This window comes from Eurosta solidaginis, chromosome X, assembly GCF_040869045.1.
Source record: "Eurosta solidaginis isolate ZX-2024a chromosome X, ASM4086904v1, whole genome shotgun sequence".
NCBI lineage: Eukaryota > Metazoa > Arthropoda > Insecta > Diptera > Tephritidae > Eurosta > Eurosta solidaginis.
The window spans coordinates 70,957,917-71,030,005 of NC_090324.1; the positions used below are offsets into that span (position 1 = coordinate 70,957,917).

Below are 72,089 nucleotides of genomic sequence, written 5' to 3' on the forward strand. Positions count from 1 at the left end.
GGGCTGCTATTAACACACCTCCACCTCTCTTGCAGCCAGTTCTAATAGGATCTCTGTCCTTACGAAAAACATCATAACAGCGTATGTCAAAAAATTCAGCATCGAAAAAATTTGAATTGAGCCATGTCTCAGTTAGAACCAACACATCATATTCTAAAAGAGAGCTTATCATGCATACATTACTTGTCTTACTTCTAAGACCAGAAGTGTTTTGGTAATAAATCTTAATTTTCTCATAAGCACTGCCTCGATCTATTAGGTTCGAGGTGGTTGCTTCACTTCTCTTTGAAAAAAACGGAACGGACGAACAGACACATTCGCCGGCCAAATCTCAGGATTCATCAGTTTTTTATATTCGGTCTCAACCACACCCAATTTGAAATTAACAAATCAAAGAGAATTTGTATCAATCTCTTTTTTTACCAGCTTATGGCAGCACAAATGTTGCTTACCAACGTGCGCATATTTTTCGTCATGCTCCATAATATTCTCCGGCTGAACCGAAGGCTTAAATGAAGCTAAATGCAAATATTTAAAACGGCAGCAACCAGCAAATCATCGCTCTCACCAGTTCCTACCAGCGGTTTTTCTTGCTGCCTCTGTTTCTTTTTATTTTTGCTCTTATTTTCCACTACCACCCATGCATTATTATTATCCGAAGGTGAGTTAGTAAGAGATGGAGAGATCGTATTTTCTGCATTATCAAACCGCGATTTATGCACCGATTTGTTGGTAGGAGCATTAGCAAGCTCATTATTGTTTACACAAGCATTGAATTTCACTGTACTATCCATTGGCGCAGCAGGATGAAGCGAAGTAGAGGGCACAGCAGAAAACGAAAACACCTCAGCATTGTTGGTATTTGGCACACTAGGAGAACTAACAATTGCAGCAGAATTAATTGCAGAGTGTAAGCAACCAGAATTTAAGAGCTTTTGCTTCAGGTCTTTGACCTCGATCACCAAATCAGCAACAATGGAATGCAAATTGTTATTGACACATTTATCACAATTGAACACTATATTTTTGTTGCTTTTCATAAAATTTGTTATGTTGACATCAATGCTCTTGCATGAACTATGAACTACGGCCTTGCAAAGTGAGCAACTTAATGCATTATCTTTGGCAATAGATTTACCGCATAAATCACACCTCGTACGTAAGAGCGACATTGTAAAGAAAAATAAATAGCAATACAAACACGGAGCTAAGAAAAAACACGTCCGTTCAGCTTGACTTCAAACTCCACTTTTAACGTTAATTATCGTAACGAAATGATATCGGTTCGTTGGTTAAGCATGCCTGTAAGAAAGAAACTCTCTCACTTCTTTTTTGGAAACATCCGTGACAACTGCAGCCATCAGCACTGTTATAGGTAAGATTTTCTTTTCGTTTGCATAACTTAACCTGTATATAATTAATTAAATTGTGAATTAGCTTTTGATTTACATATTGTGAGTTAGCTTTGAAGTGAAAATTATTAAATTGTTAAATTCTTGAATTTAATCCGCTTTGTGTTCTTTTCCGTTTTTTCTCTTTTTTTCAAAGAGCGCAAAAACCCCTTGGGAACTTACCACAGAGCTATCGAAGCCCCAAGAGGTTTTTTCATGGTCCTTCGAGCCGGATTAATTATAGAAACGATTGAATTTCCAGCGACCAACTAGATAACCACAGCAAATCAATATAACCACACAAAAACGTTTCAAAAGCTAGCCGTTAGCAGCAAAAGCAACCATTAATATAACCATTCAAAAGCGTTTCAAAAGCCAGCTGTTAGCAGCATCACACAAAGCGTTTCAAAATCCAGCCTTTAGCAGCACCACACAAAAGCGTTTCAAAATCTAGCCGTTAGCAGCACCTGAGCGTTTCAATATCGACAAGCACTACACCAGCAAACAAGCACGAGCGGTCAAACAAAGGCACAAAGGTACGTGGTTTGAGTCCAATTTTTTTTGTTTTTTGCACAATTAGGGAAATTACAATTACTTTAACTTCCCGGCGTACCAATATCGCGATTTTATTAATAAAAACCAAACAATTATACGTATGTGTGGCAATTAAGTTACACAGATTTACATAAAGTCTTTTGATTTAGTAGTTTGTTTGCTGTAACGCATATTTTCGAGGAAAATCGCAGCCAGCTGCACAAATTAAACATAACCCCACTTTTCACTGTAGTGTGGCAATTTCTTTGCAACAACACTTTAAAGCACTTTATCGCAAGTCACTGCCAATATTTTAGAACCGTTGAATACATAAGTGTAATCCATTGAACCAATTCTTTAGGTTCTGACATAAATCAGCGTTACTACCATTAAACCAAAGTCACTTAACCTTATTTTCTTATATACACAACACTAACACTGCGGTGAGTTGGGTCATAAGAGTGTTTGCATAAAAGCACAATTAGCTAAAAAAATTAAAGGCAATATACACAGAGAAAAATTTGCGTGTTTACCCCTTGGCGGCAATCCATTATATTGGGCATATACCCACTAGCTACATCGTCCTATCTTAAGCTGAACGTGCCTTCGTGAGCTGCCCTATTAACAAGTTAGATACATTTTGCCCTTAATCTCAGTACTGATATCATGTCGAAAGCGATGGAAAATTACATCAGGGTGGCTGATGAAATCATAGAGTTTGATGCTGACTTCAACAACACACCCGACTCCGAGCATACCAAGTATACTCTGGTTATCCCGCAAGATGAGTTAAAGCAAAGTGGAAAAAAGCAAAAACAGCCCATGATGAAATATTATCAGGGGACACTCTAGAAGGAAAAAATATATCAGCTGTTAAAATAAAGCACAAAAGTGCTTACGCAATCTACTTGCGTTGCATGTCAAACATATCAACGCGACAGGCCACATTGAACAAACCCGACCCTAAGCTCGAAGAACAGCACGAAAGGGATACAAATACCCGCCTATCCCCGTGTGACACTGATGTGTTCAGGGGAGATTACTTATCCTGGCCTACTTTCAGAGGCCTCTTTACAGCCATATATATTTAGATAAGCGACTTACCCCGGTAGAAAGATTGTACCACTTGATAAAAAAGACCCAGGGTGAGGCTAAAGAGATAGTGCAAAAGGGTTCGGTATAGCGTAGCAAAATCTGGTAGACAGATACGAAAACAAACGCATACTAGTGAACACTCAGCTGAAAACGTTGTTTAGCTTAGAGGCGGTTGAAAAGGAATGCGGCACTTCAATTAAAAAGTTGCAGCGAGACATCAACAACTGTATCGCATCCTTAAAGTCACATCAAATCGATGTGTCAAATTGGGATGCGATTATAACTTATTTGTGTTCAACGAAATTACCAAAAAGCACACTAGCCTTATGGGAGCAAACGGTGCAAAATAAAACCGAAATATCCAAGTGGGAAGACATGGATAAATTCCTACAGAACCGTTTCCAGACACTTGAGACAGTCTCTGGCATAACTGAGGATAGCTTGGAACCCAAGAACCCGAAAACCCATAATGGTAGACAATCTACTGAAAACTCACACAGAAAGCTAGGTGCTTTTCAGACGAGTGTAACCAAAGGTGCGTGCAAGATGTGTAAATCCACTGAGCACAAACTACAACATTGCCAACGGTTCCGCACATTGGCGGTTTCCGATAGAATCACCTTCATTAAAAACAAAAAAGGGTGTATTAACTGCCTATCCTCAGGACATACTGCGTCTAGGTGTTCAAGCTCCTACAATTGCGCCACCTGCCAGCAAAGACACAATATGCTCCTACATATTCAAGCAACGAACACCAACCAAAACGCAAACAACAATAATAACCACCCTGGCCCATCAGCCCAAGCGCAAAAGAGACGCACCTATTCCAATAACCAAAGCACTGGAAATAACCAAAGCAATGGAACTAACCAATTCAAGGCCTGCTTTACAAACACAAGTAAAGGGGTTTTACTAGGTACGGCCCGCATCAATATATTCTACAACAACACCAACTTCTCCGCGCGGGCACTTATAGATTCGGGGTCAGAATGTACTTTCATAATTGAGAGACTTAAACGTCGCATAAACTTGCCATCTCAGCGGATGTCTGCGCACGTGTCAGGCATCACCAAACCAGTGTCAGCACAAGTAAAGGAGGCGTGTCATATACAACTACGGTCTCCAGTTGATCCGACAATAAATATCGCCACCACCGCGCTTGTGCTGCCCAACTAACTGGCAATCTACCAACATGCAAGGTGGATGCCATGGCCATACAGGCCTTCCCGAACTTAATATTAGCTGATAAACGTTTTTTTGTCAACGAGCAAGTCGACCTGATATTAGTAGGCGACATTTATGCACAGGTGATGTTAGGGGGAATAAAGAAAGGCGTGTTAGGAACACTGCTAGCCCAAGAGACGGTGTTCGGCTGGATATTGACCGGCCAAACCGAAACAATCTCACCCAGCGAGAAATATGTGTCCTTTGTCAGTGAAGTGCAATTAGACAGAGAGCTACGATCATTTTGGGAAACAGAGGAAGTCCCCAAGGACAAGGCGTACAATCATGATGACAGGTTTTGAGAAGAATTGTATTAGAACACAACGATTCGAAATGATGAGGGTAAATATGTTGTATCCTTTCCTTTTAAACAGGAATTTCCAAAATATAAACAATTAGGTCCCTCATTAAAAATTGCGTGCTCACAATTTTTCCGAATGGAAACGCGTTTAGCTAAAGACCCACCATTACAGTCAGAATACAATAGGGCCTTAGCAGAGTATGAAACCTTGGGGCACATGTCCCGGGTACCAACACTCATCCCTGCTGAAGACTGTGATACCAATTTTTACCACATCATGCCGTCAAAAAGGAAGACATCACAACAACCAAAGTAAGAGTGGTGTTCAATGCGTCGTCATCAACTGCAAACGGAGTCAGCCTCAACGACATCCTCCATCCGGGGCCAGTTCTAAAGAATGATTTAACCATTCTCATATTAAGGTGGCGTTTCTTCAAATATGTCTTTAACAGCGACATAGAAAAAATATACAGACAGTTTCTGTTGCACGCTGATCACACTAAGTATCAACGTATTGTATTCCGAACAGAAAGTACGCAGCCCACACAACTATATGAGTTGAAAACCGTCACATTCGGAGTTAACTGTGCCCCGTACCTTGCAATACGAATACTGCTCCAGTTAGCGGACGACGTGGAGCACAGCCACCCTATAGCATGAGATATACTACGAAATGCAATGTACGTTGACGACGTGCTAGCAGGAGGCCCCACTATTACCGACACCATTAAAGCAAGGGATCAAATAACTACAGCCCTGGGGAAGCAGGATTATCGCTGAGGAAGTGGACCGCCAACTCGAACAAACTACTTAAAGGCCTACCAAAGGCTCACCTCCTAAACGAAAATTTCCTAGACTTCGAGGATACCAGTATGGTTAAAGCACTTGGCATTAGGTGGAACGCTCACTCAGATATCTTTTATTAAAAAACGAAACCCATAGAGGAACCGTCTATCTTTACAAAACGGAAAATTCTGTCGGCGATAGCAAAATTATTTGACCCTTTAGGGTGGCTGGCACCAATCGTGGTTACCGCCAAAATGTTGATGCAAGGCATCTGGTTAGGGGGAACAGGATGGGATGAAACCCTGTCGCCAGTCTCGCTGGATCGGTGGCAACGTTTCATTGCTCTTACCAGCACATAGAAAAAATTAAGATCCCACGCTGGGTACACTTTTCACCAACAGCCACAGTGGAGATCCACGGATTCTGTGACGCGTCAGAAAAAGCATACGCAGCCACCATTTACCTGCGCGTCAATATTAATTAGCAAATATTTGTAAGCCTGTTATTAGCCAAATCAAGAGTCGCGCCCGTAAAACTACCTCCTTACCAAGACTAGAACTTTGTGGAGCAGTTCTCCTTGCAGAAACCCTAGAATCTATCAACAAGAACCTTAATTTAGGCAAACATAAATCCTTAATATGGACTGACTCAACTATTGTCTTAGCTTGGTTACGGAAACCTCCGTGGTCATGGTCAACCTTCGGGCCCACCGTGTGACAAAGATAATAGACCAAGTTGGGAACACGGACTGGCGTCATGTGGACTCAGCGTCAAACCCTGCAGACTTAGCCAGTAGAGGGCTATTAGCGCAAGAGCTAGTGAAAAATTCCTTGTTGTGGGAAGGCCCATCTTGGCTGCAGCAAGATGGCAAAGAATGGCCAAACCAGGAAATAAGCTACACCACAACCTCGGTTAACCGTAAAGACGAAGATATTGTAGACAGGTTTCCGACCTTTCCACGGCTTTAAGAGTTGTGTCCTACGTTCTACGGTTCTACAAAAGAACTCATCTCAAAACCTCCTTCAATGAAACATCACTGACGATTTCACCCATTGAGATCAAAGCAACCATGTGTCCACTGATCGTCAATGCACATGGAAACCATTATGCGGAGGAGTACAGAACACTCAAAGAAAATGGGTCAATCAAGCCAAAGAGCGATTTAAAATCCTTGCACCCATTTCTCGATGAGGACGAGACAATCAGAGTCGGGTAGCGGCTCGCGGCGTCCAAGGACCTCTCGTATAACGAATGCCACCCCATAATTCTGGCCTATCATAGTGGACTGTCTCGTCTCACACGGTTTGTCCATAAAATCTCGTTACATGGGGGGAATCAGCTTATGCTGCGCCTGATCCGAACACAGTACTGGATACCTCGCGTGAAAAATATGATAAGATCAGAAATTCACAAGTGCAATGTATGCGCAGTGCATAGGAAACAGGCGCAAACACAATTGATGGGCATTCTACCAACCGAGCGAACCAACTATACCCGGGCATTCACTAACACCGGGGTAGATTTTGCCGGCCGCTTTGAGATAAAGAATTATCAAGACCGAGGCTGTCGCGTATCCAAGGGATATGTCTGCCTCTTTGTGTGTTTCTCCACTAAGGCCATCTACTTGGAAGCGACTACCGATCTGAGCACCCGGTCATTCTTGGCGGCTTTTGCCAGATTCGTCGCGCGACGAGGCTGCCCGAAGAATGTGTATTCCGAAAACGGATCCAAATTTGTCGGGGCATCAGGAGCCCTCAGGGCGGAGTTCAACACCTTCATGGCTGAATCACGCGCCGAGGTAGTAACAACCTATACATATCAAAATCTGAACTGGCGTTTTATTCCTGCTTCTGCTCCTCACATGGGGGGATTGTGGGAAGCGGGAGTGAAAAGTTTTAAATTTCACTTCAAAAGGGTAGCATCCAACCTTAAATACACCTTTAAGGAATTCTCTACCCTGCTTTGCAGGATAGAATCCTGCATCAACTCCCGCCCCTTAACGCCCTCCTCAAACCGACCGGCCGACCTAGAACCATTAACCCCGGGGCCCTCTTTAATAGGGGGCACCTATTAGCACCCCCGAAGCCAGACGCGGACGAAAACCCCGCATCGATTATCAATCGATGGCAGCGACTAAAGGCCCTACACCACACCTTTTGTCGACGATGGAAGACGGAATACCTCGTCGAACTTCAAAAAAGGAATAAATGGCGCCAACCTAAAGCAAACATGAAGCTTGACGATCTAGTTGTTATAAAAGAAGACAACCTGCAACCCAATGAGTGGAGGCTCGGGAGGGTTATCAACCTCCATCCGGGATCGGATGGACGAGTAAGAGTAGTGGATCTCATGACGGCAAAAGGAAAGGTCACAAGACCCCTAACTAAACTCGTGCTACTCCCATCCAGCGAAGAGGATCAGGAATCTAGAGAGCCGTAACCGAACATGCAACCTACGACCCCCAGCGGGTTAGGGGGTCAGAATATACTCGCGGTGGGTATGCCTGTCGTAAAAGGCGACTAAAATACCAGATTCAAGGGGCTGTGTAGCGCAACCCTTCAGGTTCCAGCGCAACATATAGCTTCTCCAAACTCCATTGTCAACCTCACCATCCGCGGCGAATCCTGTTTCACTAACACGAAGCTTTGGCGACCCCAAGCTCCTCGTGCTACTCCCATCCAGCGAAGAGGATCAGGAATCTAGATAGCCGTAACCGAACATGCAACCTACGATCCCCAGCGGGTTAGGGGGTCAGAATATACCCGCGGTGGGTATGCCTGTCGTAAAAGGCGACTAAAATACCAGATGCAAGGGGCTGTGTAGCGCAACCCTTCAGGTTGCCACGCAACATATAGCTTCTCCAAACCCCATTGTCAACCTCACCCATCCGTGGCGAATCCTGTTTCACTAACACGAAGCTCTGGCGACCCCAAGCTCCTCATGGAACTTGGGGTGGAGAGGAGGGATGGCCTGAAGGTTTAATGTGGCCACATAAATCGTTCCCGAGATGGTCGGGCTAGCACCTTAATGGTGCTGTGTTACCGGAGCGTACCGGATCTGTATCTGGCAAAGGGCCACCACAGCGATAACACCCCCCAAACCCTCCGGGGAGCAACCTTATCGCTACACCAACAACAACAACATGCACTTAGGCTCTCCCCCCCAAAAAAAAAAAAAAATAGCGCTTTCCCTTTATCATACTGAAAAAATATTACTAAAATTGAACTTAATATTTTATAAAACGAAATTGGCCGCCGTGGCAGTATGCGACATTATAGCTGAGGCCCCAGCAAGAATTATTAAAAAAAAAAAAAAAAAATGCTTTAGAAAAATGAAAAGGTTTTTCTTTTCTCAGTAAAATTATTTTCGTTTATCTAATGCCGTTCAGAGTGTAGAGCCTTTCAAAAATAAGGATTTTACATTCTTAGTTTGCATTTTTTAACATGTAGCTACTCGACATAATTTTTAATTTTATTGTAGGCTGGTGTTTGGAAAAAACTTTGGAATTCGCACAAAATGTATTATTTTGTAAAGAGCTGTTCAGTCAACTGGCACGAGAGGCTATCCAATTACAAGCCCCAATACCACATGTTGTGACTGGTAATCAAATTCGTGCTACTTTACTACCCGGCATACAACTTATCATATCCCTATGCCACTCAACAACATTTGACTCGAGTCAACCAGGTCCACTAAATGATCATGACCATGTACATTGCTCCCACATGACACTACACTTACACTTACGCTTACATTCTGAGCAAAGATTTTTACATATCTTAAATATAAGCAGCGTCATGTAAACACTCACCTGCCCTTATCGTCAGTCGGTTGATTCATAATTCTTGTTTTTACCACATCAGCTGGTGTTCCCATAATCGCAGCCACAAATCCAGCACAAATATATGAAAGTACATGTACCGTATGACAATCAGGCATACTCAGTTTGACCATTATCATATGCTTTATAGTATCATATGGTGTGAGATCACCAAGATTAACAAGTGCTGCCCGTTGTACATTCGGTACGCCACCTTTCCATAAAGCAGCTATACCACCACGACGTATAATTTCTTTAAAGGCATGTGCAGCACCATGAACACGTGCAGGTTCACCCATTAGCCGGCGTTTGCCCTCCATTTGAATTTGTACCAGACACACCACAGAGAGCAGACCTCCACAATGGTAATGTAATATGGCCATTCTCATCGCTCGCCAATTTACGACGTAGGAAATCATAGCGACATATACGTATGCCACTATAGACTACATGACGGTAAAGTGCTGGTGAGACACCTTGCCACAGCTTCATAGTGCCCTCCTCCCTGACAATTCCATACGCTGTCGCTATCATACCACTATACTTAGGCTTAATGCTTGTATTTGTATCAACTGCTACTTCCCCCTGAATTTCTAACCGTGTTTTAGTCAGATCTAGTGGATAGGTGGCTAGTTCCGCGATTGAAGCAGCTACAACGGATACCACATAAGTGCAAGCAAATGAATCTGCATAATAATATTTCACTGGACGCATTTGATTGCGTGTGGAAGATGTGGCCGTTGATGGTGGAGATGGAGGACACTGCACCGGATTTACTCAGAGTTTGGCATTGCATAGTGACGTTTTTATTGATTAAAGGTAAATGATTTTGATATCTCTAGAAAAAGAAAGCGAAAAATTATAGAATGAGTAAATAAAATTAAACAAAAAAATTACTGAACGTTGTCCCTCATGCTCATGGCAAAAATGTATAAAAATATTTAATAATGCTGCTGCTTAGCACAATTGCACCCAGTTGATAATAAAATTGGATTGCTGATTGCACCTTGCCATTTGAAGTAAATGATGAAGGAATGCTGTTTTTACCTTTTTTCCAAATATGCAACCTGAAAGGAAAAGAGAGAAAATGAAAATTAGTAATATGTGTAAAAAATACAATTGATGCGTACCTCGTTTTTTTTCATCAATGACAGGAAATTCATTGAAGGGTAACACAATCCACTTTTACAATAACACAATTCACACTTACAAAAAAATCCACATGTACTTTCCGAATGGTGTTGCCAGATGCTAAGGCGGCGCAAAATCGGGAAAAACTCAATCACATTTTTTCCCCCTTTCCTTCTTCTTTTCTGGGCCGTGTTTTACGGATTTGAACAAAGGTTATTAAAATGTTCTCAAAAGATGACTCAACCCTTTTTATGGCGAAAAAGGGGAATTTATAATCTGAAAGAAATGATCTTCTCCAAAATATCTTATTACCACCCAGATCAAATACACCTGATTTCTTATAGTGGGGTTAATGTACAATTTATTTCTCACACTTTACAATATTTCTTTTTGTTGATTGCACTATACAAGTGTAAACTTAGGGGCGGAAATTAATAGTTAGAAGTAGCGGCGTATATGGGCGGAACGCCTCAACTGTTGCCCCCTCAAAGACGGCGGCAGGCCAAGTAGCCGTCATTTTCCACAAATAGGGCTCGGCTTTATAACCAAAGGCAACCAGTGCCGGATCTCCGGACGAGTATAGTATTCGAAGAAATAGTTCTTCAGGATCCGCTCTTCCATCACCATGTCACCAAAAAAATCTAGACCAATCGCGTCCCGAATGCCCCCAATATCTCTTGCACCACCTGGGTGCAATCAGTTATCGCCTGAAAGAACTCAAAGGCCACGGGACAACGCCACTGGATCTAGTGGAGTCGGATCCCGAAGAAAAATCCCCCACTCCGAGAAAGCCGGCACCAGAACCTTGCCTAGGCACGTGCGCCGACTCCCACCGTCAGCTGTCCCTGCCCCTCGTGCAGGCTCCGTAGCTCCCTTCATCCGTGCAACTCGTGGTGTTGGCTTCACAATCTATAGAAAACAAATGAAAAATAAGGGAATATCAATCAATAGTTATTTCAAAATAAGGCACGTTCGGCATCCTCGATTGCTGCTTTAAAATGATTAATTAGCCACACAACCAAATACGTTCCACAAAAGTCATCCCCATGCGCCATCTGTCGGCAAAATACTGACAACCGGCCAAAAGCTTACCGCGTGGCTACACTTAAAGCCAAATCTATCAGATCGCACACGAAGCGCACCGTCATAGAAAAGTAATTGCCATTTTAAACAAATCGCGTGGACATAAAGATAATTTGAATAAAAACCACGTTGTATATCGAATTTGTGTTAAAAAAAAAAAACCCCAAAATCAAAGCTCTTGTGCAGCTAACTGCCTAAGTAATTGTAGCTTGTTGCCAACCTTATACGAATATCTTCTCGACACCCAACTCCCCTCAAGCATGATGAAATCCCCTCAAATTCTAAACCCTGACCAATGACAATTACCCCTTTTCAAGTCCAGTATGACCCGGTATACGACTCTACGCAGGAGGGCGGAACGCATGGCCCAGCGGTACCCGAAACCATGCCACCTGTGCGACAAGCGCCACCCGATCCGGTTATGCCCGGTCTACCGAGCCAAATCGCCCGAGGAAAGGCAAAGGGAAGCCGCATTAGGACGGTACTGCGGCAACTGCCTATCAGTAGCACACCGCACCGCCGACTGCACGAGCAAAGGACGTTGTCACCAGTGCCAAGGGGACCATAACACCACGTTGCGCCAGAACTTCGACAATCCGGAGACCCAGGAAGTTGATACCAGGACATGGAGCGTTCAGATGGATAGCGAAGACGAATAAATTCTGTCCCTTCAAGCATCAGAAATAGGAACTGACAGCGGGCCACGCGAGCTAGAAGAAGGAGAGTTGGACGAAGCCGGGTGGAATCACGGCCTTTCCGCCGCTTCACGGCATGCTGCTCCCAAATCTTCCTCTACATTCCAACTAGCTTCACGTGCCATTCGTGTGAGAAGAGGTGCAAAAAATTGAACTCAACCACGTACTATTTCCTAACGTTTTTTTTTTTTTCTTTACTACAGCTCCACGATTTACGGATGGAACCGAAATACTAATTACTGTGTCGAGCAAAAGACCGCCATGCTGCTGCCCTTATTGGGACATTCATGAATTTTGTTCATTTATATATTAGTTAGTATTAATTTGATCAGGGAAGATGGCCGCAGGAATCTACCGATGTTGCTTCTATATTTTTATATCAAAGACTGATGAAAATGCATTAATGTGATGGTGTGGTGACATAAGGTCAACGGCCATAAGGTCAATTAGCTTTATTACCACTTTGAATGGCCATACGTTTGATTGAGACTTTGCACACTTATCAACGGTCGATGCCAATGCATTAATATGATGGTGTGGTGACATAAGGTCAACGGCCATAAAGTTAATTGGCCTTATTACCACTTTGAATGGCCATAAGTTTGATTGAAACTTTGCACACGTATCAAGGCTCGATGACAATGCAATAATGTGATGGCGGGGTGACATAAGATTAACGGACATAAGGTCAATTGAATTATGACCACCCCAAATGGCCATAGATTTTTTAACCTTGAACATAATGCGAAAAACGCATTCCTTTATTAATGATAGAAGTGGATGCATGGCACATCTACGAAAGAGCATACTCGAGCCATTTTTAACACGCTTTTATTAGCTTGGCCTGTATCTATGTCACGGAATCTTTGAGATTAATTTTCACCAGTTTCTAGAAGCCTGATTAATTTGAAACTTTGCATACGTATCAAGGACCGATGACAATGCAATAATGTGATGGTGTGGTGACATAAGTTCAACGGCCGTAAAGCCAATTCACCTTATTACCACTTTGAATGGCCATAAGTTTGATTGAAACTTTGCACACGTATCAAGGCTCGATTAGAAAGCATTAATGTGATGGTGTGGTGACATAAGGTCAACGGCCATAAAGTCAATTGGTCTTATTACCACTTTGAATGGCCATAAGTTTGATTGAAACTTTGCACACGTATCAAGGCTCGATGACAGTGCAATAATGTGATATTGGGGTCACATAAGGTTAACGAACATAAGGTCAATTGAACTTGTGACCACCTCAAATGGCCATAGATTTGAAACCTTGCACATAGTGCGAAAAACGCATTCATTTATTAACACGCTTTTATTAGCTTGGCCTGTATGTAACGGAATCTTTGAGCTTAATTTTCACCGGTTTCTAGAAGTCTGATTAATTTGAAACTTTGCATACGTATCAAGGACCAATGACAATGCATTAATGTGTTGGTGTGGTGACATAAGGTCAACGGCCATAAGGTCAATTGGCCTTATTACCACTTTGAATGGCCATAAGTTTGATTGAAACTTTGCACACGTATCAAGGCCCGATGACAATGCATTAATGTGATGGTGTGGTGGCTTAAGGTCAACGGCCATAAAGTCAATTGGCCTTATTACCACTTCGAATGACCCTAAGTTCGATTGAAACTTTGCACACGTATCAAGGCTCGATGACAGTGCAATAATGTGATGGTGGGGTCACATAAGGTTAACGGACATAAGGTCAATTGAACTTGTGAGCACCCCAAATGACCATAGATTTGAAACCTTGAACATAGTGCGAAAAACTCATTGATTTATTAACACGCTTTTATTAGCTTGGCCTGTATGTAACGGAATTTTTGAGCTTAATTTTCACCGGTTTCTAGAAGTCTGATTAATTTGAAACTTTGCATACGTATCAAGGACAGATGACAATGCATTAATGTGATGGTGTGGTTACATAAGGTTAACGACCATAAGGTCAATTGGCCTTATTACCACTTTGGATGGCCATAAGTTTGATTGAAAATTTGCACAGGTATCAAGGCTAGATGAGAGTGCAATAATGTGATGGTGGGGTCTCATAAGGTTAACGGACATAAGTTCGATTGAACTATGGCCACCCCAAATGGCCATAGATTTGAAACATTGCACATAGTGCGAAAAACACATTCATTTATTAACACGCTTTTATTAGCTTGGCCTGTATGTAACGGAATCTTTCAGCATAATTTTAACCGGTTTCTAGAAGTCTGATTAATTTGAAGCTTTGCATACGTATCAAGGACAGATGACAATGCATTAATGTGATGGTGTGGTTACATAAGGTTAACGACCATAAGGTCAATTGGCCTTATTACCACTTTGGATGGCCATAAGTTTGATTGAAACTTTGCACACGTATCAAGGCTAGATGAGAGTGCAATAATGTGATGGTGGGGTCTCATAAGGTTAAAGGACATAAGTTCGATTGAACTATGGCCACCCCAAATGGCCATAGATTTGAAACATTGCACATAGTGCGAAAAACACATTCATTTATTAACACGCTTTTATTAGCTTGGCCTGTATGTAACGGAATCTTTGAGCTTAATTTTAACCGGTTTCTAGAAGTCTGATTAATTTGAAACTTTGCATACGTATCAAGGACCGATGACAATGCATTAATGTGATGGTGTGGTGACATAAGGTCAACGGCCATAAGTTAAACTGGCCTTATTACCAATTTGAATGGCCATAAATTTGATTGAAACTTTGCACACCTATCAAGGGTCGATAACAATGCATTAGTGTGATGGTGAGGTGACATAAGGTCAACGGCCATAAGGTCAATTGGCCTTATTACCACTTTGAATGGCCATAAGTTTGATTGCAACTTTGCACACTTATCAAGGCTCGATGACAATGCAATAATGTGAAGGTGGGGTGACATAAGGTTAACGGACATACGGTCAATTGAACTTATGACCTCCCCAAATGGCCATAGATTTGAAACCCTGCACATAATGCGAAAAACGCATTCCTTTATTAATGATAGAAGTGGATGCATGGCACATCTACGAAAGAGCATACTGGAGCCTTTTTAACACGCTTTTATTAGCTTGGCCTGTATCTATGTAACGGAATCTTTGAGCTTAATTTTCACCAGTTTCTAGAAGCCTTATTTGAAACTTTGCATACCTATCAAAGACTGATGAAAATGCATTAATGTGATGGTTTGGTGACATAAGGTCAACGGCCATAAGGTCAATTGGCCTTATTACCACTTTGAATGGCCTTAAGTTTGATTGAAACTTTGCACACGTATCAAGGTTCGATGGCAATGCATTATTATGATGGTGTGGTGACATAAGGTCAACGGCCATTAGGTCAATTGGCCTTATTACCACTTTGAGTGGCCATAAGTTTGATTGAAACTTTGCATACGTATCAAGACCCGATGACAATGCATTAATGTGATGGTGTGGTGACATAAGGTCAACGGCCATAAGGTCAATTGGCCTTATTACCACTTTGAATGGCAATAAGTTTGATTGAAACTTTGCACACGTATCAAGGCCCGATGACAATGTATTAATGTGATGGTGGGGTCACATAAGGTTAACGGACATAAGGTCAATTGAACTTGTGACCATCCCAAATGGCCATAGATTTGAAACTTTGCACATAGTGCGAAAAAATCATTAATTTATTAACACATCATTAGCTTGGCCTGTATGTAACGGAATCTTTGAGCTTAATACTCACCGGTTTCTAGAAGTCTGATTAATTTGAAACTTTGCATACGTATCAAGGACCGATGGCAATGCTTTAATGTGATGGCGTGGTGACATAAGACCATAAGGTCAATTGGCCTTATTAACACTTTGAATGGCCACAAGTTTGATTGAAACTTTGCACACGTATCAAGGCTCGATGACAGTGCAATAATGTGATGGTGGGGTCACATAAGGTTAACGGACATAAGGTCAATTGGACTTTTGACCGCCCCAAATGGCCATAGATTTGAAAACTTGCACATAGTGCGAAAAACGCATTCATTTATTAACACGCTTTTATTAGCTTGGCCTGTATGTAACGGAATCTTTGAGCTTAATTTTCACCGGTTTCTAGAAGTCTGATTGTTTAGGCCAGCAGGCTAACCCCAAAGGAAAGTTAAGGGCCGGTCACCCTTAAGCAATTTAATACAAAACCGCTTATTTATTACGGCCGTTAGCACTTATGCTAAAAGAAAAATTGACGTTTCGTTAAGTTACCCCGCCAAAGGCCTGTTAGCTTTGGGGGGTAAACGGAACGCGTGGAATGGAACTCGGTCACTTGGATTGAAGCAGCCACAGTTTACACACGCTCGAACGTATTGAAGCCGCAAGTTTTTAACCACAATCAAACGTCACACCGCCAGAACCTCGAGTCCCTGAATATATTAAAGGTAACATTGTAGCAATTGCATGCTTGCTCCTTTAAACTCTCTTTCTGTTATTTTCCACTGCATATTATGTGAAATAAAGTCTATTGAAATTTTAATATTAATCACTGCTTTTTCTTCCTAACTTCCATCGAGAGAAACTAGTTTGGAGATCGCCAACTCAAGTTTTCATGGTCCATCAGCGCCAGTAAAGGAGTCAGAACTATATCGAGATACAGTCCACTAACAAAGCAATAAAATTTATCAAATAATCACATTAAGTGTTGACTACAAAGCCATTCCGGACAAAACAATGGAATTTGTTCAGCGTCAATACACTAATAAAAGCGTTGGTTAAAAGGTATGTGTTCAAATTAAAAGTGACACAAAGAAAAACGTGGATAAATTTTTTTTAATATAAAACACTTGCGGTGATTAAAAATTACTAAATAAACGGTGCTATTACAAAGCCTTTTGCTTATCCAATACTCTCCCCCACTAAGAGGTATTGGACACAGCCTAAGGCTAGCAGTCAGTGGCATAAAATCTTGGTAACTTTCCTTAAAACGTTCCACTGCACTGCACTTTCGGTTCTTGTAACAATGCGTTTATAAATCATTAAACAAATTTTGAGCTTATTCGTGACAAAAAGGTGCTTGTCCAAATTTCTATAACACCACTTTGGACGTTATCTGTATATTGAGAAAAAATCTCTAGCACAATGCTTTCTGCTCGTTTAAAAATTTAAACGTGCACTCACACACATTTTATTGCAAAAGACCACTTATTGGCTCCAGCTACAAGCATTCATTTTGTGGCAAACAAATTTTCCTTGGACACTTAGCACCAACAACATACATTTTATTAGAAGAGACATAACCTCACCTCTCATATTACGCACCGGTCACACATACAGGCTCACTGTTTTGTCAATTTAAGTACAATATCTTCTTTTTCTTTTAAACGCAATATAAATTGGATTCGAGTCGTTTAATCCTCACATTTATATTCGATTTTTTGTTCACTGTATCTTTATATCACATATTTATTATACTTATATCACACACACGTTTATAATTATTTTTCATAAAATCTGGTATTCAGTGGCGAAGAGCTGAAAATAAAACTTTCTTGCATAACATACACATATATTTGGTTATAATAAATTTTAAAAAATCATAAAGAGGTGATTCCAAAATTTTTCTTTTGTTTTAAAATTTTTTTGAGTGGTGGTGTTAGGTTATTGAAACACTTCCCTTTGCTTCTGATCATCAAACTCGAATTTTCTAATTTGGCCCTGCATAATAGTTATTCTCTGTTAAATATCAAACGATATGGAGAGATTCATTAAAGCAGCTGATGAGGTGGCACAGTTTGAGGCTGAGTTTAACGACAGACCTCAAGCTGAACACACAAAATATACTCTAGTCCTTCACCAAGAGGAATTAAAGAATAATTGGAGAAAGGCAAAGCTAGCTTATGAGGATCTCTTGTACTCTGAAACGGCAGAGAAAAAGGTGTTAGCGCAGGCCAAACCGAAATACCAGGCGACCTATTCCGCATATGTACGCGGCAGTTCAAACATGGCTGAATTAATAGCAAAGCTAACTAAACGCGATAAGGAGGGAGAAGGGACACCTGATCCAGAACACAGCATGCGACTACCTTCGTGCGATACGGATGTATTCAAAGGTGACTACCTCTCCTGGCCAACGTTCAGTGACATGTTCACGGCAATATACATACGGAATAAGCGCCTCACCCCAGTTGAGAAGTTATTTCACCCCAACCAAAAAACGCAGGGAGAGGCAGGGGATATAGTTAAAAAATGCCCACTTACAAACGATGGGCTTGATACAGCGTGGAAGGATTTAGGGGAAAGATATGAGAATAAACGAATTCTCGTCAATACCCAATTAAAAATATTATTCAATCTTGAAAGCGTAGAAAGTGAGTGTAGCACCGCGATTAAAACACTTCAGCGAGAAATAAATAACTGCATCTCAGCTCTAAAAGCTCATCAAATTGAGATAGGCAATTGGGATGCGATATTCACATATCTATGCTTCACCAAACTACCCGAAAGCACGCTAGCTTTATGGGAACAGACCATAGAGAATAAAACTGAAATATCGAAATGGAAAGATATGGATACATTTTTATCGAAAAGGTTCCAGACCTTGGAAACAGTCTCGGAATTAACAGGTAGCAAAAATACCAAAGCTGCCAAACAACCACCACCCAAACATAATAATGATTCGTCTCAAAAGAAAGTAGGCGCCTACCAAGCAAGTGTACCTAGAAAGACTTGCAGATGCTGTAAGAAAAACAACCACAAGCTGTCACAAGGCCAAAGCTTCCAACGGCTATCTGTCGTAGACAGAGTGGCGTTTATAAAAGACAGTAGGGGTGTCTGAATTGCCTATCGGCAAAACTCACAGTATCCAAATGTACGTGCTCCTTTAATTGTAGCATTTCCCATCTAAGGCATCATACACTCCTGCATATTCTACAAAATGCGGGCACGAGTGCAAGACCAACCACAACCCAACAAACACAGTTAGATCAAAGACCATCTACTTCGGCACAGGCTCAGGCCCAACGTCAGTTTGCCACGGCAAATAATCACCCAACCATCTTCAATTCCTGTTTCGCGAATACAAGCAAGGGGGTTCTATTAGGTACTGCGCAAGTCAATATCTTTTATAACAACGAACACTTTTCGGCACGCGCCCTAATAGACTCCGGATCAGAGTGCTCGTTCATTAAAAGAAGAATAAATCTACCCAGTCGGAAGCTAAATGCACAAGTGTCAGGGATAAACAACACCGTGTCAGCCCAAGTGAAAGAGGCATGCTTCATTCAGTTGCGGTCATCAATAAACCCGAATGTACGCATACACGCCACAGCATTTGTTTTAGCCCAGCTCACTGGCAATCTGCCAACATGTCAAATTGACCCCATGACACACCAAGTTTTCCCGGTCTTGGTGCTAGCAGATCGGAGGTTCTTTGTAAATGAACAAGTAGATCTTATTCTGGGTGGGGATATTTACGCACAGATAATGCTAGGCGGTATACGAAAACATGTTCTAGGCACCCTCCTTGCGCAGGAAACAGTATTTGGCTGGATATTAACTGGCCAAACGGAAACGGCCAGCCCAGCCGGCAGGTGTGTGCCAATTTTTAATGAGGTATCGCTGGACAAACAAATAGCGTCATTTTGGGAGCTGGAAGACATTCCCAATAACCATATTTATACCAAAGAGGAAAATTACTGCGAGGAGTTGTATCAAAAAACCACCAAAAGAAATGAGGATGGCAAATATATCGTGTCTTTGCCTTTTAAACAGGATTTTAAAAAGGGTATCTCATTAGGACCGTTGCTTAAGAGCGCCTGCTCACAATTTTTCAGAAATGAAACCCGGTTAGCGAAAAATCCCGAATATAATCGAGTCGTATCAGAGCACGAAACGTTAGCTCATATGGAACGGGTAGAAGAGCATGTTCCGGCAGATACATGCGATACCTATTTTTTACCCCATCACGCAGTAATTAAGGAAGAAAGCACCACCACTAAAGTGAGAGTTGTTTTTAATGCCTTCTGTCCCACTGCTAATGGAATCAGTTTAAATTATGTCCTTCATTCAGGCCCAGTCCTTCAGAGTGATCTACCGATTCTCATACTCCGTTGGAGATTGTTCCGATACGTATTCAACAGTGACATCGCAAAGATGTACCGGCAGATACTGCTAGAGCCCAGGGACACCAGGTATCGACGCATCGTCTTCAGGTCATCCACCAGCGAACCCATCAGCCTATACGAATTGAAGACCGTGACCTTCGGAGTGAACTGCGCGCCCTATCTGGCCATAAGGACACTTCTCCAATTAGCAGAGGACGTAGAGGAAACCTATCCCATCGCATCGGACATCCCACGACAGTTTATGTATGTCGGCGACGTTTTAGCGGGCGGACACACCATTGCCACCACCACGAAGGCAAGGGACGAAATCCAGGCGGCATTACAATCAGCCGGCTTCTCCCTCAGGAAGTGGACTTCCAATTGCGACCAACTACTGGAAGGTATTCCAAGATCGCATTTATTAAATGAAAACTTTTTACGTTATGTTAATAATAATGAGCTTAAAGGCCGTGGTTAAATAAAACACAATGTTTAAAATTTCATTTTAATGACCATGTATCTGAAATGAATGCCTCCTTTTTATACATTTGTGTTTACTTACAGTCCTGAAGATGGCTTCAGACTGAAGCCGAAATATTTACAAATTAAAAAAAACCAATGAAATTTTAAACATTGTGTTTTATTTAACCACGGCCTTTAAGCTCATTATTATTAACATAACGTAAACGCATAAGGCTATAAAAATTACCGAAAACTTTTTAAATTTTGAAGATGCTAGCATGGTTAAAGCGTTAGGGATCAGGTGGAATGCCCCTCTGATTATTTCTATTTTTCTACGAAACCCATAGACAACCAAGTCGTGTTCACAACGAGAACAATATTGTCTGCTATAGCAAAATTATTTGATCCGCTAGGTTGGCTAGGACCATTCATTATTACCTCGAAAATCATAATGCAAGGTATTTGGCTGGAAGGCACGGGCTGGGACGAAGCCGTATCTCTGGCGATATTAGATAGATGGCATGATTTTTCAGAAAGCTACAAACATATTGAAAGCATTCGTATACCACGCTTGGTACAGTTTTCCCCGGTAGCGAGCAGCGAACTACATGGCTTTTGCGATGCTTCCGAGAAAGCATACGCAGCCGCAATATACCTGAGGGTACAAGTTGATAATCATGTGTTCGTAAATCTGCTGTTCGCAAAAACCCATGTAGCCCCGGTGAATACTATATCTCTACCCCGCCTTGAACTATGTGGTGCGGTTCTGCTAGCAGAAATAGTACAGTCAGTCGCAAAAAATCTTAATTTTAACAACCCTACAACCTATCTATGGACGGATTCGACAATCGTCCTTGCATGGATTCGCAAACCCCCATGCTCGGGGTCCACTTTCGTTGCCCATAGGGTGACAAAAATAATTGACAAAGTAGGGAAAGAAAACTGGCTTCATGTCGACTCGACATCAAACCCGGCAGATCTCGCAAGTAGAGGTATGCCCGCTGAAGATCTTATCAAAAAAGCCCTGTGGTGGGAGGGCCTTTCTTGTCTTCATGAAGATAGCTCAAATTGGCCTACACAAGAAACAGAATATACCACCACGTCAGAAGAAAAGCGAGTCCAGGTACACTCATCAATAGTAGATACAGACTCTGATATCCTCACAAGATTTTCTGACCTCTCGAGAGCTTTGAAAGTACTATCCTACGTCTGGAGATTCTTTCAACGAACTAACCCAAAAACAAGAGCCTCATTTCAGTCGACGTCTTGCTCAATTTCGTGGAAATAAAAGCAACGACCCAACGTCTGACTGTTATCTATCAAAAGAGGCATTATGGGGAGGAGTATTCAGCTTTGAAATCTAAAGAACTTATAGGAGCAAAGAGCGAGGTACTACTACTGAACCCATACTTAGATGAAAAGGGGGCATTATGGGGAGGAGTATTCAGCTTTGAAATCTAAAGAACTTATAGGAGCAAAGAGCGAGGTACTACCACTGAACCCATTCTTAGGAGAAAAGGGGGTCATGAGGGCAGTCGGACGCCTTGGAGCTTCCGAAGATATCGCGTACAACGAGCGACACCCAGTTATTTTGCCGTATAATTGCCAGTTGTCGCGTCTTATCGTAAAATTTACCCATAGGATCTCACTCTATGGGGAAACCAACTTATGCTACGCCTCATCCGTACGCAGTATTGGATACCACGAGTCAAGAATATGATAAAACCGACGATCCACAATTGCAAGGAATGCACGATTTACCGAAAACGTGTTCAAACCCAGCTAATGGGAATTTTACCCAAGGAGAGAACTACGTACTCACGGGCATTCACAAATACAGAAGCCGATTTTGCGGGACCTTTCGATATAAAGAACTTTCGGGGACGAGGTTGTAGAGTGTCGAAGGGTACGTATGCTTGTTCGTTTACTTTGCAACGAAAGCGATTCACCTGGAACCCACCTCCGACCTCAGCACTCAATCATTTTTAGCAGCATTGGCTAGGTTCGTATCGCGAAGAGGCTGTCCTAGTATGATGTTTTCCGACAATGGCACGAATTTTGTTGGGGCTTCTAGAGCACTTAAAGCGGAAATGAGGGAATTCCTACAAAATGCCCGCGATAACACCTTATCCAAGTACTCCCATCAATCCTTATCGTGGCACTTCATTCCCGCTTCAGCTCCTCACATTGGGGGACTGTGGGAGGCGGGAGTGAAAAGTTTTAAAAGCCACTTCACCAAAATCGCGTCAAGTTGCAAATTCACCTTTGATTAATTTGCGACTTTACTATGCAGGATCGAAGCCTGCCTCAACTCCCGACCTTTGAGCCCTGCGTCAAACAATGCATCAGACCTGGAGCCACTAACCCATGTCACTTTTTGGTAGGAGGACATCTCTTATCTCCCCCAGAACCTAACGCCAGCGAAAACTCTGTCTCAATCATAAATCGATGGCAAAAGTTAAAATCCCTACATCACTCCTTCTGCAAGAGGTGGAATACCTCTCTGAACTGCAGAAAAGAAATAAATGGAGATTTCCTAAAACGAATCTAAAAATCGGGGACCTGGTCGTAGTCAAGGAGGACAATTTGTCTCCAAACGAATGGAGACTCGGACGGGTGGTCAAATTACATCCAGATAACCCGACCCTTGGTAAAGCTCATCATCTAACCAGACAATCGCGATGAGACAGAAGAATCTGCGGCATCCAACTAAAAATCCTTTCTATTGTCTTCCACTTCACGAAAGACCAAACCAATGAGTCTACGTCGTGAGCCACCCAACTTATAAATTTAGTGGAATTTCAACCAGTGAACTGACAACCTCATCGAAAACAGACGGAGTAAAAGCACTTTTCGATAGCATCAAGTTTGCCTTGAATACATGTTCAAATGTTAAAAAAAAAGAGAAAAACAACTGTCGGCTTTTACGCGCCCCTTCACCTTTCAATGGTGATTTAATACCTTTATTTGAAAAACCATCCAAACCATCGAAATTCTCATATTCATTAAAGACGAAAGGGACATTCAATAAGACACTTTTTAAAAAGCGTCGATTTAGCAAAAAAAACTCCTCAAAAAAGTCACAGGCACGTCTAGCCAGCCCGGTACTTTCATCCATAATAGCGAACCATGCCGCTTTAATTGATTCTGCAACACTAACCTTTCAAAGCATTTAGCAAGTCTCAATACGGTTCACTACATATGGCGATGCAAGTTTGGTCAACACTTTGTCAATAATCCGTTCAACAATGTGCATATGCTTCTTACAAAATCGGCAAGGGTGATAATTATTGTATTTACAATTGGTGGACGATCAATATTTTTCAAAATTGAACCATACAGCGTACAACTGGTACTTGCCGACATAGCATCACAAAGCAAATCCCCAACCGCAAGGCTGTCACGCGGACACAGGCCTAACATTTAAGCGCAACCACACAAGCGAATCAACAACAGAAATCTAAAGCAAACAACGAAGTGTGAAAAATGTCGCATACTGCATCGCCCAAACCGGATATACTTTCTTCGTTAATGAATTCCAATTTATCCCATCTACATCGCCTCACGCTATCTCTGCGCCTAATACCGCTGCAACTTCACCACTTGTTAATCCATATACCTCACGTGGTGGCAGCGTTATTAATAACAGCAGCAACTTGACAAGTCCCACCCAGGACCGCTTGAATGATAGTTGGAACAATAGTTGGCATAGCGCCAATCCATCGGTTATGAATCACCAACTCTCCGCACCACTACTCAATAAGAGTAATGGTAGCACTAACAATAATAATTATTTTTCATCATTAGATAGTTTGGACCCTTTCTGTGGTGGCAGTAAGATACTAGCGTTCAACGCTCTGCAAAAAATATATTTGTCCGCCTGGCTACAGTGGCGCGGGTGGAAGCGGCATCAGCAAAAATGGCAATAGTGCAAATAGCAAAGGCAGTATGAACAATATGAAAAGTTTAATACCACTTCTGCCACAACAGAATGCCTCATTACAGCAAGATATATGAAGTTTTCTCAATTGAAGATGTGAGGAGAAGAATTAATTATTTTTTTTTTATTTAATTCGAAACATATTATACACAAATGCATGTATTTGGGGCCAGTTTATATATTAAAGACAAGGGAAAAGACTGCAAACATATCGGCAGTAGTAAAAATAACAAAATGACAAAAAAGTTTTAGGCAACTCTTGTTAAGCATATAGAAAAATATTTATTCATATTTCAAAAATTGATTTTAAGTAATAAGTGCAATAAATTAATGGCATGCATTTTATGTTTACTTGACACTATGTATATGAGCTTTTCGAAACATATTAATTTTGACGCCGATCAGGTTTTTATTCATATCAACAAATGATTTTTTAAATTAAGTAAATTTTCATTAAAATATTTAAAAAAAAACATGCTTAAACACTTTGCTAAAGGCAAATTGGTCACCATAATTATCAATTAACCTACTTAAAAATTGTTTCTTTTCTGTGTACTTTGTTTTTGTATTGGGAAAAAATTAATTAATAACAAAATGACAAAAAAGTTTTAGGCAACTCTTGTTAAGCATATAGAAAAATATGTATTCATATTTCAAAAATTGATTTTAAGTAATAAGTGCAATAAATTAATGGCATGCATTTTATGTTTACTTGACACTATGTATATGAGCTTTTCGAAACAGATTAATTTTGACGCCGATCAGGTTTTTATTCATATCAACAAATGATTTTTTAAATTAAGTAAATTTTCATTAAAATATTTTAAAAAAACATGCTTAAACACTTTGCTAAAGGCAAATTGGTCACCATAATTATCAATTAACCTATTTAAAAATTGTTTCTTTTCTGTGTACTTTGTTTTTGTATTGGTAAAAAATTAATTTAGCTCGTTATTTTACGTAAAAAAAGGCCCATAATTTATTTAAAGTGCAAATAGCTGTAATTTCTGTTGGGCTGTAAATTTAATATTCCACAAGTTGTACAATGGCCATGGATGTGATAAATAAATTTTATTCTACAGTACACGCAACAGTTTCCCAGCTTTCAGGTGCACTACCTGGGAATAATGTCACCCGAGAATATGAAGTACTGGATTAGGTTTGCACTGCGGGCGTAGGACTTATTGGAAAGTGTATAATGGTCATAAAAAGAGTACCAAGCAAGAGGTATCAGTTTTCGCATTTGAGAAAAAAATGCTGGAGCGTTGGACAAAAGATGATCGCGACACAATATTAGAAATACTGAGACGTGGCGTACAGCAATTAACAAAAAACCAACATCCTCAGGTTTTGACTGTACAACATCCGCTGGAGGAGTCGCGCGATTCACTGGCTTTTGCAACGGAACCAGTTTTTGCTTCTTTGGCAAATGTTATTGGTGAAGCGGTGCGTTCGGATAAGAAACTTTATGATGTAGAAATACGACATGGTCTACTGCAATTATTTGATGGTTTGAATTTCTTGCACAATGATGCAAAAATTGTACATCGTAATATATGTGCGGAAACTATTGTGATAAATAAAAATCGTAGTTGGAAGCTATTTGGCCTTGATTTTGTATTTCCAATCAACCGGCAGTAGACGGTAAAACATTTTGGGCCTGTCGGGAATACTCAACTTCAATGCATGATCTAGCACAGCCTTCTTTGGAGTATTGTGCTCCTGAAATAGCTTTAAACACGATAAATAACTCTGAACGTGATCTTTTCTCATTGGGTGTATTAATTTTCACAATCTATTCGGGAAAACCATTAAAAATGTTTGGCAATGACTATAGCTCTTTTCGAGGTTATGCAGCAGATCTCAATCAACGTGAATTCCCGTCAATTAATAGTGTATCAAGCGACTTGATAGAAAGTTTAAAAGCTTTACTACATCCGAGTCCGCATATGCGCCCACAATTGCACGAACTGAAACAAATTGCTTACTTCCAAGTTGTTGGGGTTAAAACTCTCAGCTATTTAGATTCATTGTATCAATGGGATAATTTACAAAGGTCAAAATTCTATAAAGGACTTCCACAAATTATACCAATTTTACCGCATCGTGTCGACTTACATTCCATTCTACCGTATTCAGTAAAAGAATTTATAAACTCACCAATGAACGCCTCCTTAATTCAATGATATTGATCGCAGGTCGTTGTGATGGGTTGGCGATGCTAACGCTTGCTGTATCATCACATGAGTCTTCGCCTTGGTCGTTTACGCCTTGTACGGTCTCCTTTGGGAACACTTTCGGCCTCATCACTTTCAATTTTAAACATTTTTTACACAACCATACAAACACACCTTGTTATAAGGTACTGTAATGGGTTGTGTTGCAGGTTTCGTCTTTCCACTCCCCTACTTTCCTACGAATTCGCGATGTCATCCAAAAACCCCGATTACTTGCAATACCAAGTCTAATTAATTGCGATGGCTAAAACGTTTAAATCCACACTCACTACTATTCGGCCTTATCTACCTATAATATCGGAATTTGTGCATGGTTGGATTTTGGGTGTAGCACGTAGCGTGCCAATACCACCAACTAAAAAACATGAAGAACTCTTATCGAAAAGTGCTGTTGAACTTGCACGCTTAATACGTGAACGAAAATACAGCTTATTAAGTAGTAAAACCATTCCATAGATTCTTCAGTGTGCGAACGTAAGCCAACAATTTTACGCACAATGGCATAATCGACCATTTGATTGCATTTTAAGCCAATAATTTTACGCACAATGGCATAATCGACCATTTGATTGCATTTTACCTGAAAATATAAGAAAGAAATAATAGTAAAAAGACACCACAAATAAATTTAAAATACTTACAGCTCTGCTACCGTACAACTTCGTGGATTTTTTCATAATAACATTTCTCCATTCACTTGACTCACCCTGCACCATTTTAGGCCAAAAATCCAAATGTACCAAATATTATGGTAGGTCGTTAATAGCAAATAAGACGTTGCTATTCAATGAGATACCGATTAAAAAGGTATACCAAATCGTTTACGAACGTATTGGGAGAAAGAGTAGTGTATTGTCACATACAAGGGAAGGGGTATAGCCGATCTAGCCACTAGTGTAATAATGTCCACACATTAATCCAGCAAAGTTTTGCACCTTGTTGGTCGGAGACCAGGGTGGTTTATAGTAAACATCATCACAATTTATAGCAAGTTTCTGCAATTTAAAATACACTAGGGAACACAAAGATAACCCTAAATCTTGAACTTTTTTCTAAATTTTGTATACCTAAATTCTAAATTTGTATACCTGGTTCTGAAATTTGTATACCTAAATTCTAAATTTGTATACCTGGTTCTGAAAAATTTTATAAGTCAAAATTTTGAGGTAATCTCGTCACTCAGCCACAACCAGATATTTTTTTTTTTTGGAAAAAATCAATACAGGCACGTGTATAATATGACTTAATGAGTCTAATTGCAGGCATCATGACCCGCTACGACCAATTGCGCAAGGCATATGAAAAGAAGGCCAGCTACTTCAAGGTGCCATGCCATTTGTGTTCGGCTAGGCATCCGATCCGTCTATGCTCAGTTTACCGTTCAAAGACGCCTGAGGAACGGATGCGTGAAGCTCTTCTGGGCAAATATTGTGGCAATTGCCTCTTCATGGCGCATCGCACGGCTGGTTGCACAAGCAACTGGAGATGTCGGCGATGTGGCGAGAAACACCACACCACCCTTCACGTGGATGAGCAAACAAAAGCCTCACGTAAGCCGTACAAGCCATGGGGTGTACTGGTAGAGGGGGAAGAACGCGATGACTTTGAAGGGGCGTTGTCATTCTACGCCTCCGATATTGAGACGGAGGAGATCGACCGAGGAACCAGGGAGAGGGACATCTATTCCCAACCATCCAGCATGGCCAAAGAGAGATCGGAACCACTGCCTTTCCGACTCTCAGGGGGATCGTAACCACGGCTCTTCCGACCCCTGCTACAACATGAGCGCCAAGCGTCAACCAGAACCCCTCACCGTCGCCGCCGACAACGACAACGTCCCCAGCTGGCTGACAACAACACAAATCGCCGTCACGAAGCCATCACGTTTAGCCTGCCTCGCTCTACGTCGACCGCCGCCGAATCTCGAGGAGTCATTGCCACTCGCCAGATAAGGACGCCGCTAGCGTTCCGCAGTGGACGTTAAGGGCTGTACCCCGTCGCTGGACCGGTATTGCGACCCATGATCTCGATTTCGCCGATCGCTATCGTCAAAATAGAAGCTGGAGGACGACTACACCTGGTGCGAGCATTGATCGGCGTCTGTTCGCCATCCAGAGTCATACCCGCCGATTTGGTCCGGGATCTGTGGCTGGACGAAACTCGAGAGGGTAGCCAGACAGGCTCTGTGGTGTGTCTACGGGGGAAGCACGGCGACAGCATTGCGACCCATGCCGTCGTCACACCACATTTCCACCGAGCGGCGCCTAGTCACAGCCTGGATCCAGCCATCGCGGCTATGTGTGTGTACATCTGTCTCGTCGATCCAAAATTCTACGTCGCGTCGCCAGTACGCCTAGTTCTCGGGGCAGACGTATATGCCGACATTATGCTAAATCAAGTTTTGCCAGCGTAATTCCGCCCGCTCTTGGCGCAAAGCACAATATTCGGCTTCGTGCTCTCTGGAATATCCAGAGCCTAAAAGGTCGCAGATATAAATATCCAAACAAAAAAAATTAATTTTGAATTTGCCTTTAAATTATGAATTTTGTAATAAAGAATATTTTATACCTTGAACTCATGCGTACAGTCTGTCCATCTACAAATTTCTCATCTTTCTCCCTCTAGATATTGTATATTCTAGCAGCAGGGCAAGGCGAGGTTGCGTACCGCAAGGGGGCCGGCTTGTTTAGGCCAGCAGGCTAACCCCAAAGGAAAATTAAGGGCCGGCAACCCTAATGCAACTTAATACAAAATCGCTTATTTATTACGGCCGTTAGCACTTATACTAAAAGAAAAATTGACGTTTCTTTAAGTTACCCCGCCAAAGGCCTGTTAGCTTTGGGGGGTAAAAGAACGCGTGCAATGGAACTCGGTCACTTGGATTGAAGCAGCCACAGTTTACGCACGCTCGAACGTATTGAAGCCGCAAGTTTTTAACCACAATCAAACGTCACACCGCCAGAACGTAGAGTCCCTGAATATATTAAAGGTAACATTGTAGCAATTGCATGCTTGCTCCTTTAAACTCTCTTTCTGTTATTTTCCACTGCATATTTTGTGAAATAAAGTCTATTGAAATTTTAATATTAATCACTGCCTTTTCTTCCTAACTTCCATCGAGAGAAACTAGTTTAGAGATCGCCAACTCAAGTTTTCACTGATTAATTTGAAACTTTGCATACGTATCAAGGACCGATGACAATGCATTAATGTGATGGTGGGGTGACATAAGGTTAACGGACATAAGGTCAATTTAACTTATGGCCACCCCAAATGGCCATAGATTTGAAACCCTGCACTTAGTGCGAAAAAGGCATTCCTTTATTAATGATAGAAGTCGATGCATGGCACATCTACGAAAGAGCATACTGGAGCGTTTTTTAAGACGCTTTTATTAGCTTGGCCTGTATCTATTTAACGGAATATTTGAGCTTAATTTTCACCGGTTTCTAGAAGTCTGATTATTTTGAAACTTTGCATACGTATCAAGGACCGATGACAATGCATTAATGTGATAGTGCGGTGACATAAGGTCAACGGCCATAAGGTCAAATGGCCTTATACCAGTTTGAATGGCCATAAGTTTGATTGAAACTTTGCACACGTATCGCGGCTCGATGACAATGCACTATTGTGATGGTGTGGTGACATAAGGTCAACGGCCATAAGGTCAATTTGCCTTATTACCACTTTGAATGGCCATAAGTTTGATTAAAACTTTGCACGCGTATCAAGGCTCGATGACAATGCATTAATGTGATGGTGTGGTGATATAAGGTCAACGGCCATAAGATCAATTGGCCTTATTGAAACTTTGCACACGTATCAAGGCTCGATGACAGTGCAATAATGGGATGGTGGGGTCACATAAGGTTAAGGGACTTAAGGTCAATTGGACTTGTGACCACCCCAAATGGCCATAAATTTAAACCTTGCACATAATGCGAAAAACGAATTTCTTTATTAATGATAGAAGTGGATGCATGGCACATCTACTTACGAAAGAGCATACTGGAGCCCTATAGCCCCTAGAAGTCTGATTAATTTGAAACTTTGCACACGTATCAAGGGTCGATGACCACCCCAAAAGGCCATATATTTGAAACCTTGCACATAATGCGAAAAACGAATTTCTTTATTAATGATAGAAGTGGATGCATGGCACATCTACTTACGAAAGAGCATACTGGAGCCCTATAGCCCCTAGAAGTCTGATTAATTTGAAACTTTGCATACGTATCAAGGAACGATGAAAATGCATTAATGTGATGGTGTCGTGACATAAGGTCTACGGCCAGAAGGTCAATTGGCCTTATTACCACTTTGAATGGGCATAAGTTTGATTGAAGCTTTGCACACATATCAAGGCTCGATGACAATGCATTAGTGTGATGGTGTGGTGACATAAGGTCAACGGCCAGAAGGTCAATTGGCCTTATTACCACTTTTAATGGCCACAAGTTTGATTGAAACTTTGCACACGTATCAAGGCTCGATGACAATGCAATAATGTGACGGTGGGGTGACATAAGGTAAACGGACATATTGAACTTATGACCACCCCAAAGTGCCATAGATTTGAAACCTTGCACATAATGCGAAAAAACCATTCCTTTATTAATGATAGAAGTGGATGCATGGCACATCTACGAAAGGGCATACTGGAGCCCTTTTTTAACACGCTTTTATTAGCTTGGCCTGTATCTATGTAACGGAATCTTTGAGCCTAATTTTCACCAGTTTTTAGAAGTCCGATTAATTTGAGCTTTTGCACACGTATCAAGGACCGATGACAATGCATTAATGTGATGGTGTGGTGACATAAGGTCAACGGCCATAATGTCAATTGGCTTTATTACCACTTTGAATGGCCATAAGTTTGATTAAAGCTTTGCACGCGTATCAAGGCTCGATGACAATGCATCAGTGTGATGGTGAGGTGACATAAGGTCAACGGCCATAAGGTCAATTGGCCTTATTACCTCTTTGAATGGCCATAAATTTGATTGAAACTTTGCGCACGTATCAAGGGTCGATGACAATACATTAATGTGATGGTGGGGTGGCATAAGGTCAACGGCCATAAGGTCAATTGGCCTTATTACCTCTTTGAATGGCCATAAGTTTGATTGAAGCTTTGAACACGTATCAAGGGTCGATGACAATGCATTATTGTGATGGTGTGGTGACATAGGGTCAACGGCCATAAGGTCAATTGGCTTTATTACTACATTGAATTGCCATAAGTTTGATTGAGACTTTGCACAGGTATCAAGGGTCGATGACAATGCATTAATGTAATGGTGGGGTGACATAAAATTAACGGACATAAGGTCAATTGAACTTATGACCACCATAAATCGCCATAGATTTGAAACCTTGCTCATAATGCGAAAAACGCTTTCCTTTATTAATGATAGAAGTGGATGCATGGCACATCTACGAAAGAGCATACCGGAGCCCTTTTTTAACACGCTTTTATTAGCTTGGCCTGTATCTATGTCACGGAATTTTTGAGCTTAATTTTCACCAGTTTCTAGAAGCTTGATTAATTTGAAACTTTGCACGCGTATCAAGGCTGGATGACAATGCATTAATGTGATGGTGTGGTGACATAAAGTCAACGGCCATAAAGTCAATTGGCCTTATTACCACTTTGAATGGCCATAGGTTTGATTGAAACTTTGCACACGTATCAAGGCTCGATGAGAGGCAATAATGTGATGGTGGGGTCATATAAGGTTAACGGACATAAAGTCAATTGAACTTGTGACCACCCCAAATGGCCATAGATTTGAAACTTTATACATAGTGCGAAAAACGCATTCCTTTATTAATGATAGAAGTGGATGCATGGCACATCTACGAAAGAGCATACTGGAGCCTTTTTTTAACACGCTTTTATTAGCTTGGCCTGTATCTATGTAACGGAATATTTGAGCTTAATTTTCACCGGTTTCTAGAAGTCTGATTTATTTGAAACTTTGCATACGTATCAAGGACCGATGACAATGCATTAATGTGGTGTTGTGGTGACATAAGGTCAACTGCCATAATGTCAATTGGCCTTATTACCACTTTGAATGACCATAAGTTTGATTGAAACTTTGCACACGTATCACGGCTCGATGACAATGCACTATTGTGATGGTGTGGTGACATAAGGTCAACGGCCATAAGATCAATTGGCCTTATTACCACTTTGAACGGCCATAAGTTTGATTGAAACTTTGCACACGTATCAAGGCTCGATGACAATGCAATGATGTGATGGTGGAGTCACATAAGGTTAGCGGACATAAGGTCAATTGAACTTGTGACCACCCCAAATGGTCATAAATTTGAAACCTTGCACATAATGCGAAAAACGCATTCCTTTATTAATGATAGAAGTGGATGCATGGCACATCTACGAAAGAGCATACTGGAGCCATTTTTAACATGCTTTTATTAGCTTGGCCTGTATTTAACGGAATATTTGAGCTTAATTTTCACCGGTTTCTAGAAGTTTGATTAATTTGAAACTTTGCATACGTATCAAGGACCGATGACAATGCGTTAATGTGATGGTGTGGTGACCTATGGTCAACGGCCATAAGGTCAATTGGCCTTATTACCACTTTAAATGGCCATAAGTGTGATTAAAACTTTGCACGCGTATCAAGGCTCGAAAACAATGCATTAATGTGATGGTGTGGTGACATAAGGTCAGCGGCAATAAGGTCAATTGGCCTTATTACCACTTTGAATGGCCATAAGTTTGATTGAAACTTTGCACACGTATCAAGGCTCGATGACAATGCAATGATGTGATGGTGGAGTCACATAAGGTTAGCGGACATAAGGTCAATTGAACTTGTGACCACCCCAAATGGTCATAAATTTGAAACCTTGCACATCTGTATTTAACGGAATATTTGAGCTTAATTTTCACCGGTTTCTAGAAGTCTGATTAATTTGAAACTTTGCATACGTATCAAGGACCGATGACAATGCATTGATGTGATGGTGTGGTGACATAAGGTCGACGGCCATAAGGTCAATGGGCTTTATTACCACTTTGAATGGCCATAAGTTTGATTGAAACTTTGCACACGTATCAGGGCTCGATGAAAATGCATTATTGTGATGGTGTGGTCACATAAGGTCAACGGCCATAAGGTCAATTGGCCTTATTACCACTTTGAATGGCCATAAGTTTGATAAAAGCTTTGCACACGTGTCAAGGCTCCATGACAATGCATTAATGTGATGGTGTGGTGACATAAGGTCAACGGCCATAAGGTCAATTGGCCTTATTACCACTTTGAATGGCCATAAGTCTGATTGTAACTTTTCACACGTATCAAGGCTCGATGGCAATGCAATAATGTGATGGTGGGGTCACATAAGGTTCACGGACATAAGGTCAATTGAACTTGTGACCACCCCAAATGGCCATAGATTTGAAACTTTGCACATAATGCGAAAAACGCATTCCTTTATTAATGATAGAATTTTATGCATGGCACATCTACGAAAGAGCATACTTGAGCCCTTTTTAACACGCTTTTATTAGCTTGGCCTGTATCTATCTATGTATCTATGTATCCATGTATGCATGTAACGGAATCTGGAGTGGAGCCGTGAGCCCCGGTAATGCAGAGCTCCGAACTCCGTTGCACCTTTTGAAGCATTTTGAGATAGGTACTTTTAGCTAGTGTAGGCCACCAGACCAAGGCACCAAAAAGAAGAATCGGGCGCACCATGCCTGTGTAAATACAGTAGGTCAACTAAGGGGAGAATCCCCAGAAGGTGCCAATTGCCTTCTTGCACGTGAACAGCTCTGCTGCTGCCTTCTTGGATTGCTCCACTATATGGTCACTCCATAATAGCTACCTATACAGAATGACTCCCAAATATTTGACTTGATCGCTAAACGCTAAGAACGTACCCCCAAATCTTGGCGATGTAAGATTTGGTACTTTGTACCTCCTCGTGAAGAGAACAAGCTCGGTTTTATCCGGGTTGACTTCCAAACGTGTGGCGGGTTGTACTCCAGGAGCAGCTCCAGAATGCCAGCTGGGCCCGTTGGCATCACTGGAACCCAGGCTCTAGCACTTGGTCGTGAGGGGATATCACGCGCCCCCACTACCTTGAGGCGCGCCCCCGGATATACCGCCCCTATCAGCGTGACGGCGGCTCTATAGAGGTTGACCGACCTGACTTCGTCACAGGCAATTAGCTTGACATTGCCCTGGAATCACCCTGCATCGGTGTAAGATGGCGGTGGACCAAGGTTGTCTTTTTTACCTTAACGGCCACCGTAGCGAGGGCGGCCTCGATCCACTTCCACTGTTGTTTCGGGATCCTGCCATCTTCGCTGCTCTCGTCTATAATGCCAATGATCTGCGGATCCTTGGCAATTTCGGCGAAAGACCGCGTCCAGCCTCCCTGCGTCTTGGCCCTTTTCGGTGCCGTGGGGTTGGATTCATCCATGGACCGCTGGCGTTTCGAGGTTTCATCACTCTCGACTAAAACTTTTAAAATTACTTGAACTAAAAAAAATAATAGTTTAAAAAAAAATAAAAAACACGCTTTTATAGCAAACCGAACTAAAAAATAGAAAATAATTTTCAATTAAAAAGAGTTTATATAACAATAGTAGAAGGTCAAACAATCGTCTATAGTTAATCACCTCAAAATAAAATTATAATAAAATTTAAGTTATTAACAGAATAATTTAATTCACAGTAAAAAGCGTGTCCTGAGAAATGGTTTTGCTGCATCTGCCGGAAAAGAATCTTTTTAGGACGGTCATACTCTTGTCAATGTGTCTCGCGTGAGGGATGGTTGCATCGGACAGGTGGTTCTGGGCTAGATCCCAAAACCAGACGTCCACGTAACTTCTATAAATCTTTTGTGGCTCCTTGATGTCCACGCCCTAGGACGTCCCGTCTGCGCCTTAGCGCCCCCTACCTTCCAGCAGCCCCGCTGCTCAGCAAGCCACAACAAGTATCCGCTGCTCCTCGCACCCTACCGCGCCACCAACTCATACGGCTGCTCCCACTCATACATACAATCTCCGTAGTATAGTCGTGAACAATGCCGAGCATCAGCCCCTGCCCCCGTCTTCTCCCCCTCTTTTCCGGCAGCAATTGTGTAGGTCAGGGAAACATACTCTTAGTCCCTACCTCCCTTTGCACCGTTTGCCAGCACAGAATATATATGTTTGCGACATCCGCCCAATGCAGCTCCTGCAATGGACGGTGCCACTTTCCTAGATGTTCTGGTCTCCGCGACGGCAACCCCTCGACGGGTTTCGTTGCGCCATGTTGCCAGGCCGCATACCCAAATACACCGGGTACCCCAATGCTTACCCAAGAAGTCCAGTCCCAGGGCCACAACAGCAGTTGCGTCCTAGCCTTCCACAACCCAGGCGTAGTCACCCGTCGCTTACTCCCAGAGTGGCCACGTCTCCCCCTATGCACTTCAGAATTTTGCAGTTAAACTGTAATGTATTAACTGGGAAGATCACGGAGATAGTCCATTTCATGAAGCGGCACAACATCCGCATTGCTGCGATTCAAGAGACTAAACTCACAGCATGATCTGCACTGCAGACCTGTTCTGGGTATAATGTCCACAGAAAAGATCGCGAAAGCGGAAATGGAGGCGGCCTCGCGTTTATCATACACCACTCTGTGCAATATCATATATTTGTCCCGGCATCGACCGCAGGGACAGTGTCTTAGAACGTCAAGGCTTATCTGTCCGGTCAGGCGATACAAACCTAGAAATCATCAACATCTACATCCCTCCTGCCACCTGTTGTCCCAGTGGATACCGCCCTAATATCAGCGCCTTACTCACTGGCAGCAATCGCATTATCTTAGGCGATTTCAATGCCCATCACGATCAGTGGTGCTCAAACTTGCGGGCGGACAGTAGGGGTGAGATGTTGGCGGATCAAATAGAAGAAATGACGTTCTGCACAATAAACGGAGACGCCCCCACACGTATGGTAGGAAGCTGTCACAGTTCGCCGGATATTTCAATCGTGAGCGCAGAACTCGTAAACTGCGTCAACTGGCAGCCGATGGTAACATTGGCATCCGACCACCTGCCCATACTTATTTCGCTCGAGCGTACCGCCGACTTCGCCGTCACATAAAAACGCACTTTCATACACTTCAAAAAAGGAATGTGGGACGAATACAAATCCTTTACAGACAACCGCTTTGCTGCCCTCCCTATCCCGACTTATGCCCGCCAAGGAGAGCGTGCTTTCCGCAAGGTCATTGAATCCACCTCGGCACTTTTCATTCCCGCCGTTAGAATTCGCGACATTCGGCCCCACCTCCCGGCGGAGGCCGCAAATTTAGCGAGAGAGCGTGACCTTATAAGACAGCTCGATCCCGGCGACACCCAAATAAGGGATATAAACCAATGCATCAGACTGCTTGTGGATGAACACAAGCGGTCGAAATGCGAGGAGCACCAAAGCGGTTGTAACCTCTCTGCCAGTGTAGGTAAACTGTGGTCCGCCGTAAAGTCTCTATCGAATCCGTCTAGGCACAATGACAAAATTTCCATCGCCTTCCGCGATAAAGTGCTGTAGGATGCGAAAAAATGCGGGAGCGCTTTCTGCCGACAATATATAATGCATTCTACGGCCAACAAAGATAGACCCGCACATAAACATAAATTCAGCGCCTCACCAATTACCATCAGCGCCAAAGAGTTGAGGATGCCATCGGTCATGCTAAACCATCCAAAGCAGTGGGCCCAGACGGCATAGCCATGCCGATGCTTAAAAGCCTAGGGAAAGAGGGTTTTAAATATTTACCACATGTCTTCAACCTGTCTCTGTCCACCTTTTTCATACCCGAAAAATGGAAAATGACCAAGGTGGCCCCGCTACTAAAGCTTGTGAAACCAGCTAACATAGGAGAGTGGTATCGCCCGATATCTCTCCTATCGCCAGTAACAAAGACGCTTGAAGCCATTTTGCTCCCCTACTTCAAAGCAAATTTGCAGCTAGCGTGACATCAGCTTGGCTTCAGAAAATTCCATAGCACCACCACCGCGCTAAATGCCATCAGCACCCAGATAAATTGCGGTTTAAATCAAAACCCCCAACTCAGAACAGTACTCGTTGCGCTAGACCTATCGAAAGCTTTTGATACGGTCAACCATGGCACGTTACTGCAAGATCTGGAAGGGCCTACCCTTCCCCATGTCTTAAAAGGTGGACCGCAAATTATCTGGGTGGTCGGCACGCATTGGTGCAATTTAGAAATGAAACATCAAAACCAAGAAGAATTTAACAAGGGGTGCCACAGGATGGTGTCCTATCAACACTTTTGTTTAATTTCTACACATCTAAACTACCTTCGCCACCAGAAGGAGTTACTATCGTTTCCTACGCCGATGACTGCACAATAATGGCCACAGGCCCAGGCCCACAGATCGATGAGCTTTGCAACAGAATAAACGGCTACCTCCCCGATCTCTCCATTTTTTTCGCCTCGCAAAACCTGGCATCGACTAAATCTTCCGCGACCTTATTTACGACATGGACGTCCCAAATGTAGACCATTTTGAACATCCACGTCGATGGCACTACGCTACCGACTGTCCTACACCCCAAAATCTTGGGTGTGACGTTTGATCAGGATCTACATTTTTGTGAGCACGCAGCCGCAATTGTTCCGAAAATCCAGAGCCGTTATAAAATTCTTAAATCCCTTGCTGGCAGTACTTGGGGAAGACACAAAGAGACGCTCATTACCACATACAAAGCAATTGGCCAGCCGATTGCGTGCTACGCGTCCCCTATATGGTCGCCAAGACTAAAAATTACCCACTGGAAGAAGCTACAGGCCTGCCAAAATACTGCTCTCAGAATCGCCACGGGCTGTCTTCTTATGTCCCCAGAACATCACCTACATAATGAGGCGAGAATACTCCCCATCAGGGAGAGAAATGAGACGCTAACCAAACAGTTTCTGTTGTATACCCAGAATCTCCGTAATCATTTTGAGAAAATACGGCACTTGAGAACTCAGCCGTATGAAGCAAAAAAAAAACACAAGCAGGTCCCCACATGACACCAACCATCTCTTTAGTTGCAATGTGGAACCAACGCCTCTTACACCCCTTTCATTATGGTCCACCCCTGTTGAAACAGCAAGTTTCCTCGGACTCCCGTTAGAGGATATTGATGACAATTTGTGATCGGTCGCAGCTGTTAGGTCGGGCGAAGCACTGCTACAACAACAACGATCTCAGTATCAACGTTGCATCTATTTAATTGATGTTTACTGATGCGTGGTTTCTTGTGTAGCGCAACTCTCTCGACAGCGCATAATATAGCTTATCCAACCCAATTGTCAACCTCACCTACCCGTGGCGAATCCTGTTTCATTAACAGCCGAGGCTCTGGCGACCCCGAACTCCTGATGGATCAAGGCGGTGGGAGGGCGGTATGGCCTAGAAGGTTTCATGTGGTCATAACAAATCGTTTCCCGAGATGGTTGGGCCGGTGCCTTTATTGTGCTTGTTACCGGAACGTACCGGATCTGCATCCGGCAAAGGACCATCAAAATCGATAACACTCCCCAAGGCCTTCCGGGAGTGTCCTTATCGCTACAACAACAACAGCAGCTTTTGGAATTGCACGCTAGAAATAAAAGCTTGAAACTGATAAGCTTGTGCTGAAGTTTTGTCGTTTTTCCTTTCTGCTATCTCTTCAAGGGCTTCGAATATTGCTGGCTGAAGTTCAATGTAAGTGGATACCGCTTCATGACATTGGCCCATCTTGTTGGGAAGAGGCTTTGCAATTTTTGTCCTCGAATTTTTTTTTATACCCAGCTGTACTTGTACACAGGGTATTATAACTTTGATTGGATAACGGATAGTTTTACAGGTATAAAGGAATCGAGATAGATATAGGCTCCATATATCAAAATCATCAGTATCGAAAAAAAAATTTGATTAAGCCATGTCCGTCCGTCCGTCCGTCTGTCCGTTAACACGATAACTTGAGTAAATATTGAGATATCTTCACCAAATTTGGTACACGAGCTTATCTGGACCCAAAATAGATTGGTATTGAAAATGAGTGAAATCGGGTTATAACCACGCCCACTTTTTATATATATAACATTTTGGAAAACACAAAAAACCTGATTATTTAGAAAATAATAAACTTAGAATGTTGAAATTTGACGTGTGGACTGATATTAAGACTTTTGGTACAAATTTGAAAAAAAAATAAAATTTAAATGGGCGTGGCACCGCCCACTTGTGATAAAATCAATTTTACAACTATATTTAATCATAAATAAAAATCGCTAAACCTATCGTAACAAAATTTGGCAGAGAGATTGCCTTTCCTTTAAGGAATGCTTTGAAGAAAAATTAACGAAATCGGTTAAGGACAACGCACACTTTTATATAAAAGATTTTTAAAAGGGTCGTGGACGAATAAAATAATCTTTGCAAAAAGAGCAATGGTATTTCATTTCCCAAGTGGATTAATACAATAAATAGGAAAAACTTCACATTTAAAAAAATGGGCCTGGCACCGCCCCTTTTATGACTAAGCAATTTTCTATGTTTCGGGAGCCATAACTCGAAGAAAAATTAGTTCAGAATAGAACCATATGTATATGTATTACTGCGCAGCCTTGTAACACTATTAAGCACACAAAACAAACAACAACAGCATTCCATGTGTACAGCTGTGTATGTAATGTTCGGTTTCACCCGAACTTAGACTTCCTTACTTGTTGCATAATCGAAATTTTTCTCTGGAGAACGTTTTGCATTTTTGTCCATCGGTAAAAATCAAAATAAATGCACACCCCCTAGAGTTCCTTGGCAAAATCAATTAACTCAGTAAAAAATTGCATTTCTGTAGTCTCTAACCTGCCAATACATCATCCCTTTGCCGAACATGACTTCCGATCTTACCTGGTATTGAGGGGGCATCATTTTGGCTACACGTAAGTCTATATTAGTACAGTACCTCTCGTTCCCGAGATGGTAGGCTAGCACAATTATGATGCTATTTTCCGGAACGTGCGGAATCAATATTCGGAAAGGACCATCAACATCGATTAAGCTCCCCAAAACTTACGGAGAGTCTCCTTATCATTACAAGAAGAGGAATTAAGAGTATTCCTGGTACTGGCAGACATAGTTAAATAGTTCAGAATCATACCTAACAACAAGCTGTAGTGAAATTTTAAGGTACAGGTTTGGTGATACGGGATCTAAACCATAAAGACTGCCGAATTCGTACTTATCTCCGATTTTTGCGTAAAAAACTGTAGACTGGAGAGTGAACCAGCTGATAGGTTAAATTATCATATATCCTCCAGGCATTAGTAGGATGGAGAACTCTTGAGGTGCGGAATAAGGTCATCTCTATAAACAGTTCTGCTTAAATTTCAAGCAATCGCTGGGCTAATATTAACGGTTGTCATTCTTACGCAATTCTTCTGATCAGTAGTTTACGCCCAGCGCACAGATTAGCATCACCACCACGCTAGGTATTATCACCTTTTTTGATCCTCGGAACCTTTGGGTCTTTGTACTTCAGTGGCCTCTTATAAAAAGCATGCCTACCGAAGGAATGTTCTAAGTCCCTTAACTCAATAAGGTAACAACTGGCCTTACTCTTGTAAGCTTCCGAACATATCTATCTTAAACAAACTTTATCAACATTTTTGTATATAGAGATCTGCAGTTCTTTTCTTCGTTAGAATAGTAAGTGGGCGATACTCATAAGAAACCCTAATTAAGATGGGGTGACATAATGTCAACGGTTATGATCACCACAAATGGCCATAAGGTCAATTGACTTTATGACTCCTTCATATGGTCATAAGATCAATTTACTTAATTACCTGTCTTAATTTCATTTTGTGACTATTTACGGAATTTTCGTTTGGGCTTGAGAACATTTCGGGAAAAAGATTATAATCATATATAGCAATTTAAGAAACCACACAAAAAAAAAAACTTCTATGAGACGTTTAGTTGAATATGTTCTTCCTAATTCGAAAGAATCATCCTACCGGCCCAGCTTTTGATCAGATTTATTAAAAATGGCGGCGGCTAATTCCAAATTTTCGAAAAAGGAGCGCCATATGCGAAAAACAAAAATATAGTGAAAACAATCAAACATAACTGTAATTCAACCGTTGTTAAAATTGTAGTACGTGGAGGTGTCAAACTAAATAATTGACCTTATGGCAACATGAGAAAAAAGAGCTGACTTTATAACCATTTCGTCGTCTTGATTTTCAATGACATTGTTAATATTTCATTCATTCATTTTATTCTACTTCAGCGCGAGTAAATGCGTATGCTCCTCTGTTATTCCTGCCATCTACATTGTGCCCGTCTACCACTTTCACTTTTCAAAGCATTTCACACAGTTGGTGTTTTGCAACGAAGCCCTTTTTGTTTGAACGCAAACTAGTCCCTCAAATTTTGAGATATCTCAATGAAATTTGGCACAAGAATGTATTTTTGTGGCGGCCACCGTGGTGTGATGGTAGCGTGCTCCGCCTACCACACCGTATGCCCTGGGTTCGCACTCCGGGCAAAGCAACATCAAAATTTTAGAAATAAGCTTTTTAAATTAGAAGAAAATTTTTCTAAGCGGGGTCGCCCCTCGGCAGTGTTTGGCAAGCGCTCCAGGTGTATTTCTGCCATGAAAAGCTCTCAGTGAAAACTCATCTGCCTTGCAGATGCCATTCGGAGTCGGCATAAAACATATAGGTCCCGTCCGGCCAATTTGTAGGGAAAATCAAGAGGAGCACGACGCAAATTGGAAGAGAAGCTCGGCCTTAGATCGCTTCGGAGGTTATCGCGCCTTACATTTATTTTATTTATTTATGTATTTTTGTATTATATTAGACATTTGTCGGATCCGGTAGGATCGGACCACTATAACATATATCTTTCATACAACCGATCGTTCAGATAAAACGATTTTGGTCATTCCTGTCGCAATTTAGAATGTATAAACGTGAAACTCGGTGGTGTATATTCTAATATATCATAGAAGATATCTAGAAAAAAGAACTTTGATCGGAGCTATATGTAGTTATATCGCATACAACCGATTGTTCAGATAGAAAGGTGTTTGGCCATTTCTCCCTTAACTTAGAAAGTCTAAACGTGAAACTCGGTGATATTTATTCTAATATATCATAGAAGATTTTATGAAAAAATCATTTCGATCGGAACTATATATAATATATATCCCATACAACCGATCATTCAGATAGAAAGATTTTTAGCCATTTCTCCCTTAATTTCCAAATATAAAAACGTTAAACTTGGTGATATTTATTCTAATATATCATAGAAGATTTCCTGAAAAAATCTCTTTGATCGGAGCTATATGTATATAGTCTATACCTATCCCATACAACCGATCGTTCAGATAGAAAGATTTTTGGCTATTTCTCCCTTAGTTTCCAATATAAAAACGTGAAAATTGGTGACATATATTCTAATATATCATAGAAGATTTCCTGTAAAACTCATTTCGATCGGAGCTATATATAATACATTTCCCATACAACCGATCGTTCAGATAAGGGGGTTTTTTCCCATTTTTTTATATTTTTCTTAAAATCGTTTAGGTATGTACATCTGTTCACTATATATTTTTTATCTTATACAGCGCATTATTTGGAGATAACGAATGGGATAAGATTATTGTTCAGCCCCATTCATGAAAGGTATGAAGTCTTCGGCACAGCCTTACTTGTTTGTTTGTAATTACAAATGCAAAGCAAAAAGCACCAGCTGCCGTTTTTATACTCAGCTGAGCAGAACTCACAGAGTGTATTAGTTTTGCTCGTTTAACGGTACCCCGTAGCGGCATAAAATATTCGAGATAGATATAGACTTCTCTATATCAAAATGATCTGGGCGAAAAAAGAAATTCATTTAGCCATGTCCGTCCGTCTGTCCGTAAACACGATATCTTGAGTAAATTTTGAGGTATCACTTTTTCGATAGCGAAAATTTCGAAAAACCGAAAAAGTGCGATAATTCATTACGAAAGACGGATAAAGTGACGAAACTTGGTAGGTGGGTTGACCTTACGATGCATAATAGAAAATTAGTAAAGTTTTGGAAAATGGGCGTGGCACCGCCCACTTTTAAAAGAAGGTAATTTAAAAGTTTTGCAAGCTGAAATTTAGCTGAGAATGTAATGTTCGGTTGCTTAGCCTTCCTTAGTTGTTCGTACTGCATCTGCTTCGGGCGGACGGATGGGGCACATGCTGCTATACAATTCCCCACTTGCTGCTAATCGACTCCATTCGTTTCACATTGAAATATAAGCAGCAGCAACATAATTTCCATCATTTAATTCTGACTCACATTAGCGGAAAAGCAAAGCGGCACATTTGCGTCTGCAATTGGCAAACAGCGGCAAATGACATCAATGCAATGCTATTGCATATGTATATGTATATGCATTTGCATTGTTATTGATGAGGTGCAAAGATAGAATTGGAACCACGCACAAAAAGCATGTGAGTAGTAGTCATGTGATTGATGGACTGAAGGTTACTGGTTTGCACGCACTTCTTGTGCATTCGATGCACCAACTAGTTTTCTATAAGTTTGGTTAGCATTCATTCAACGGGAGAATTTTCAAACTGGATGGCCGAGCTGTAGCGGAATCTATAAACGAAGTGAACGGAGAGGCACCAATTTGAATCAGGCGCTCCTAAGGACTTCGACCTTTGTGTTGCATGCATGGGAGTTTAAGTTCTCACAAAATCCTGGCATATGTAGTCTGCACAGTTTTTTGTGCTACATTTATGATCGAACCAAGCTTGGTTTAAGATTTAGATTACTCGGGCTTTCGTGAAATTTAGTGTGCCGAACTTGGTTTCAGTTTTAAACCAGATATGTTTTATTAAGAAAACAATATAATAAATTGAACGTTTCGCCGGGAATTATACGGGCTTCGTCCTTAAGTAAAGAGATTAGGGTGTTAGAGGCGTTAGTTCTACATTGCAATTAAAAAGATGGTTGGTGTCATGTGGGGATACATTGCAAGCGGGGCATACATTTTGTATGTCGGGTTAATCCTGGATAGGTAAGAATTTAACCTGTTGCAGTGGTCAGACCGAAGTTGACCTAGAGTGAAGCGTGGGAGTAGTGAGTGAGATTGGATTCCTCTTCTGCAAGTTTGGGATATTTATTTTTAAGAACGTGGTTCGCAGGGCAATTCCCGACATAGAGGTCCGACGCCTTTTTGTGGATATCACTGATGCACGTTTTGTGTTTTTCATACGGCTGTGTTCTCAGGTGCTTTATTTCCTCAGAATGTTTACGTAGATTACCTCTTAAGCCCCTGGGAGATGTGGCCCCTTCAATCAGATGTATGTTGGGATGCCCAGGTTTCTGGGTATTCAACAAAAACTGTTTGTACAGCATTTCAATTCTCTCCCTGATGGGAGTACTCTCACCTCATTGTGTAGGTGGTTTTTGGGGACATAAGAAAACAGCCGGTAGCGATTCTGAGGGCAGTATTTTCTTCCAGTGAGTAACCTTAAGGCTTGGCGACCATATCGGGGACGCGTAGCATGCAATCGGCCAGCCAATTGCTTTGTAAGTGGTAATGAGCCTTTCTTTGCCTTTACCCCAAGTGCTGCCGGCAAGAGATTTGGAATTTTATTACGGCTCTGGATTTTAGGTACAATTGCGGCTGCATGCTCCCCAAAATGTAGATCCTGATCGAACGTCACACCCAAAGTTTTTGGGTGTAAAACAGTCAGTAGCGTAATGCCATCCACGTGGACGTCCAATATGGTCGACATTTGCCGTATCCATGTTGTAAATAAGGTCGCCGATGATTTGGTCGGTGACAATGTCAGGTTTGGCGAGGCGAAAAAACTAGAGAAAGCAGGGAGATATCTGTTTATTTTATTACAAAGCTCATCGTTGTGTGGGCCTGGGCCTGTGGCCATTATTGTGAAGTCATCGGCGCATGATGCAATAGTGCCTCCTTTGAAGGTAGGCTCTATATGTAGAAGTTAAACAATAGCCGGGATGGTAGGACACCACCCTGTGGTACCCCTTGTTTAATTATTTTGTGTTTAGATGTTATGTTCCTGAATTGCACCGGTGCTTGCCGACCATACAGTTAATTTGGGGTCCACCTTTTGAGACTGTATGATAACGTAGCGTTCTCTCGCTAAAGTTGGGGCCGCCGCTGAGAAATGTGGCCGGATTTTCGGGATACTTCCGGCGGGAATGAAACGATCCGCCGCGGATTCAATGAGCTTGCGGAAAGCACGCTCCCCTTGACGGGCTTGGGAGGGCAGAAAAACGATCATCAGTATATTCTTTATAGTCTTTAAACTTTCCTTTTTTTAAATTTATGAAAGTGCGTTTTTCTGAAAATTGTGTACTTCGCACTCCTCGGACAGCACGTTCATTCATGGAATGGGAAGTCTCGAATTAAATAGGGTTGCATAATAAAAACAGTTGCCTGTCGTCGAAATTCGTCTGACACCTCCTCCGCGAATTTCATCGAACTGTGCTAATTTTAAAAGTCTACATTTTCTGAAAATTCTTTCAAAAATGTGAAGTATTTAGACAAAGTGATATGAAACATTAAAATAAATCGAAAAATCACCAGTTTTTTACAAAAAAATGAGACATAACCTTCAATAATTTGTGTGAGTATTTACATATATTTTGTTAAATTTTCACATTTATTATTTATTTTTAAGTAAAACTTTTGGCGCAGTAAAACAATAATATTTGCCTATTTGAGGTATTTCTCTCTTAGCGATCCATTTATCATTTTTTCATCGTAAACTGCAACACAATATGATCTTGAGCCACCCACAACCCACAATTGATTATCGACAGAAATGGAACCAATTAGAAATTTGCCTTTGTTCAAACAACAAATCTACAAAAAAGAGGTTGATGTGTGTTAAGATTTTTATAATTGCAAAACAAATTTGTATGTTTTTATTAACCTCGTTCTATTTGTTAATCTCTGGATCATAATATAAGGGACATAGGCATTAGACAAAGTATTATAAGGTATTCTATATGGTTGTGCCTTAAGTTGTATTTGACAGGCGCGTGCAGTTGGCAACGCGCATATCAAATTCAACTGCGGACCAAGTCACTGATATAAAAATGGCAGATACACAATAACTTTGCACTGAAAAGATCGGTCGTGTCCAAATTAAATAGTTTTATTATTTTATAGGAGTTTTAATTTGCCTAAAGTGTGGCTCAAATATTAAAGTCTTGGGTGATATTTAAAAATGATATTGTCGCCAAAAAAGGACGAATGTTGTAATCGTGGGGACGTAATCCAACCAGCAATTGGATTTTGACCAAGCACGAGGTAACAGAAGCAGGTACCCGAAGCAGATGCGATACGGCGACCGTGAGGCTTGCCGGTGGAGGTAAGGTGGCATTTTTTTCGGTGAATTCAGTTCTCAACACGTGGTCGACCGGACAAGTGCAAAATAAAAATATTCTCAATGTTAAATACAGGAATAATAAAAGAAAATTAATTGCCAAATTTTGAATTTTTAATATATACGGAAAAACGAAAATTTCTACATTAAATTCGTACAGAAATAATACTAGAAAGCTAAATACAAAATTTTCCAAACCTAATACTACATACGGATGTAATTACAAATTAAATACATACCGAAATAAAAATAGAAACTATATACAAAATTTCTTTGATAATATAATAAACTAAAAATCCAAATTTTCACCACTAATTACATACGGAAATAATATCTACTTCAATAATCTAAATACTATGGAAATAATAATAAAAAACTAAATACAAAATTTTCTACATTAAATGCAGCAGAAATAATACTATAAAACTAATTACCAAACCTAGAACCTTAAATGCATACAGAAATATTACAAAAAACTAAAATCCAAATCTAATAATACATACGAAAATAATACTACGGTATAAATTGCATGCATTTGTGTTAGCGGTCAACCCACGCCACCAGTAACGGCAGCAGAAACAACTCCGGCAGCAGCAGCATTAGCGACGGCAGCGGCAGCATTTACGACAGAGGCAGCGTTTACGCAGCAGCAGCAGTCGTAAGTATTTAGGTAGATGTAGCTTTGCCTTATGTATATAAAGGTTTTTTACGTGTGTATAAATACTTAAGATTTTTTTCACATTTTTGAATAGCCCGTTTGCATATAACTTATAAATTTTGGATTTTCTGATATAAAACGGTGGTAGTGTAGAACAACCAAACAGATTTTTTTGATTACAACGGTACGTCCGTTAATATAAAACACTTAGATTTTTTACTAAAACGGTGCGTCCGTATAAATTTATCTACCTCAATTTTCAGCAATTTTACAATTTTTCGAACCATTTTATAAATTTCGACATTTTCAGATCTACATTTTCATTTTTTTCTCAAACTTCAACTCATTTTACAAATTTACATTTTCTTAAAATTTTTAATATTTTTAAATTTCTAATTTAAAAACTTTTCAACCCATTTTACAAATTCTCACACTTTCAAGCTTCCATTTTTCAAATTTTCAAATCATTACACAAATCTTCCATTTAAAGTTTCACATGTCTGAATTTCCATTTTTCAAATTTCCATTCTACTACAGGTTTTTTTCTAAGACGTACATTTTCCAACAAAATATCACCATATAAGGCTGAGTGAACTAGATAAGCAGTCTGCAGGTAACCTATAAATTTGATAATTTTTTTCATTATAAACGGTGGTTCCGTGGACAACCAAACGATATTTTTTTGATATAAAACGGTGGTTCCGTGAAAAACCAAACGACATATTTTTGAATAAAGCGACTCGTCCGTGATTACCACATTTTTGAGATTTTTGCCAATTCATACTTATATACTTTTGTGCCATTTTAAATTCAATTACTTCTTACAGATTTTTCATACAATTATATTTCAGTTGCAATTAATTCTTCCAATAAATTTTTTAATATTTCATTAGCCACAATTCACTGTAAATCAGTTCCCTTTTTCAAACCTCTTTTTCTCAATATTTCAGCTTTAAATATAAGTTCCGACATTCAAATAAGTGCTTCATTAATTTCATAGTAGTTTAAACTGAATTCTTTTGCTTTTCTGATAACTACATATGTACAACCTTAGAAATAAGAAGCAAGGTAACGAAACTTCAGATTCAGAACCCGATTCAGATAATTTAGCTTCAAGCTCCGAAAGTTTAACGTCATCCTCGACCGAAGAAGTCACAAGCCAGGAAAATTGATTATCTTTGTCGACAGATTTCCCAGGCATCGAAGATTTTTCTAGCAAACATTTAACTTCTTCTAATTTAGATTCAAATATTAACGATTCAAATAGTTCAAAATTAACTTCAACTTCTTCTACTTTAAAATCAAATCTTAACGATTCAAATAGTCCAAACTTAGTTTCCCTTTCTTCTTACTTAAACCCAGATCTTAACGATCCAATTAGTACAAACGTCGCCTCACCTTCTAATTCAGTTTCAGATCTTAACGATCAAATCATGGCAACACTTGAGGAAAAGAAAACTTCGATTAACATGTGTGCTAATTCTATTATGCAGCGGTGACCCTCTAGCACTTGAGACCGTTGTAGACAAAATTGAATTACTTGAAGAGTTCGCTAATGAAAATTTAAGTAATACTTTTATAACATTTTTTAAATCACAACTCGAGGGTAAAGCCCGTGAAGCAATACCAACGCAAGTAACTTCAGTTAATGAAATTAAAGTAACTCTACGTAGCACGATAAACCAGACAACTCCAAAGTTTTGGCAGGGAAAATTGCAGCGTTGCAAGTTAACAATAACAATTATACAGATTTTGCCAAAAAAGTTGAAGATTTAGCTGACTCACTTGAGCGGTCTCTTGTTATTGAATGGATCACTCAAGCGAAAGCTCATGAAATGGCAGTCGAACAAACGGTTAACGTGTGTCGTTTAAGTGCAAAATCCAATTAAGTCAAAACGTCAAAAGACGTAGTAGCAAAACTAATTGTAAAACAAAACAACGAATTAACAGAGCAACAGGTCTTAGCTTTTCGATCGCGTGGTAACAATACATTCAGAAATTCACGTGGTACTTATCGTGGCTTTTACCCAAATCGCTATACTGGTTATAGAAATAATAGTTCATTTTCATACAATAGCAACCGTAACGGTAACAATAGTCAGCGATACCGATATGATAAGAGAAATAGATACCAAAATAGTAACAATAGCAATACACGTTCAAACTCAAATTCAAATACAAATGATAGTAACAATGAAGGTAACAATTCAAGATCGTCTAGCGGTAGAGGCAGAAATGCAAACATCCGCGCTTTAAACGCGAGTGCCCCTCTGGAGCGAACACTGGGGGAAGACGAACTAAGCGATTAAGCGAATTTCCCTCACCATTAGGCATCTATTGTTTAAATTTAAATTATTCATATTTCATAGAATTACAACTTAACGAGTCACAAAAATTTTGTTCTTTCTTAATAGACACTCAAGCAAAGATTTCTTTAATAATTCATGTATAGACAGAGTAATACTTCCTTAAATACAAACGACATTATCAACATTACCGGTATCACTTCCAACTCAGTTTCGACTTTAGTACCGTAAATTTAAATTTTTAAAACTTGTTTCTTAAACATACCTTTCATGTAGTAAATGAATACTTTAATATTCCATCCGATGGCATATTGGGTAAAGATTTTCTGAAATTTAGCAAATGCATTATTAACTATGAAAGTATTTCCTTTTGGGTAGGTAATGGAAAAGTCGCGTTACCAATCCTGCACGGAACAGAAAGCGACAGTTGTAGGATTCCTCCAAGATGTGAAATTTTCAGACTTTTTGATTTAGAAGACTCACCCGAGCCACTTTTCGTGGACTCGCAGGAAATTGAAAAAGGTGTTTTCACAGCTAGGTGTATTTTTAATTCCAGTAACCCAATAATTAAAGTCATAAACACCATGGATAATGTAAAGTATGTAAAAAGAAACCGTATTCGGACAGAAAAACTTTCAAATTACAATATTTAATAAGACAGACACAGAAGACAAACGTACAAAAAAACTGATTTCAATTTTAAAAAATCAAATACCTCAACATGCTCAAAGTAAATTAATTGACCTTTGCACAGATTATGCCGACATTTTCGCTCTTGACACGGACAAAATGACTTTAAACAACTTCTACGAGCAAAAATTAAGATTGACAGACAATGAGCCGGTATATGTTAAAAACTATCGATTGCCATACTCTCAACGCGAAGAAATAAACCGCCAAGTAAATAAACTGTTAGACAACGATTTGATTGAACCTAGTTACTCTAATTACAATACTCTAATTACAATTGTAGTAACAAAGAAAGATACGAATGGTCAAGAAGCTTATCGCATGTGCGTAGATTTTCGCGCAGTAAAAAAGAAACTCATTGCTGATAAATTTCCACTAGCTGGAGTGGACGATATTTTAGACAATCTCGGTAGGGCAAAGTATTTTCCACATTAGATCTTTTTTCGGGATTTCATCAAATCCCCTTGCATTCTGACTCACGTGACATTATTTCTTTCAGCACTGACCGAGGTGCATTTAGAAGGAAATTTCTTCCATTCGGCTTAAATATAGCACAAAATTCATTCTCACGCATCATGACAATAGCTTTTTCGGATATACCACCCTATGTCGCATTTTTGTACGACGACGATATTATCGTTGTTGTTGTTGTTGTAGCGATTAGGTTACTCCCCGAAGGCTTTGGGGAGTGTTATCGATGTGATGGTCCTTTGTCGGATACAGATCCGATACGCTCCGGTAACACAGCACCATTAAGGTGCTGGCCGACCATCTCGGGAACGATTTATATGGCCACATTAAACCTTCAGGCCATCCCTCCCTCCCCACCCGCAAGTTCCATGAGGAGCTTGGGGTCGCCAGAGCCTCGTCTGTTAGTGAAACGGGATTCGCGGCTCGAAGGTGAGGTTGACAATTAGGTTGGAGAAGCTATATATTGCGCTACACAACCCCTTGAATCCTTGACGATATTATCGTCATAGGTTGCAGTGAAGCCCACCATATCAAAAATCTTTCAAAAGTTTTCAATACTTGTAGGTCTTTCAATCTCAAGCTAACCCAAAATAAATGCAACTTTTTACGACCAGAAGTTACATTTTTAGGTCACAAATGTTCTGCCAAAGTTTTGTTGCCAGACGATTCCAAGATAAACGCAGTTAAAAAGTATACAAAACCAACGGATAAAGACGCGGTACGACGATTCGTCGTGTTTGCAAACTATTACAGAAGGTTTATACCAAATTTTGCGTCCCGGGAAGCGCCTCTAAATCGATTAAGTAGAAAAAGAGTTGAATTCGTTTGGGATGTTGAGTGCGAAAGGGCATTTTTATCTTTGAAAGGAGCATTACTTTCACCAAGATTACTACAATACCCAGATTTTACTAAAAAATTCATTATTACCGTTGATGCTTCCACAACTGGATGTGGCGCTATTTTGTGTCAAGAACAGCAAGGCAGTGATTTACCAATTTGTTTCGCTTCTAAACCATTTAATAAAGCTTAGCAGAAAAACCCAATTATAGAATTGGAACTCTTAGCTATTTAAGTATTAGCGAGAAACAGACTAAGTAATCGAATACTTCAATTTAAAAGGAACATCAAACACAACTCAGCAGAAAAGTTCATAACAGAGGTGTATAACAAAAGCAAAACTTTCCTAAAGCAATACAAAAACGAAATAGTGATAACTGTAGAGTTATCTACTTATAACAAATATACTTGTTATATTTTAAATTTATTCTTATTATATAAGTTATTTTTTAATTATCAAAAATTTAAAATATTTTGAGTCATCAAAAATATCTTTTAAAAAAAATAAAGTTTAAATAAATTATTCAAAATTATATAGAAAATTTTTATTTTCTATATCTGGCGATCCTACCAACGATCCTTCTGACCTATTCTCGATTTACGCGATAACAAAATTATGAAATTTCGCTGCTTTCGTGCATATAGATAACAATTATTTAAAGAGTGCATAATTTTGAAAGTGATAGCTAAATATGTCCTTGCATAGATTCAACTCAAATTTAACAAAATGTTTTCACTAATACGAAAAATACTACAAGTGCATTGCAATGTAGATGTGATAGCGGCATCAGCACAAAGAATCCAAATTGTTAAAAAATGTACTAATCAATCTTACCATCATTTGGCCATTAATCAAAATTGTGAAGAAATAAGTACACGAGAACAAAAAAAATTACTGGAAAATTCCAATGAACATTTATCCATCATCAGATATTTTACATTTAAGTAACATTCCATCATCGTATACTGATGAAAACATTAAAAAACTTTCACCTCTAATAACTTCGAAGTGAAAGCATTCAAATTTGTCCCCAAAAGACCGTGAAATGACGCTACTTCAACTCTCATCGCTTATCAAAGTACACAATCATCAACTTTCAGAATCGAATCATTTACGTGTCACTTTCTCCAAACTCAAAATCTAAGCTATAACTCTTTGTTGCATTAAAATCGATTCAACTGCAATACGGTGAAGAATAAATAGAACAAAACAGTGAATAACTAATCAACCAGAACCAATCTTAAAGAGACAGATCATCAAAAAAAAAATTGCTAATAAGAAATTGATACAAAAGTAACAGACGAAAAATCAAATCAATTAAAAACAGAACAGAAACAAACAAAACAAAAGGTTCAAGAACGGATACTAAAAATAGTAAAAATCAAACAAACAAATTTCTAGTGTAAAAAATTTTTATTATTGATCATTCAATTGATCAACAACATACTCATACAGACATATGTAGTCTCAAAATCTAAAACAACAACAACTCTATCTCTCTATATGTATTAACTAACAATTATAATACATTAATTCTATACTTACATACATATTTACATATGTGTGTGAATAATTTTAAATTCACTATTCCAACGTTATTATTATTAAAACATACTTTTACTTTTATTCAAACAATTTTTACCTAAACAAATATAAATTTTTTTAAATTAATTACTTTTATTAGTGAATATCTTCTATACGTACTACATATATTTTGATTTCTTAGCTTCTTCTCCAGTATATAAGTAAATACATTTATCAATTATGTATACAAGAACTAACAACAACGAATATTCAAACCCAAAATACCTCATTTTCAATTCGAAAACAACACAAAAAAATAAAAAAATAAAAAAGAAATAACTTCAAATTTTTAAAATCAAACTAATTATTACAATGAATTTTAAAAAATCTCAAAAGATTTTTAAAATAATTTTTATTGATATATATCAATTCTTTCATATTGAAATTAAAATCATATGACAATTTCATATCACCCTCAAACGAATTAAGGAATCAACTTTTCATTCCTTATCAACAACTTGGACATACATTATGCAGAGTACAATTATATATTGAACATACATTCTGCATAATACAAGTTTTTAATTTTTGAGTAATTGTGCACACAAAGTTGCCATCTACTATAATTCAACCTCATTCTAGGTTCTTGAAAACCATAATTATAATTGACAATATTTAACATTGCTACAACAACAACAACAATATTTAACATACAGCTATTAAGTTATTTTTAACCTCAACAACAGCAATAACAACCAAATATTGATATACGTAAAATATTAATACAATAACTAAACATAACACCAATTAAAATAAGCTATCAAGTACGTCGAATCATCAAAAGATTGAGTACTTACATCAATACCAACATAAACTTTTTACGCAATCAACACAAAATTATTAACATTAAAAAAAAAATTCGTTTCACTGGAGGGGGAGTATATGTAGAGTTATCTACTTATAACAAATATACTTGTTATATTTTAAATTTATTCTTATTATATAAGTTATTTTTTAATTATCAAAAATTTAAAATATTTTGAGTCATCAAAAATATCTTTTAAAAAAAATAAAGTTTAAATAAATTATTCAAAATTATATAGAAAATTTTTATTTTCTATAATAACAGAAGCAGACAAAGGGAAAAAGACAGTCGTACTTTACAAAAAAGACTGCAACGCGAAAATGAACGACTTACTGCAAGACAAAAACACATACAGAGCAACCAGTACTGATCCAACACGCACTACAAATTAAAAACAATAACATCGTCAACGATTTATACAAAAACAAATACATCTCTGCGAAAGAAAAAGAGCAACTTTCATGCTCAGCAGCCAATGCGCCGAGACTCTATGGATTACCAAAAATCCATAAGCCTAACTTCCCCCTCCGTCCAATCGCATCCTCTTTGAACGTTCCGTGCTATCAGCTATCCAGGTATGTAGGCAACATAATAAAGAATATAATATGTGAAAAATACAATATAAAGAATACGTTTGACTTAAAAGAGAGGCTTCATGGCATTAGTGTCGCCGAAGACGAAGTTTTAGTGTCTTTTGATGTCATATCCCTTTTTACTAACATTCCAACTCATCTCGCTATCAACATTATTATGAAAAAATGGGAGAAAATACAAAATACAACGAACATACCCAAAAACAAATTCCGCGACATACTAAACTTTTGTCTCATGGACAAAAACTATTTCATGTGTAACAACAAAATATATACCCAAATGTTTGGAATGCCCATGGGTAACCCCCTCTCCCCAACTATAGCAGATACAATTATGGATGATTTAATCGAGAACACTTTCGCAACATTAAAGCAACAACACAATACGAAAATAAAATTTCTGGTCAAATATGTAGACGACATATTGGCAATAGTCACCCGCAACGATTTGGAAATAATTTTAAATACGCTCACCACAATAACTTACAATTCACCCTGGAAGTAGAACAAAATCACAGCATCCCCTTTCTTGACGTCAAGATTCACAAAAATAATGGGTCTCTTTTATTCGATTGGTATGCCAAACCTTCGTCATCGGGACGGATGATCAACTTCCTTTCATCGCAACCCTTTAAATATAAATTAAACACAGCGAGAAATTTCGTGAACAAAGTTCTGTCTATAAGCCACGAACAATTTCACAATGCCAATATCGGAAAAATATACCAAATATTAAGAAACAACAACTACCCACATAACATGATACAAAATCTAATACAGCAAAAAACACTGAGAACAGAAACGAAACATACCAAAGTACCAACATCGCAAACAACGAATTCAACGAAAGAATACTACAGCGTTACATATATCCCCAAACTTACGGAAACTGTTTGCAAAAGCATGAATATTAAGCCGAACATTACAATAGCACATAAATCCAACTGCACCCTATCCAGCATATTTACAAACACAAAGAGCCCCATCGAGATCCTACAACAAAATAATGTTGTGTATGAAATCAGTTGCATGGGAAACAAAAAAGTTAACGAAAATTGCAACCGGGTATATATTGGAACCACAAAGCGAAATCTAAGCGTACGACTAAGAGAACACGAAGCTGACATACAGAAGAAAAAAAACAACACTGCGTTATCACAACACATAACATCAACTGGACATACAGCTGATCTCGCGAATACCACAATAATACACAAAAACAAAAGAGGAAAAGTCCGATACACGTTAGAGAGCCTCCGAATAATACAAAAAAGGGAAATCACGATAAACAAGAAGGAGGATACAGAAGCGATTGCAGCAAGCTATCTTTTATGTTTATAATATTTTTATGTTTAGTATGACTATGATACCCATTATAAGTGGTAGCAAAAAAAAAAAAAATTTTATAGTTAAGGAAAAAAAAATATCATGTGAGTGATGTTAATTTTTGTTTACGTGTATATATGTATGTGCGTCCTTTTTGTACCTTAATTAGTATTAGCTTAGCTAAAATTGTTGTTTTGTGACACTTTATTGTTGTTGATGTAAATAATTTCAAAAATTGTGACCAAAAAACTAATGTAATTATTTCTTATATTTTATTGTTGAAAAAAAAAAAAAAATAGACTTCGCCCCTGAAGAAGCTAGGACGGCTAGCGAAACGAAGGGCCGCAACAGTGGAATAATTACCATCTTTTTATTTCTTACTGGAACCCACAATAGGTCAAATAGCTATTTACTTCGCAATAAAGCAATTTCGACCATACATTTATGGCACCCATTTCATTGTAAAATCAGACCATAGACCACTAGTATACATACCTATTCAACATGAAAGACCCACCTTCAAAACTTTCAAAAATAAGGCTAGAACTAGCCGAATATAAGAATATAATTTCACTATTGTATATATTAAGGGTGAATCAAACGTTGGTGCTGATGCACTATCGCGCATTACAATCGATGAGATTAAGGAATCGAACAAACAAATTTTACCAGTACAGACCAGACCATTTCAGGTGGACATTGCGGAATGAAAAAACTTTACGCAAAACTGCGAACAAAATTTTATTGGAAGATCATGACTCGTGATATAGCGAAATATATCAAAAGTTCTAATGATTGTCTTTTAAACAAGGTTAAACCTAAAACGAAAGAAAAACTCGTTTTAACACCAACTCCTTGTAAACCGTTTGATCTACTAGTTATAGATACAATATGACCTTTTCCTGAGTCCAAACACGGTAACAAGTTCGCAGTTACCATGGTTTGCGACAAGACCAAATATCTGGTAACAGTTGCTATACCAGACAAATCAGCAAAAACGATTGCCTCAGCAATCTTCGAAACATTTATTTTAACCTACGGCGTAATGAACGCCATAAAATCAGATTTAGGCACAGAATTTAAAAATGAATTATTTGAAGAATTAACTAAACTTTTAAAAATTAAACATAATTTTTCAACTGCATACCATCACGAAACTGTTGGTACAATTGAACGAAATCATAGAGTGTTTAATGAATATTTACGTGCATATTTAAACAATACTTTTTATGATTGGGATATTTATTTAAAATACTTTACTTTCCTACACAATACAACAACTAGCACAGTTTTCGACAATAAATTTTCTACCTTCGAGTTAGTGTTTGGTAAAAAGGCAACTTTGCCTCATGAATTACGAAAGGCAAAATTGATCCACTTTACAATGCCGAAAACTATGCTAAAGAGATTAAATTTAGAATACAAAAAACACATGAAATGGCAAAAAATTTAATAATTAAAAATAAAATACAAACGAAAACGTTTTATGACAGACCATTAGCTATTAAAGTAGGCGATAAAGTTGTTGTACAAAAAGAACCACGCCACAAACATGAAAATATATACCATGGTCCTTTTGCTGTAATTAAAATTAACGACCCCAATGTTACAATTTTTGATGATGTAACAAAAAAAAAAAAAAATGGTACACAAAAACAGAATAAATAAAATTGATTAATAACTGCTAGTAATATCATATTCATACATATATACAAATTCTTTTTTTACAAACAGCCAAGAAGGCAGAACAAAACAAATACAAATTTAAATGTCGAACAAAAAAGATTCAAATTTAAATGTCCAATTTAGCATGTGCATCAATGCAAAATGTAAAACACAAAAAAATATTTTCCTATATATATTTATATATATATCTTAATATAAATTTAGGAAATTGAAAATTTATAATTGAATTATATAAAATTTAAATTTTTTATACAAAAAAAAACATAAAAAAAATATTAATGTAATTTTAACTTTTAAATTTATCTTACAACAAAATGTAAAATTGCTCCGGATGAACGAATTTCAAAAAGGAAAGTACACCCTAATATTTTCATTCAGCCGAACCAATTGATAGAATGCAAAAGAAGAATATAGCACACTTGTTTAATTTGCCAAATTCTTCTTTTGAAAAGGAAGGGTGATATAAGGAACATAAGCATTAGACAAAGTTTTATAAGGTATTCTATGTAGTTGGGCCTTAAGTTGTATTTGAAAGGCGCGTGCAGTTGTCACCGCGCATGTCAAATACAACTGCGGCCCACGTCACTGACATAAAAATGACAGATACACAATAAGCTTGCACTGAAAAGAGACGGCAATTACTTGGATTTTGGCCAAGCACGAGGTAACAGAAGCAGGTACCGGATGCGATAATAACGCTCCACTGTGCTAGTGCGTCCTCCCAATACAAATATTTGTCCATTGTGCACAGTGGTCTAAAGTATATTGAACATAGCAATTATATATATATATATATATATATCGTTATGTATATATAACAGTTTATTATTGAATTTGTTTTTGCACTCACCCTTGCATAATTATGTGTTCCAATTATATCAGCACATTGAGTCCAGCTGTTCGTTATGGGATCATAGCATTCAACAGATTTTAATCAACTTCCATTACATCCACCCATCACATAAATTTTGTGATTGAAAGCAACTGCGCAAGCGCCAAGACGCGGAATGATCATATTACTTACTGACTTCCATCCATTTGAAATGGAATATCTGAAAAAGTATGATGTGTGGCATAGTTAAATATAGCAAAAACCTGTATGCCTTCGACAGCGATCTTCCTCCGAACCAATTTAGTTGGATCGTCAAAGTTAATAGAAAATAAGCAAAATATAATGAATTTTCTTTCAACCCTCTCTATTCTGGCAGAGTGGCCACTATAGATAGAATTCCAGACAACTGAGGCGTATTCTAATTTTAAGCGAACTAAAGAGATAAAAAGTGCCCCCCTGGTATAGGGATCCTTAAAGTCTTTTGCATATCTGCGAAGGAAGGCAAGGTTTCTGTAAGCCTTCAAAGGACGTAACAGATATGACTAACGAAAGAGAACGAGGTGTCGAAGACAACACCAAGATCAGTAAATTCTTTGACAGAAGCCAGTGGAACGCCTGAAATATCATAGGTCGTGGTATGCAGGGTAGACGACTTAGAAAAAGACATTTGAAAGCATTTTTTGACATTTAGGTAGAGATTATTGGCATTACACCAAACAACAAGATTATTTAGATCATTTTGTAAGAGCAATGCATCTGATGGGCCATTAATTCTACGAAAAATCTTAAGATCGTCTGCGTATAAAAGAAAATGAGATGAATTAAAGCAGGAACCAATGTCATTAATAAAGACATAAATAAAAGAAGACCAAGAATGCTACCCTGAGGTACCCCGGACGTTACCAAGAAATGTTGGGACTTACAGTTTTCAATTTCGACGCACAAAGACCTATTCGACAAATAAGATTTTAACCATGATAGGAAAACAGAATGAAATCCAATATATTCCAGTTTAAATAATAAGATTTTATGAGAAACTTTATCGAAAGCCTTTGTGAAATCAGTGTATACAGTATCCACCTGGCAACCGTCCTGAAATGCAGAGATGTAGAAATCAGAAAACAACACTAGGTTCGTAACAGTCGAGCGGCCAGCCACAAACTCATGTTGGCACGGCTCAATGACGCTTTTGATGAGAAAAGTGAGCTTCTCTTTTATAATTTTTTTCAAAAAGCTTCGAGCAAACTGTTAGTTTGGCGATATGCCTATAATTAGAGATATCATTTTTATTGCCAGCTTTAAAGATTGGACAAATGGAACTTTTTTCCGCCGGAGATCACGAGGGAGCCAAAATCTAAACGATCATAGAGACCGGATCGCGAAAAAGAGTCATTCAGATCTACAGTAGCATCATCAAAGTTTGATTAAAAAAATTCAGCTCAACTGGGAGCTTACTCCATTAAAGCTTATGCAGATAGGGATATTCGTCAAACCACGTTTGGAGCGGATAAAGCTCCAAAAGGCTTTAGGATTTTCTTTAAGCTCATTTTTGAGCCTACCCATATAGCTTTTACAAAGATATTTGTCGAGGGCACTAAATTGACGTACACTGGTAATGAACTGTTCTCTGAGAAGGATATTATCTGAATCTGCTTTAAATAAGTTATTGAGTTTGTTACGCTTATTTTTTAACCTCTTAAGAGTTTTATTATACCATGGTAATTTATGAAGCCTGGGCCTAAAACGGGCACTATACTTTGAAATGTTTCAGTCAAATTCGATAAGAAAAGATCATAACAAACACTGACGTCATTAGAGAGAAATATGTTTTCCCAGTTAATTTTAAATAATACATTGTTCAGCTCGCCGAAATCAGTAGATCGAAAGTTGAAAGAGGGATTATCTAAAGCAGATGACGTAGGGATGGCATCAAAGTTATGTAGATGAATAACTGTCGGTATATGATGTCTATCAGATAGACATACAGGAAAAGTACGCTCAGAGAGTTGATATATTAAATTCTCGTCGACGAATATAAGATCAAGTAACCTCAAGAGAATATTAAATATATTATTGATTTGAATCAGATTACAACTTCAGATAATATCTATAAGACTAATTTCATCAGAACACGTGACATTGGTAGGAGTCAAAAAGCCATTCTTTTGAAAATCTGACCATACAATATCTGGTAGATTGAAGTCTACAAGTATACAAAAATTGGCATCGGTATGAGTTTCGCATAAATTAACGATGTTCTCCACATGAGCATTATATAAGCCATCACCATTATTGGGCGGTATGTACGAGCAACAAATGAAAGTAGAGCCATACGAACTGGAAACACAGACACACAGCTAATCGAACAACGTATCATGATTATGTAGTTGAAACTTTAATGAATGCAGGCTTCTGTTAACTGCAATTAAAACTCCAACACCTTTCTTTTGACCGGTGTTCGCGAAGTCTCTGTCTTTACGGAAAGTTAGTTAGAGAGTTATCTTCTTGCAGAATCGGCCTACTGTTGTTGTTTTTGTAACAGCTAACATAACGCCGAATCCGGCTTTAGGATAATACTTATATAAGCAGTCTTTTGGCGGATCTGGCGAGTACTTTGGAACTACCATTTAGTGCAAAACAGTGGTGGAATTATTTGTTTCATCCCCATCTGTTCTCCAAATTCACTAAAATGATAAATATTTAATATGAATCTGTCATATACTATTAATAAAAATTAAACTAATTTATGGATCAAATGAGAATGTATGTCATTCTTTGGATTCACCATTTTAGAGCTATTGTGATTTAAAAATGGACTTCGATAACGGATCGTATAACATAATATGGGCTGAGATCAAGAAGTTCCCACGGCAGAAGGGTTTAAGCTCAAATTATCTGAACGGTGGGCAAATGTTGGTTCAATTTAGAAACGAAACCTCAAACCCTAGAAGAATTGTGGGGGGGGGGGGGGGGGGGGTACCTCAGGTTCGTGTACGTTGCCAACAACATACAAAGCGTTGGCCGGCCGCTCATGTGTTACACGTCAACAATTTGGTTTTAAAATCACCACACACTGGGAAAGGGTGCGAGCCTGCCAACATGCTACACTCAGAGCTACCACGGGATGTCTGACCCCTGAACACCATCTAAATAGTAAGGCGAAAAGGCTCAACATTAAAGAGCATAACAAAATTCTGTACATTCAGTTTTTGGTAAATTGTCACAAACCGAGACACCCAAGCATTAAACTGCTTGATCTAGCCCGCCTCCAAGAGGGATAAGAGAAAATCCCCGTAAGCACTATGGTGTCATCTGGCACCTGTCTATATAGTCGTTCCAGAAAAGCCCAAGGAGGCCAAACTCCACATAGAATCGCTAAACGCCTTTGCTAGGTTCGACCCGATGAACCCTCTATCAATATACACTATCCTACCCTTGCAGAAGTAGAAAGCATAATACCAAGTGAAACACCCAACTTTGTTTTGGATGCTGTAACAGGTGAAACTTTTATCCAGAATCAACCCGGACATACATAATGTCCCACATGCGATGTGTCCCCACATGACACCATATTTACAATTGTAATGTGGAACCTACACTTCTAACCCTATGGTCCACCCCTGTTGAAATTGCTAGTTTTGTTGGACTCCTATTAGAGGACTTTGATGACAATTTGTGAGTGGTCGTAGCCATTGAATGGGGCGAAGCACTCTTAACACAACAACACAAATATTCGTTTGTTCGGTCTTATGGATATAATGAGTACGTATGTCATTCATCCGATTTATCAATTCGAAGTTATTGTGATTTAAGAAAATGGATTTCGAAACCGGATCGTAAAACACAATATGGGCCTTAGGTCAAGACGTTACCACGACAAAAGGGAGGGGGTTAAAGTCAGCTTTATCCTATATCACGGAGGCAAGCAATCAAGCTGTCCTATTAGTCACTTGAGATGTAGGGGGAGGGGGGGGAGGCTTGAAATGGAGCAAAATTGGCATCAGGTAATTTATGGATCGCCACTTTGCTCAAGCATATTAGGTCTTTGTGGCGTGCTACTTTAAATTTTCTCTACAAATCGACCGGACCTATGTGTTTTATAACGACTCTAGACTTTTTAAATTGTGAAAATACACCCGCCGAGTTTAAACATCGTTTAGAAAAAATGTGTTCCTCAAGTATTTTAATGTTGCTTCTTTATGAACTTGAACCTCGGTACGGTAGGCGAACGTACTACAAAAAAATATCGCTCCAAAAGGATGGGTTAGTAGGTCATATTAAATCGTACCCTAGAGTTTATACCTTAATGGTGCTTTTGGTGCAAAGGACCATAAACATTGACAACACTCCCCGAAACCTTCGGGTAGAGTTTTTATCGCTACAACAATAACAACAACATTGACATGCATTGGCACATGAGCAAACTGTATTTTCAATTTATATTCAACTTAAAGAACTCAACCGCTCGCTTACAACTATAAAAGTAATTGGTAGATACTAAATTTGTATGTTCTCGACAAGCTTAATTATTCTTTGTGTTTACAAAAAGAGGAATACAGACGCAATGGTATAATACTACTACCACCAAACCCAAACTTCGTGTTTGCCTCATTCATACGGCGGCTAAAACATTCCAAAAAATATAGAGAGAGGTATCGAAATACACGTTTTAACCTCGATATCAATAATTCTAAAGCGAAAATGAAAAATTCAATTTCTGTCAAGAGATATTTAGCATAAAAAGGTTGGCAAACACGGAGTTTAAATTCGGTGGAAACGTAGTATTAAGGTGAGTTTGTTTCATATTGCTGAGACTTCATGTGCGGGAAATACAGTGGGTATGTCTAATCCCTTTAAAGTTAGATAATTTTATAGGAGGTGAGTTCTTGCAGAATTGGTCAACTGTTTGTTTAGTAATGGCTAAGATAATGCCGATGGTTTAAGAGCACTGCCTATGTGATCAATCTTTTGGTGGATTTGGTGAAAGCTTTGGGCCTAGCACTTTCTGTCGGTAACCGACAGTACTGGAATTATTTATTTTATCCCATCTGTTCTCCAAAAGACTGCTTAAGGAAGCCAATAGATAGGCTTCATATCTGTACATCAGCATTCAAGCTGTACGGTGGTGCAATTTGCAACACCGAAGAAACTCGTTCCATCGCCCATCCTGGGCTATAATGGACTTAAGTCACTCCAGCCGGGATTAGGAGAGCACTGAGCATTGCAGCTGCTTTAAGATGCTGCTGCTATAATATTTTTGGCATATAATGTGACAAACACCCGGTGAAACCCTTTATCAATATACACTATCCTACCCTTGCAGAAGAAGAAAGCATAATACCAAGTGAAACACCCAACTTTGTTTTTAATTTAATTTAATTTAATTTATTTGGATTAAAGTCGACACAGACACAATGCGGTCGACTACTAAGATATATAAAACATAAAATTAATGTTAGATTTAAAAATATTTAAATTCAACCATACATAGGAAAGAAAGTACAAAATATCAGGCCAGACGTGACAGTATTGAATTATGCAACTCGGAAAACGAACATTCAAAACTGATGCAGTTATACAAGTTGTTGTAGTGCGAACACCAACTTCGCAGTGGATTATTTTTGGCAAAATTTTGCCGGCAAAGTGGTAAATAAAAAGGCACAAAGTGCCTGGACGTTCTACCAGGAACAGCAAAATTTAGTCGACTAACAAGATCAGATGCCAGATTGGCGGCCACCGTGGTGTGATGGTAGCGTGCTCCGCCTACCACACCGTATGCCCTGGGTTCGCACCCCGGGCAAAGCAACATCAAAATTTTAGAAATAAGATTTTTAAATTAGAAGAAAATTTTTTCTAAGCGGGGGTCGCCCCTCGGCAGTGTTTGGCAAGCGCTCCGGGTGTATTTCTTCCATGAAAAGCTCTCAGTGAAAACCCATCTGCCTTGCAGATGCCGTTCGGAGTCGGCTTAAAACATGTAGGTCCCGTCCGGCCAATTTGTAGGGAAAATCAAGAGGAGCACGACGCAAATTGGAAGAGAAGCTCGGCCTTAGATCTCTTCGGAGGTTATCGCGCCTTACATTTATTTTTTTTTAACAAGATCAGATGAGTCGATCTCGCCCATAATGAGCTTGTGAATGAACATTACCCCGAGTAAAGTTCTTCGATTTTCTAAAGTTGTCAGATTTATAAGGAGAAGCATATTTCTATATGGTGGCAAATGCACACTAGAATCCCAGTTAAGACCACGTAGTGCAAATATAATGAATTGCTTCTGTACTGACTCAATACGCTTTATAAAGTTTTGATACCCTGGGCACCAGACACACGAACAATACTCTAAGATTGTTCGTACCAGCGATGTGTAGAGGGTCTTAGTCAGATACGGATCATTAAACTCCTTAGCCCATCGCTTCACAAAACCGAGTATACCCGTTGCTTTGCTTGCCATTGATGAAATATGCGTATTAAAAGTCAGTTTAGGATGAAAAAGAACGCCTAGATCACTTACGACAGATATACGCTCCAAAGGCGTGCTGTTTAACGTATAAGATGTCAAACTTGGCTTCACTCGGTGAAATGTCATTAGTTTGCACTTCGAGCAATTCAAAACTAGTAAATTTTGCAGTACACCAACATTGAAATGAGTCCAAGTCTGCCTGAAGAAACTCCACACGGGAAGACCCCGAAGGCAAGTATGAGTAACAAAGTTTAACATCATCCGCATACATAAGAGTTCGGGAATGTATGAGAGTTTGTGGTAAGTCATTTATAAACAAGGTAAAAAGTAACGGACCCAAATGACTACCCTGAGGCACACCAGACGTTACATCAAACAACCTAGAAAGGCTGTTTTTAAACAAAACTTGTTGAGTCCGATTCGCGAGATAGCTTTCGAGCCATGCAAGTAAATGCTTCGGAAATGCAAGTAAATCAAGTTTGTAAACTAAAAGCTCATGATTGACAGAGTCAAACGCTTTACTGAAGTCGGTATAGATCACATCCGTTTGCCTATTGTTTAAAAATCCATCCATTACAAAAGAAGTAAACTCAAGCAAATTGGTAGTAGTTGATCTACGCGGCACAAACCCATGCTGGCAGGGCGATAATATGGAGCTACACATGTGTTGAAGTTGACCAGTAATTATGCGCTCAAATGTTTTGGGAATAGCTGAAAGCTTAGCTATACCTCTATAGTTCTCGATACTAGACCTACTAGACCTTTTTTGTGTAAAGGTATAATAAATGATATCTTCCAAATCAATGGAAAAGTGGCAGATTCCACAGATAATTGGAATAATTTATGTATCGGCTCAAATAAGTTAACTGCACAGTATTTGAGTACACAACTAGGAACACCATCTGGACCCGGAGAAAAAATCGGTTTCAAACCGAGAAGGCTCTGAAGAACAGTATTCTTATCAATTAATGGATTAGGAATGCAATTAAAACTTTCCAAGTTGTTGGAGTGTTGACCGGGTTGAAAACGTTTAGATGAGTAGGTCGACCTGAAGAATTCTGCAAATAATTCCGCAATATCATTATCAGAACTAGCATTCTTGCAACCAAAAGAAAAAGTAGCTGGAAAACCAGATGTTTTCCTCTTGGAATTAACAAAACTGTAAAATCTTTTCGGATTGTTGAAGAATTGAAATTTACAACTGCTTAAGTACAACTTATAACATTGTTGGTTTAGACAATGAAAGTTGCAACGAGCAACCGAATATTTAGAAAAATCGGCAGACGATCCTGATCTCTTGAAACGTTTATAAAGCCTAGATTTAACATTATTGAGTCGTATAGTTGTCTTGTGAACCAAGGTGGTTTACTTGTTCCAGCACTAACACATCGAAGGGGGACACAGCTTTCAAAGAAGCCATCAAGAATACCGTAAAATAATGAAGTCGCTGAGTCGACGTCCTTACTCGAATAAAGATCTGACCAGTCATGAGTAGCAATCAATTCGTTGAGTTTTATGAAGTCCGCCTTATAAAAACATCTTGAGCGGGATCGAGATTTTAATTTTGTAAAGCACAGCTCCATAGGAGGCTGAATAATATCAATTGCTATTTCAAGCGTAGGTTGTAAGGGATCCTCTGGAAAAGATAAAGGAGAAATACGATTGAGAGCAATACCCACTGATTCATCCACAAATACCAGGTCAAGAATCTTGTTTTTACAATTTAAAACATTGTTGATCTGTACGAGAGATGTATCTAAAATATTCTTAACGAAATCATGCTGACAGGTGGGAGTCAAAGTGTTTGAGTCGCACAAGCTAATCCAATTTACCGAGGGTAAGTTGAAATCACCAAGAACGACTAAGCGATCTTTGTCTCGCAACTGAGAGTACAAGTTTCGAATAGCTAAATTATGGCAATTCTAAACATACATATCCGACCGGGGCGGAATATATGAGCAACAAATATATAAGTTAAAACATCGCATTGAAATCTTTACTGCTATAAACTCAATATCAAATGCGTTGTCCGACAACAGCAACTCGGATGAAAGGCTTGAGTCCACAGCAATAAGAACACCGCCTGCTCAAGATATACGATCACGCCGGTAAACGACGTAGTTACTTGAAAAAAGCTCAGCGTTAAATTGTCAGGTTTTAACCAGGTCTCGGTGAAAGCAACAACCTGCGCTGTAAAAGCGAAACTGTTAAGAAAAAAGGTATTTAATTTAGGTCGTAAACCACGAACATTTTGGTAATGAACGACTATAGAGAGTGAGTCGGTGACTACTTTTTTGCTGTACCCGCAGTGAAGATAATAGAGTTTTTTTGGCACTATATTGGTATTTCTCTTGTACAAATGCACCACAGAATGTTCCGGCCAAAAAGAACTGTCAAGAACACTATCAACATAAAGGTGTGGCCCAGTTATTTTAAAAGATGAAATTTCCCTTTCATATTTAAAGTTAAATTTGAAAACTTCTACACTATAATTATTAATATTAAGTTTAGAGCATATATAATTGGAAATATCGTCGACAGTCAATGAAGCATGCAACCGAGAAACAAAAATTGCTCTGCGAGGCGGAACGGCAGTCACCTCCCTAGGACCAACAGGTTGCACCACGGAAACTGTCGAAGCAGAAATAGATGTTGATGTAGATGCAGAAGTTGACGTAGATGCAGGTGATGAGCCCACTGTCGAAGCAGAAATTTATGTTGAAGTTGATGTAGATGCAGAAGTTGATGTAGATGCAGCTGACGAACCCATTGTGGTCGACTTCTTACGACGTTTGCTAACACCTGTACGTTTGCCTTTATTACCCTCATCAACATACTGTGACTCAACAGCATGCTTTGTGTTATTGGTTTTTAATGTAGTATTGTTTGCGGTTTTGTTGTGCGTGTCATTGTTATTATTATTTTTAACTAAAGAAGAAGCATAGGTACTAGCTTTAGCGCGACCAATGCTGTTGACCACCGCTTTAGACACAGGAGCAGAATTTATCTCCTTAATATTTAATGATGTTCTATGTATGTTAGAAGGTGTTGATGAAGCGCCATGAAGATAAGTGTCAGACAAAGAGCGAAAACGAAAGCTGTTCAAAGGCAATGGCTGTTTAACATGAAACTTCGCAAAATCTTCTGCCAAGACTTTCACATCATTTGCTACAGCAGTGTTGTTGTCATAAAGGTATTTAAAATCGGAGAGAATCTCTGCTTGTCAATCGCTAATTTGAGCACGCAAACGATGGCCATCGTCGAGTGATAACTTCAGTGCGGTTATGAGCTCTGCATTCTTAGCTTTAAGCAGGTTAATTTCACTCGCTCATTATCATTGTTTACAGTATCGACAATTGAGTCATTGCACAGCGCACACAAATCAATTACTGTATTTTCAGTTGTATTTATTTTTTATGTAGCACTGACAGTGGGGGGGGGGGGGGGGGGGGGGGAGGCGACCAAATAGAGCGACGTCGTTCACATGCACAAACCTTGCAATAGAAAGCACTATTGGTTTCACTCAAATATTCGAGATCAGTAGGCAAAACACCGGTACAATGCAAATGAAAAAGTTCACTGCACTTAGCGCATTGAATTTTAGGTTGACCGCGATCGACCCTATTCCCACAAATACACGGCATTTTGTATTAGGTATTGAACTAAAACAAAAACAATCAAAAATGATTTAAAATTTACAAAAATGCAAGCGAGCGCTTAGAAACACGTCCGAACAGCGCGAAGGTTTTTTTGTTTTGAAAGTAGAAAGCATAATACCAAGTGAAACACCCAACTTTGTTTTGGATGCTGTAACAGGTGAAACTTTTATCCAGAATCAACCCGGACATACATAATGTCCTACATGCGATTTGTTCCCACATGACACCATATTTACAATTGTAATGTGGAACCTACACTTCTAACCCTATGGCCCACCCCCTGTTGAAATTGCTAGTTTTGTTGGACTCCTATTAGAGGACTTTGATGACAATTTGTGAGTGGTCGCAGCCATTTAATGGGGCGAAGCACTCTTAACACAACAACACAAATATTTGAAATGGAGCAAAATTGGCATCAGGTAATTTATGGATCGCCACTTTGCTCAAGCATATTAGGCCTTTGTGGCGTGCTACTTAAAATTTTCTCTACAAATCGACCGGACCTACGTGTTTTTATAACGACTCTAGACTTTTTAAATGGTGAAAATACACCCGCCGAGTTTATACATCGTTTAGAAAAAATGTGTTTCTCAAGTATTTTAATGTTGTTTCTTTATGAACTTGAACCTCGGTACGGTAGGCGAACGTACTACAAAAAAATATCGCTTAGCAGGTCATATTAAATCGTTCCCTAGAGTTTATACCTTAATGGTGCTTTTGGTGCAAAGGACCATAAACATTGACAACACTCCCCGAAACCTTCGGGTAGAGTTTTTATCGCTACAACAATAACAACAACATTGACATGCATTGGCACATGAGCAAACTGTATTTTCAATTTATATTCAACTTAAAGAACTCAACCGCCGACAAGCTTAATTATTCTTTGCGTTTACAAAAGGAGGAATACAGACGCAATGGTATAATACTACTACCACCAAACCCAAACCCCGTGTTTGCCTCATTCATACGGCGGCTAAAACATTCCAAAAAATATAGAGAGAGGTATCGAAATACACGTTTTAACCTCGATATCAATAATTCTAAAGCGAAAATGAAAAATTCAATTTCTGTCAAGAGATATTTAGCATAAAAAGGTTGGCAAACACGGAGTTTAAATTCGGTGGAAACGTAGTATTAAGGTGAGTGTGTTCCATATCGTTGAGACTTCACGTGCGGGAAATACAGTGGGTGTGTCTAATCCCTTTAAATTTAGATACTTTTCGAGGAGGTGAGTTCTTGCAGAATTGGTCAACTGTTTGTTTAGTAATGGCTAAGATAATGCCGATGGTTTAAGAGCACTGCCTATGTGAGCAATCTTTTGGTGGATTTGGTGAAAGCTTTGGGCCTAGCACTTTCTGTCAGTAACCGACAGTACTGGAATTATTTATTTGATCCCATCTGTTCTCCAAAAGACTGCTTAAGGAAGCCAATAGATAGGCTTTATATCTGTACATCAGCATTCAAGCTGTACGGTGGTGCCATTTGCAACACCGAAGAAACTCGTTCCATTCCATCCTGGGCTATAATGGACTTGAGTCACTCCAGCCGGGATTAGGAGAGCACTGAGCATTGCAGCTATAATATTTTTGGCATATAATGTGACAAACTAAGCAGGATTATATTGAAATTTTAACAATTTCCCAGTGTATAGAACTGGCTATGGGGGCCACCGTCTATCTAAAAAAATTTAGTTATTATTCTATAGTGCCTACAATATCGCACTGCCCTATTTAGGTTGCAGTACCTAAGGGTAGTGCACTGATGCACCAGCCTTCAGTCAGTAGTTGATTTACAAAACAAAAAAAAACAAGCCGGCCGCACTCAGCTATAGCGGAAGTGAAGCTCAGAGCCCTTATCACGGATCGAAAGTCGAAAACCGTTTTCACTCAAACGACAACAAATAGCGCGCATTAAAATTTTTGCAATATATTGCCATACTAACGAAAGTGTAATGCAATCAAAATTTAGTGCACTACCCCCAACTATGATACAAATGATACGTTAGACTTTTCGATAATATTTTAGTACAAATGGAACGTACAAGTTGAGAATGTGCCAGCAGGCGATACGCAAATAATAGCTAAGATCATATACATATTGCAACGAATTTACTGCAAATCCTCTTATTTGCAACCTTCTGCTAAGTTCGAATCACTAAACTGTTGAATAAATAACTCCAATATTGAATAATGGAAAAATAGCCTTTATTAAAGTACTTCACAATAACACTTATACTTTGCAACTAGCTTGCTTAATAACCAAACTGACTGATAGCTTAAATTAAAACTGATCTTTCGCCTCCACTGTTGTCGCCCTTTTATACTGTCCGACCTCCTCGTTGCATATTTCTAGAACTTCTCAGCTTACAACTACAGATGTATAATTTTTATTGCTTCTCTCATACCCCCATGCGCTTGCATGTGGTGAGCGACACTTCCACAATCGCAATTGCATACTTTTAGGAGCATTTCAGATAAGATATCTGCATGTGCTTGTGCGTTGCTTCTCCGCCGCGTGCACGCGTATGTGTAGACATAATGATTGAATTATTGATGTGAATTCACGTCACTGCTTAGCATCCGGCCTAGAGATGGCAGTACACCTTAGTGTTGCTAAGATTCGTAACAATATATAAGCAGATAATAGTTATTAAGCAGGAAGCTATTGTTATGCTGGTGATTAAAATCGACTGTGTTGATTCTACCTTAGAAAGATATCATAAACAATTTGTGAAGTCATATCGCAAGAATTATTTACCTCTAGGCTAAGCGCCAAAAGTGATTCTTTTTCAGAAATCATTATCTGACCATCACGTTTCTCTGTATACCTCAACGTCAGCTTAGAACGAGTCAATGGGCAGGTGTGCAACGTTACCGCGCCGTTAGTGCCAATTTTTCACAACCAGGCAGCGAGTGAATATTAGTCCATAATAAAGTC

At 39.4% G+C, this 72,089-nt stretch overlaps 2 pseudogenes; one reads left to right on the plus strand and one right to left on the minus strand.

The window, feature by feature from the left end:
• Positions 1-9,138: 9,138 nt before the first annotated feature.
• LOC137235010 (mitochondrial uncoupling protein 4 pseudogene) lies at positions 9,139-24,013 on the minus strand (annotated as a pseudogene).
• Positions 24,014-25,525: 1,512 nt separating this feature from the next.
• On the plus strand, positions 25,526-26,915 carry LOC137234674 (SCY1-like protein 2; annotated as a pseudogene).
• The last annotated feature ends 45,174 nt before the right edge of the window (positions 26,916-72,089 follow it).